Source organism: Dendropsophus ebraccatus, chromosome 3 (assembly GCF_027789765.1).
Source record: "Dendropsophus ebraccatus isolate aDenEbr1 chromosome 3, aDenEbr1.pat, whole genome shotgun sequence".
Lineage (NCBI taxonomy): Eukaryota > Metazoa > Chordata > Amphibia > Anura > Hylidae > Dendropsophus > Dendropsophus ebraccatus.
This window is the reverse complement of record NC_091456.1, coordinates 40,597,516-40,669,604: the sequence shown is the minus strand read 5'-3', so window position 1 is coordinate 40,669,604 and position 72,089 is coordinate 40,597,516. Positions and strand designations below refer to the sequence as shown.

Here is a 72,089-nt window from a genome sequence, read left to right as displayed (position 1 = left end):
GGTCACCAACCATTGGGGAGCAATATAGCAACAAGTGTGTGTGCTGAACTAGTACTGGCGTCACAACAGAACTAAAACCGGCTGAGCTATATTCCAACCACCATAGAAAGTGGCGTCACCTGGAACAACTCAACAGCTGACCGGTCGAGCACGCACCACAAGTTCCACATTTGTACCTGCCATTTCTCCATTCATTCTCTAGCTCTCACAGAGAATGAATGGAGGAGTGACTTACCTCTCCATTCATAACAAAAAAACCCACATAATATGACAATTAAGTTATAGGGGATACATTATTTTAACTCAAAATATCCCTTTAAGAGACATTTTGAAGTAAACATCATCTTAACCAACCATTAAGTACTCCTGGGGAAACATCAGCTATATAACCATTGGGGGTTGAGAAGATAAACAGAAACCTTTATAGGGAAAATCACTTTACATGCATTTATGCTTCATGGAACACATTGTATATGACATGGAGTAAGCTGGGTTATATTGTTATATTTGATTTAGTTTTCACTATGTAATGTGTTGTGTTTAGAATTTGTTCACACAGAAAAGGATTAAAGTTATGGAACATCATCACAATACAAACTACTACCACACTAAATATTACTATGTTTTCTATTTAATATTTAACAGCAAGGTTTCTCTTTCTTAGATCATAGTGTCAATTTAAGTTATGTTTATGTTCATGGGAAAAAAATCATGGATGTCAAAATGTGGTAACACATAATGACCACTTTCCATGAAACATGTTTTTTTTGTGTGTAAAAATATTGAAACATAAAAACATATTTGGTATCATTGGATCAAGGGCGAGCAACAATAGCCAACAAGGGTAAGATATAGGGACAAAAGTTAATGGACTTTTAGATTCCATTTAAATCGCTGTTATAGTTGCAAAAAATATTGATTTCTTTTGTCATATATTTTTGTCTAATATTATAGCAAAGTAAAGATTACATTTTAAAAGTGTTCTTTCATTACAGCATGCTATTTTACTACTACCTAAAGAATGAAATAAACATTTTTTTCCTACTGAGATAAAACACACACACACACACACACACACACACACACACACACACACACAATGGTAGGAACATTAATTGCAGTTTTTTTTTTTATTTGCATTTCCCCTTAGGATGATAATGAAAGCTTATCTATACATTACAGTCTAGAATTATCAATCTGCCCAATCTGGTGCTGCCCAGAGCAACCAATCACAGCTCAGCTTTTATTGTACTATTGCTCATTAAGATATGAAAGATGAGCTGTGATTGGCTGCTATAGGTAAGAAGCATCTCACTTAAGGGAACTTTACAAAGGGTAATGGTGGATGTGACTAACCTAAGTAAAGGTGGAGTAGGCCATTTGTTCAGAACTTAAACAGTGCAAATCAGTGTAGTGTGTGGAGGAGTTTAGTGTATCCTTTAGTGTTACTGTTTTGCTAGCTATGTTGGGCTAGTACACCTCAAGTTAGGCTACCATGGGGAACTAGGATCAATCCATGCTAAAGGGCTATTCTCCGAGCCCTAAATTATCCAGGAGCTTCATTCTCAACTCAATGGATAGGAAAAGAAGCAATTAAGTCAATGTACCCAGCTGAAACTCCCCAGGACCTAAAGGGAAACCCCAACAGCTCTCTCTCCTTTAACTGGCACTTGTACTACTGGACGTGCCACTCTGTGCCCACGTCCAGGAATAGACGGATCATCATAGCTGTGAGTACAGGTTTACTTCAAGTATATTGCCGTTGACTCCAAAGTGGTCAGAGCTCTCCAGCAGAGCTTGATTTAGATAGGTCCCCATTAAGGGAGTCTGCCTAGTTCTCAAGTTTTCAATTTAAACCAGTAACCTCCCATAAGAGCCTTAGCTGAAACCCTGAACTTGATTCTCAGTATGTATGCTGTCAGCTGGGACCTCTGAGTTACTAAAGATCCTGACAAGCCCACCACTCAAGCTACTAAACTACTACTTGCATATAAAGGGACTTTGTATTTGATGATTTGCACCTTTTTCATTAAATTTTCATTAAAAGTGGTATCCTGTTTAAGTACTCTGGACACCACTCCTGCACACCACACTACGGGGACCACTCCTTTAATGGGTGTGCGTTGGGACCCAGGGAGGGCTAATACCTTTCGGAGCCACTTGAAGAGTGCTGCAGTAGTAAAGCAACACCAGCCCTTGGAAACACCACCTAGCACCCGGTTACCACAATTTGCATATGGAATACAAAAAAATGCTTTCATTTTGGGAACGCATGACTCAAAGAAAGGAATTATATATAATGTAATGTCCCCTATTAGGCACTATTACCACTTTGCACTTAGTGATAAGGATTCTAATAGATTCCCTTCAAATAATATAATGTCTGTTTATTTACATTTAGCACAGAAAATTAAGCACAATCAGTTTTTTGGCCTTTATTTTAGGACGTATTTTTTCCTGGATAACGTCTTTAAGGTTACTTGTTTTCTTTATACAGTTTCTTTCTGTATATATTGAGTAACTATGACACTAATTTTGCAGCGCTGCACATCTACGTAGACAACAATGGTTGGCTGATAATGTAAGTGTCCCCACCGAGTTTACACTATTGGGCTTATTGGATAATCCATCCAGCCAAATGTATTTGTTTGTAATATTCTGCATCATCTACATCCTGACAATTATAGTTAATCTCACAATCATCACATTAATTTGGCAAGATCCCCATCTCCATAAACCCATGTACTTTTTCCTGGCGAATCTGGCGTCTATTGAAATCCTCTACACTACGACTGTAACTCCTAATAGTCTTAACATTTTTATTTCAGAAAACAGAACTATTTCTTTTACTGGTTGCTTCACTCAGATATATTTCTTTGTTGCGCTAGGAGGATCCGAGTGTATCCTCCTGTCTGTTATGGCTTATGACAGATACATTGCTATATGCCATCCTCTGCTATATTCAGTAAAGATGAACCCATCTCATTGTATCCATCTTGCAGTGCTCTCTTGGAGTATAGGATTCCTGAATTCTCTCCTTCAAACGGTTCATTTGGCGTCATTGCCGTACTGTAATCACAAGGTCGGTAATTTCTTCTGTGATATCCCACCACTCTTGAAATCGTCTTGCGAGCACAATGAGCACGTTGAAATATTTGTGAATCTGATTGCGGAATGCATATTGTTGGGTGATCTGATATTAACCTTAGGGTCATACATCGCTATAATCAGAACAGTGCTAAGAACTCCCAGAACAAGCCGAAGCTCTAAAATGTTCTCAACCTGTGGATCCCACCTTACTGTGGTAACTCTGTTCTTTGTTACAGTGCTGATTCCATTCCTTCATCCAAGTTCCCCTTCTTCTGACCAGGACAAAGTACTGGCTGTTATTTATGGAGTAATAACACCTCTCATGAACCCATTTATTTACAGCATTAGAAATACAGACTTCCAGAAAGCAATTGAAAAGTGGATAAAGTATAGGAATACATACCATTAAAGTGAATATATTGTAGAATCTTGAATACAGTTTCTTATCTAAATAATTTCTTAACCCTAGTATGTATGAAGTTACAAATCTACACATTCACATAATATGTGTTGAACTGGGGTAACTTGGACCTGTCAGGAAATTTGATTCTAGGATCCCATCCTACATACACCAGGTGTAACCAGCGCCAAACTTTTCGCATTACTATTGTGACTTTGCACAGAGCTGTGTATGTGACCAGTGATGCTAACCCACTGCTAGTAAATTGTCAGTCACTCTATGCAAACAGCATAGCGTACCACTTAAATTTCTTGAAAGAAGTGTCATAAACATAAGAAATCTCAGGCGGGGGGGGGGGGGCGGGGGGTTTGCGGCAACATAATAAAGAAAATATACTTACCAGTCCCTGTGCCCCCATAGCAATTCAATAATGATATCCAACAGCCGTCGGCCTCCTGCAGCTCCTTCAGCTGCAATGTCACGGAATGGCTCATGAGTCACCCGCTCACCCAATCGGTGAATCGGGCGGGGCTGCAATCACTGACTGGCTAAGCGGGCAATCCATTAGAAGCTCTGTGACATTGCAGCTGGAGAAGCTGGGGCCGTGAAGTACACAGAACCTGGTTAAAAATTACTTCCTTCAACTGTGGAAGAGACTCAAGAGCCATGGGGGCACAAGGACTGGTAAGTATACTTTGCTTGCCTGTCACTTGTTTGTTTCATAAGACTTCTCCTTTAAAGGGAATCTGTCAGCTGTAATTCATCTTCCAAACTGCTGACACTGTTAGATGCTGTGGGTTCAAGAAGACACATGGTACCTTAAATATATTTGTATGTGTACCAGAGAATAAAAACATTTTCTCTGCTATGGAACAAAGAGTTAAAGGTGTTTCTTCAAGCTCCTGAATAGCTGCAAGTTGGAATGTCTCCTCTCTCCCTCCTTCCTACTTGATTGATACCTGGAAGAGTCCCCAGCAGGTTTAGATATAGGACTGGTAGTTACAAATAGGTGCACATAACGTGTAAATACATATAACATACAAATATGCACAATACATGCACATTTCATTCACAGATATAAAAAAAAAATGCTCATTAATTATATGCATACTTACCAGCATTTAGAGATATGCTTTACAGCAAGCCCAATGGATCATAGTCAACAACAGACAGAACCTGTCCCATTCAGAAGAATGAGAAAGGCTTCTGGGCATACCCAGTAAACTTTTTAGGGCTCATTCTACAGGAAGGGAGGGGGGCTGAGTTATGAGAAACAGCTATTGTGTGCCCCTCTGTTATACTATACTATACTATATACTGGTGTCACCTGTCACTGCACTCCTGTATGTACAGATAAGTAGCAAGAATGAAAACTGCAAGAGTTCAGAATTACTTTAAGATATAGATAGTAGAAATTAGAAATTTAGAAAAAAAAAATACCAAAAAATCTTGTTAAAATATGTTTATGAACAACTTGATTTTAACAGTAGGTCATTTTGTGATAACACATTCACTTTAACCCCTTAACGACGCATGACGGGTATACCCGTCATGCGGCTGTTAAGGGGGATCAGAGAGGGCTCCCGGCTTGAGCCCTCTCTGCAGCACGCGGTCCCCGGTTGCTATGTGTAGCTAGGGACCGCAGGTATTAGCCGCCGCGGCCAGCTAATTAACTATTCAAATGCAGCTGTCAAAGCTGACAGCTTCATTTGAATAGTGACTGTGCCTGCTCTCCCTGGTGTCTAGTGGGGGATCTCTCCCCTGCGATGCGATCGTAGGGGAGATCCGTTCTAATGAGCCAGCCGGGGCTCAGCGTCGGAATGACGCTGATCCCGGCTCGGCAATCCATGTAGATGGTCTGCAGCAGACCATTATAATAGAGCACCGATCTGATGGATCATTGCTCTACTATATACACAGCATTGATCTCAATGGGAGATGAGTGCTGTGTATATAGAAGCCCCCCTGAGGGCTTCATATTACTGTATGTAAAACAAGAGTTAAGTGTTTTTAATAATAAATAACCCCCTCCCCTAATAAAAGTCCAAATCACCCCCTTTTTTACCAATTTATAAATACAAATAAATAAATAAACATGTTTGGTATCGCTGCGTGCGTAATCACCTGAAATATTAATTTATTTAATTCATGATCCCTTACGGTAAAGGGCGTAAGCGCAAAAAAAATCCAAAGTGCAAAATTGCGCATTTTTGGTCGCATCAAATCCAGAAAAAGTATAATAAAAGGCGATCAAAAAGTTGCATATGCGCAATCAAGGTACCGATAGAAAGTAAACATCATGGCACAAAAATTGACACCTCACACAGCCCCATAGACCAAAGGATAAAAGCGTTATAAGTCTGGGAATGGCGTTTTTTTTTTTTTCAATTTTACTGCACATATAATTTTTTTCTGGTTTTGCAGTATATTTTAGCCAATAATTCAGTCATTGCAAAGTACAATTAGTGATGCAAAAAATAAGGGCTCATGTGGCTCCGTAGGTGTAAAAATGCAACTGCTATCACCTTATATACACAAGTAGGAAAAAACGAAAACGCAAAAACGAAAATTAGCCCGGTCCTTAAGGGGTTAAAGGGGTTTTCTGAGTAAAAATAATTTATCACAACCACGGCATAGGGAATAAATGTCACATTGTGGGACTTTTCATTGCTAGGACCCCCTGTGATTTCCCATGTCTTTGTTATGAATGGAACCGTGATTCCTTGATATGTACCTGTCACTTCTCCTTTCATTCTCTATGGTTCTGCTGAGGCTTGGTTACTTGAATGCTCGGCTACCTTCAGCGGCTCTCGGAGAGAACGAATGGAGCAGTCACTCACCTCACCATTCACAACAAAGACCCCTTAAAATCTTACATATATGTTATAGGGGATAAAATATTTTACTCGAAATATCCTTTTAAGAGACATTTTGAAGTAAACATCATCTTACAAACCATTAATTTATTAGGAAGTACTCCTGGGGACACATCAGCTCTATAACCATTGGGGGTTGAGAAGATAAACAGAAACCTTTATAGGGAGAATCACCTTCCCTGCATTTATGCTTCGTGGAACACATTGTATATAACATGGAGTAAGCTGGGGTATATTGTTATATGTAACCGGTGTATTTTAGCTTTGTTTTGTAAATGTGCTTTGATATGACCAAGGCAGTACATACAGTAGAGGCTATCCATGCAGCTGCTGTGGGCTGTGGTTAGGTATCTTTCTAGATTTTTTTCTTCTTTTTTATGGACTATATAAGAATGAGGACAAGTTACAAAAGAATTATGCTGGTCTTCTCACCAGGAAAGGTATAACTCAGTAAATAAATCATCACAGTATTACATGGTTTTAAAAAACCATAACACTGTGGCATGTAAACTTAAAAGTTAATATTTTATTACATTTGCATTAAAAGTAAGTCCAGAAAAAAAAATAAAAAATCATGATTTGGGATATCATGTGTGCGACCATTTAATGATATGCATCACAACAGTAAGTCTGTGTGGTAACCCCAAATGTAAACCCAAAAATTGAGAACAATAAACATAGCTCAATCTCTAATAAGATATAAGTGACAGACAATCATCTGTCACCTAGGTCTACAGGTGATTGGCTGTCAATTATTATTTTTTAGCGATTTAGCTACAGTATGTTTATTGTTTTCTTGTTTATTGTTCTCTCACTTTGATTTCCCCACTTTTGATTTTGGTTTTGGGGATGGGGGGATGTAGATTGTAGAGTCAACTTAAGTTACGTTTCTGTTCATGGAAAAACAAAATGACCACTTTCCATAAAAGATGCTTTTTTGTGAAAAAATACTGAAACGTAAATACATTTGATTCTGTTCTATTTTGCTGAGGGTGAGCAACACTAGTCAAGAAGGGAAAGATATAGGGATACAAGTATAGGAACTTTTAGATCTCATGTGATTTTATGATATATATGTCTTTTATCATAGCGAAATAACGATTTAAGGGAACCAATCAACACTTTGGTTGCATGTCAATCACCTTAGTCTAGTCACAGCCCAGATGACTAGTTCACGGCTCTCTCCCTGTCTAGCACATGGGATTATAAAGTATTTCACTGGACAAGAACACTATGGAGCCTGTAACCCCCGACACCATTGGAGGCCCAGATGCAAGGTGTGTGCAGCTGTTTTTGGAGCCCAATCAGCACAAATGTACTGATTGGTTCCCTTTAAGTTTTTAAAGCGCTTCCTCATGATAGCATGCTATTTTGGTTCTACACAAACAGTTCTATTAACATTATTTTTTTTACATAGAAAATACAAAAACAAAAAAGCAATGGTAGAAATGCTAATTGGTATTTTTCTATTTGCATGCCCCCCAGAAAGATAATGGAAGCTAATCTATACATTATGGCTCAGACATAAATTTGCATGAGGACAAAACTGTCTGGTTTTGCCCAAAGCAACCAATCACAGCTCAGCTTTTTTAACTATTGGTCGTTAAATTCATCCATGCCAACTTTATATTACTGATCCCCCTGCGGCAACTCACAGCCCAGTTTGAGCCATTGGGAAAACTGCATATGTGCGAGGTTTAACTCTGAGCTGTAAGAGACAGGGAGGAGTGGGGATACAAAGCAAGTGTGGGTAAAGAGGCAGAGGGGATAGCAGCTGGAGGGATTACAGTGCACCTGGAATGTAGCCACACCCTGTGTGCCTCTGTATCTATATTGATCGGCAATGAATATATACGTATTATTGGGGATTCTGTGGATGGTAAAGGGCATACTACATTTTGGTCACTAGATGTCACCCTGTATTGTCTGTCATTGCAAAGCACATGCTGAAGGGAACTGTCCAGAGGGTTAATAGTGTATGTGACAAAGCTCATGTCTGCCACCAGCTTAGAGTTGGCTTGTCAATCAATCCCTGTAAAGTCACCCAAAAGTATAATTTCCTTTCTCCTCAGGTTCCTCTCCACCAATGGCTAACCTGTAGAAAGTCTGTAAGTAGAGGTGGAGTGGGCCATGTGCTCAGAACTAGAACAGTGCAGATCAGTGTAGTGTGTGGAGGAGTTTAGTGTATCCTGAATTCCAGTGTTCCTGTTTTGCTAGCCATGTTGGACTAGTGCACCTCGGGTGAGGCTACCACAGGGAAGTACAACCTAACCCTGCTGAGGGGCTATTCTGATCTCTCTAAGTCCTGAGTTCTCCAGGAGCTTAATTCTCAAGCCAGTGGATTGGAAAAACAACTAAGCCAATGTACCCTGTCACAACTCGCCAGGACCTTAAGGGAAACCCCCAATAGCTGGCTCACCTTTAACTGGGGCCTGTACTACTGGACATGTCACCCGGTGCCCTCGCCTAGCAATAGATGGATCGTCATAGCTGTGAGTACAGGTTTACTTCAAGTGTATTGCCACCTACTCCAAAGTGGTAAGAGCTCCTCCAGCAAAGCACATTATGATTTGGATAGGTCCCCATTAAGGTAGTCCGCCTATTTCTCAAGTCTATAAATTAAAGTGTCACTGTCATTAAAACTTTGAAAATCTAAATCAACAGTAGATGTGATATGAAGCAAGTTTGAAATTTACATTCTTTTTTTTTTTTTTTATCATGGAAAACATGGCACTTCCTGTGTCCTGACACAAGTCTAAAAATCTGCCTTCAGGAGATTGGACCTGGATTTCTGGTAAGTTCAGCTTAGTTTTACAGCATGATAGTAACAAAAAAAAAGAAAAGAATGTACAATGCAAACTTGCTTTATTTCACGTCTACTGCTGATTGAAAGTGTGAAAGTTATAATGGCAGTGACACTTTAACCCTTAGAGGACCGGGCCAATTTAAATTTTTGCACTTTCGTTTTTTCCTCCTTGTGCTTAAAAGGCCATAGCACTTGCATTTTTCACCTAGAAACCCACATGACCCCTTATTTTTTGCGCCACTAATTGTACTTTGCAATGACAGGCTGAATTTTTTCATAAAGTACACTGCAAAACCAGAAAAAAAATTGTGTGATAAAATTGAAAAAAAAAAAAAAACGCATTCCTTTTACTTGTTTTTTTTTTTTGTTTCTACGCCGCTCGCCCTGGGGTAAAACTGACTTGTTATATATGTTCGTCAAGTTGTTACAATTACAACGATATGTAGCATGTATAAATTTTATTGTATCTGATGGCCTGTAAAAAATTCAAACCATTGTTAACAAATATATGTCCCTTAAAATCGCTCTATTCTCATGCTTATAGTGAGGTGTCATTTTTGGCGCAATGATGTGTTCTTTCTATCGGTACCTTGATTGCGCATATGCGACTTTTTGATCACTTTTTATGACATTTTTCTGGATTTGATGCGAGATCAGGAATATGATAAATTAATCGGGCTATTACGCACGCGGCGATAACAAACATGTTTATTTATTTATTATTGTTTATAACATGGGAAAAGGGGGGTGATTCAAACTTTTTTGAAGGGGCTTTTTATTAATAACAACACTATTTTTTTTACTTTCACACTTATACTAGAAGCCCCCCTGGAGGATTTCTAGTATAAGCACTTTGTTCTCTCATTGAGATCTATCCTGTATTCCAACACAGGATAGATCGATGAGATAGGCACTTTGATTGCTTCCGGCTGCTGCAGCCGGAGCAATCGAGTGGCGAGCCGGGATCAGCGCCATTACGGCGCAGACCCCGGACGGGGTAAGATGTGTGGATCGCTCCTCCGGGACGTTGATCCACCCCACTACACACCAGGAATGGCTGCACTCAAGTAATTGGATGCAGCTGTCAACTTTGACAGCTGCATCCGATTATTTTATTAGTGGGCACAGCGATTGGACCCCGGCTACATGCGGCACCCGGGACCGCGGTGGTCCAGAGCGTGGCCGCCGCGCGGCCTGCTCTGAACACACGTAGGCGGCCCTGGATGTACAGGTACGTCCAGGGTCGCCTAAGGGTTAAACCAGTAACCTCCTGTAAGAGATTTCCTAAAAGCCTAAACTTGATTCTAAGTATACGGAAAAGGAGAGAAAGGAACGCTGCACCTCACACCTATGGCTGACACTAATGTCTCTCGGCTACATTTAAAAACCAACGCCAGGATGTTAGTATATAATTTGATCAAACCATATTGCCCCATGTACCACGTGCAGGTCCCCTGGTTCACATGAGTTCCTACACTAACTCACCACTGTGTCAGTAAGCGACCACTAACCCTGCAAAGCAAACACAAACAGGGAAGGGAGGCCATAGAATGGCCCTGCAACCCTACTGTCACATGACCAATCCCCAAGGCCCCCCCCCAAAACCCCAGCAGGAAACGCCGGTGGAGAAAGCTGCCAACAAGCAACACAAGTGTGAACATGGTCTTATCACTCACCATTGCTCCTGCAGGTAGAATTGGAAAAACAGGAGGTACTAGTCATGTGTGCACAGGTGCCTCCTGCTGATTGCGGTCACATGGGTCTTACCAGGAGGAGTGCTAACACTCAGAAAAGAGAGAAACTGCTGGGGTTTGGGGGAGGGGGCCCTTGGCGATTGGTCCTGTGACAGTGGGGTTGCAGGGCCATTCTATGGCGTCCCTTCCCTGTTTGTGCTCGCTTTGCGCTGACTGACAGTGGTGAGTTAGTGTAGGGACTCATGTGAACCATGTGACATGCACGTGGTACATGGGGCAATATGGTTTGATCAAATTATATATCCTGGCCTTGGTTTTTAAATGTAGCCGAGAGGCATTAGTGTCAGCCATAGGTGTGAGGTGCAGCGCTCCCTTCTCTCCTTGTCCGTATTTTGATTCTCAGTACATTTGCTCTCAGCAGGGACCTCTGAATTAAAAGAGATGAGTGAGCCGATTGCCGTGCCCATCTAATTAACCATAAAAAACATGTTTTTTTTTAATTAATAAAAAAAGTCCATAAGAGTTTAAATTACACCCTTTTCCCATTTTATAAAAAAAATAAGCTAAGTAATAATAATAATAATAATAATAATAAAAAAACATATTTGCTATCATCGTGTGCAGAAATGTCCAAACTATTAAATGATCACATTAATGATCTTGCATGGTAAACGGCCTACGAGTAAAAGAGCAAAATTGCAGAAAAACTGTAATAAAAATAATAAATATAATAAAAATAATATAATTATATATAATTAAATAATATAATAAAAATAGCTTGTAATAAAAAGGGATTGAAAAGTTGTATGTATGCAAGCAAGGTACCGATAGAAAGAACAGATCATGGTACAAAAATGACACCTCAAATAAGCTCATAGACCAAAATATAAAATTATAGATGAGTGAATTTACAGTAAGAATGAACTAATTTTTTCCTGGATAACGTCTTTAAGGTTACTTGTTTTCTTTATCCGGTTTCTTTCTGTATATATTGAATAACTATGACACTAATTTTGCAGCGCTGCACATCTACGTAGACAATGGTTGGCTGATAATGTAAGTGTCCCCACCGAGTTTGTACTATTGGGCTTATTGAATAATCCATCCAGCCAAATGTATTTGTTTGTAATATTTTGCATCATCTACATCCTGACAATTATAGTTAATCTCACAATCATCATATTAATTTGGCACGATCCCCATCTCCATAATCCCATGTACTTTTTCCTGGCAAATCTGGCGTCTATTGAAATCCTCTACACTACGACTGTAACTCCTAATAGTCTTAAAAGTTATTTTTCAGAAAATAGAACTATTTCTTTCATTGGTTGCTTCACTCAGATATATTTCTTTGTTGCGCTAGGAGGATCAGAGTGTATCCTCCTGTCTGTTATGGCTTATGACAGATACATTGCTATATGCCATCCTCTGCTATATTCAGTAAAGATGAACCCATCTCATTGTATCCATCTTGCATTGCTCTCTTGGGGTATAGGATTCCTGAATTCTCTCCTTCAAACGGTTTATTTGGCGTCATTGCCGTATTGTAATCACAAGGTCGGTAATTTCTTCTGTGACATCCCACCACTCTTGAAGTTGTCTTGCGAGCACAAAAAACACATTGAAATATTTGTAATTCTGATTGGAGAATTCATATTATTGGGTGATCTGATCTTAACCGTAGCGTCATACATCGCTATAATCAGAACAGTGCTAAGAACTCCCCGATCAAGCAGAAGCTCTAAAATGTTCTCAACCTGTGGATCCCACCTTACTGTGGTAACTCTGTTCTTTGTTACAGTGCTGATTCCATTCCTTCATCCAAGTTCCCATTCTTCTCAACAGGACAAAGTACTGGCTGTTATTTATGGAGTAATAACACCTCTCATGAACCCATTTATTTACAGCATTAGAAATGCAGACTTCCAGAAGGCAATTGAAAAGTGGATAAAGAATAGGAATACGTATCATTAAAGTGAATGCACTGTATAATCCTGTCTTATTGAAATAGTTGAACTTTAGAATTGTAAAAGTTCCAGAACTCGCGGATAGGTTCCGAATTTGTTGCATTACACCATAAAATAAAAGATGCCGCTCACCTATTTGTGAGTGCCGAAACTTTTACTATTCTATTGCACTTTGAAGACAGCACATCCGAGCACCTGGTGGGGTAATATCTGCAGTGCTGTGAGCTGAACTTTTGCAAACCAGTTTAAAGCGAATGTACCAATAGGTACATCTCTTTGTGGGTTTTCTTACATTAAAGGGGTTGTCCAGGGAAACATTTTTTTCTTTCAGATCAACTGGTGTCAGAAACTTATATAAATTTGTAATTTACTTCTATTTAAAAATCTCAAGTTTTCCCATACTTAAGAGCTACTATGTATCCTGCAGGAGATGTTGTTTATTTACAAGGTGCTCTGTGATCCAATGTTTTCTGTAAAAAAAACATATTTCTGGCAGATAGTGTCACACAGGTGTATCTGTAACATACACCGAAAAGCCTCAGTCCACCCTGTGCCCTATACGTCCGCAGCTGTATCTTTAGACTGGCCTCTGCTGTTAATCTTTGTGAAAGAAGCACATCGGAGGCCTGAAGATACAGCAGCGGCGTGAAAGGTGGGCAAGTTGGTGGGGCTGACAGTATCACAGACATACCTCTTTGACGTAGTCAGTATCGGAATCACAATGGGTCTCCCTAAAGACACCAATGTAGCAAGCCAAAAAGCCAAAATAACCCACCCAGATTATACCAGGGTATAGTTTGGCCTAGGCATACTAGTACATACTTACCTAGTGTGCTGCTGCTGTGATCCCGCATCCTGTTCCACTGGCTCTCCCGCCCAGCTGCTGTGTTTACAGGTCCTGCCTACTCTGGCTGTCAATCATTCTGGAGGATGCGGTAGTCTGAAGATACAGCGGCTGGATGAGAGAGCCGGAGAACAGGATGCCGGATCACAGCAGCAGCGCAATAGGTAAGTATACACTGCTGCATGATCTGGAAGCTGACAGCACGGACGTAGGCATATTCATGCTGCCAGTTTGCCTTTGTAATTATCAGTCCCACATGCTTTGTTTACACAGGGACCTGTGAGGCTGATAACAACGACAGATAATCGTTTTGTGTAATAGCTCATGTTGAAAGGCAACGATCATGCACAATGTCGGCTGATCGTGGTCTTTCAGTATGTTCTAAAATCATGATGATGATAGCGATGGTCTGCTGCCCGTTGCTCCGTGTAACAGGAGCGGCGGCAGCAGACCCCTGCTCTCTTCCGTGGGCCACTCGGACAAACTAATTCTGGACTGGTAGAGATGAGCAGTGCTGATTTTTTATGGACTCTGCTCATTAATACTAATGTAGGAATCCTCTTGTCTATTCTAAGTAATAGGTTTATGCACAGAGTAGAGTTTCATAAGATCATTACTATTATGAATTCCCTTAATGTAACCAATATTTTCATTGGAATAAAAAAATAATAATAAATAAAAAAAATAATAATAAACATTGTTTTATTTGTTTTTTTTTTATTTTATTTGCTCAGAATTGTCTCTAAATGGTCTAAATAGCCTCATTGGCCCTGGTCTGCCTCCTAGGTAATGAGCATTTTCTTCTCCCTTTCTTCTTCAGATACCGGCATGCAGAGGATTACATCAAATTCGTTTGGACTACTTCTATGGCCAGCAGACTTTACTGTTCAATAAAATGGTCAACGAGGGGTTGTGGGGGTGTTTTTATTTGAATTAAAAAAAATTTCTAGGTGTGTTGTGTTTTCTTTCATTACTTTACAAACTTAGTAGGGGAAGCTGTCTGATAGACGGAATCCATTACTAAGTCGGGACTTAGTGTTAGCCGGCATAAAATGGCCAACACTAACCCCCCCCCCATTATTACCCCAGTACCCAATGCCACCAGTGGTCCTGGGAAGAGCGGGGTGCCAGTAGTGGGACTCCTGGACTGGGCGGCAGCAGGCTGGTAATATTAGGATGGGGAGGGCCTAAAATAAATGGCCTTTCCGACCCTGGCACTGCTAGGCTGCTGCTGCTGCTTGGTTTTTAACCTGGCTGGTTATGGAAAGGGGGGCATTCTATGCAGGGGGGTTTTAAATAAATAAATAATATAAAAAAAAACACATATGATTCCCCCCCCCCCCCTTTCCATAACCAGCCGGGTTAAAAACCAAACAACAGCAGCCTAGTAGTACCAGGGTGGGAAGGGCCATTTATTTTGGCCCTCCCCGGCCTAATATTACCAGCCTGCTGCCGCCCAGTCCAGTTAGTGTTAGCCATTTTATACCGGCTAACACTAAGTCCCGACTTAGTAAAGGATTCCGTCTATCAGACAGCTTCCACTACTAAGTCTGTAAAGTAATGAAAGAAAACACAACACACCTAGAATTTTTTAATTTAAATAAAAACACCCCCACACCCCTGGTTAACCATTTTATTGGACAGCAAAGTCCCCTGGTCATCGACGTAGTCCAAGCAAATCCAACATAATCTTCTGCATGCCGGTTTCTGAAAAACAAAAAGAAAAACACAAGCAAAATTAAACAAGTAAGGGGTTAAGTCCCTGGGAGCCAGACTGTAACTCCCATGCCTATGCTGGAGGTCACCCAGCTTTCCCTGAATCCTGTAAGGTTAACCCTTACAGGATCCTGGGAAAGCAGGGTGACCTTCAGCATGGGCATGGGAGTTACAGTCTGGCTCCCAGGGACTTAACCCCTGGGACCCAGACTGTTCTGGCACTGCACCTGCACCAGCAAGGAAGGGGCTTAAGTGCCCCCTTCCTTGCTGGGGCAGATGCAGGCCGCTCTCCATGTGTGTGTGTGTGTGTATGTGGGGGGTGATGGTAGGGGCTGGGGGTTACCTGCTGCCAGAAGTCCCGGAATGTCCTGGTAAGCCCTAGGGACATACCAGGACTGCTGGCAACTACCGAGGAAGAGGCAGCAGGTAACCCCCAGCCCCTACCATCACCCCCACCCCCCCATGGAGAGCGGACTGCATCTGCCCCAGCAAGGATAGGGGTACTTAACCCCCTTCCTTGCTGGGGCAGATGCAATGCCAGAACAGTCTGGTTACCAGGGGCTTAAGGCCCTGGGAGCCAGACTTTAACTTCTGATTAAGTCAGGGAATCCCATCTTAATTAAGGGATTCCCTGCTCCTGTACTGTAAGGAGGGGTGCGCTGTGCACCCCTCCTTACTGTACAGCCCCAGAGGGTTAGTAGTGATACTGCTGCATCACTACTTAACCCCTTACACTCTGTTATCGCACATGATAAATCATGCCTACTTTCAGCATAAGCTGAAGTAGGCATGATTGATGTATATTGGGGAAAAGTCGCAAAATTTTGCGCAGCTATGCGGTTGTGCAAAATTTTGCGACTTTTCCACTCCAAAAAAATGGCGTAATTTTTTTTTTTATAAATCTCCCCTATGGTGCAAAGTAGAATTGTAAATATATATATATATATATATATATATATATATATATATATATATATATATATATATATAAAATGAATTACAATACGGTAACAAGGTAAGTCTGTGCCTATGTTATTTATCCTATAGGATTCTGTATATTCATCTGAAGTTTATAGAATGTAGATTACTATTAGAGAGGAACGAAGCGAATCAAAATTCGCTGTGAATCAGGCCACCAATTCACTTTGCTCTGCAAAGCGAATTCCCGCCCATTCATTAAGGAAACTCACAAAAAAAACCCAAAATGGGTGTCGCACATGCTGTCTGGATTATCACTGGGCGTGAGAAAAGGATTAACCATAATGCCTAGCGCCCGTCCAATCAGCTGCAAACCCCTCTGTGATAGAATCACACATGGAATCTTGGTCCACAGATGTCATCATCATCAGGGCATAAAGATGTATTTGTTCCACTGACCCAGTGTCTGGTTTTATACACAGCTCAGCGGTCCAGAGGCAAAAGGTAGGTTACAAAGTCAGCCAGTAGACAGAAAGTCCAGACACTCAACGAGTACCCCAAAGCAGCGGCGACACTTACCAACAGTCTAGCAATTTACCTGCTACATAGACCCACCCGGTGCGACCAGTGGTGTAGCAGCTTTTCCGTCTTGGTGGCAGTAAATACCATGATGCCCTATGCACCAACAGTGACCATAAAGTGCGTCTGGGTTGGGGTTCAAACCCAGTTACTACTTTTATGCATTAGCACATGGAATGACACCACACTACTGCTTGGAAGAACCTGGAACCCCAAGTCACTTCTTGCCCGGAACTAAAAATTGGCTGCAGCTAGCACTGCACAGCCCATGTCAGCACGTCATAAGTCAGCAGCCTCCATTAGAAGCAGTGGGTCCCTAACATCTGCCTCCCCCATCAAGAACAGTGGGAAAACACTTCCATTGTTGAGATAGCATGTCGCTGTCTGAGACCATGACAAGAAGACTGCCAACACCTACCTCATGGCACAGAGTGCTTGCGTTCTGACACATGCATAAGGGACATTGGTAGGAGAAACAAGTGTCATGGCTCGGGGTGCTTAGATGGTATACAGCAGGTGGGCATTTGTTTTTTTTTCTGGGGAACTTGTCACAATGGCAAGGAGTGGTATTACCCAACCCTGGAAACACAGGCATTGGCACTGTAAGGGCAGCAAAATGTGTAGGTGCGGGTGCGGCTGAGGAAGGAGGGAAGAGTCCAGTACGTAAACATGGCGGAATCTTTTACTTAGGAACTTCGGTGCAATACAAGGTGGAACAAAACAACTCACTAGGTGCATGGGGGTGGTGGAAGTGTTTAAGGTAGTGTCTTTGAAGAAACAGTTGAAAGGAGAAGTACAGTTAAGCTTAAAGAAAGTGTAGCTTGACTGAGACTAGGTGTCTCAGGGGACCTTGTCTAATGTAAAAGAGTACTCTGGCGGGATAGTGTTGAGAGAATATTTAGTGTATTGTAGAGAATACTCATACTCATGGTTAGAAGCACAATGTAGAGAAGAATGTCTTTTTCCAAACCAGTTCAGGGAGTGCGAGGTTTTGTAGTATGAACCCCAGGTCTTTACAACTGGGTGTACCAAGTTAGTCGAGGGTAGATCAGTACTATATCGAAGCTCGGACTTCTACTGGGTATGAGTTTCTGGAACTTTTGTAGACTGTCATGACAACCTCCTATTAGTGGGGTAGTGTAGAGGAAAGAGAGGGAAGAAGTGTAGTTGGTTGTGTGGTGTGTGAGGCACCTGAACCTGATTGGTTAAATAGTAAACACAGAGAAGCACATATTTAACCATTTGTCCTGCAGCTGTGCTCTTAGAAACAGGAAAGAGTGAGACTCCAAGTGGTGAAAGTGCTAAAGGCACCCATCATCCAAGAGTGTGAGACATGACAAAGTTACCTTTACCTGGGTGACATAAAACTTAGTGGACCACACGTACCGGGACACTACACAAGTACTGGCTGGCCACCCTGGTCAACTCTCCTTTCCATTTGAAAGTGCCTAAGTCTTTCCCACCATCTGACAGGGATGCCAAAGTAAAATTATACTATTGTACCAGCTATTGTGTAGTCGCTTGTTTGAGGCGTACTAACAAGAAAACCAGCCTGAAGACAGAAGGACCCTTGGCACTTAATCACCATGACTGCTACTGAAGGTGTGAGGTGCAGCACTAGCCATGGTAGCTGGTTCAGCCTCCAGGCACTGATGAGCGACTTTCTCAAGGCACCTGAGGATAAAAACAGTAGGTTCCACACTGAAGTCTTCATCCTGCACCAGCTGAAATTCCAGGTGAAGTCATACCTGGAGTAACCCTTGCCCCTAAATATTTTTGACCCAGTACAGTTCTGGACAGAGAAGCTCGACATCTTGTGGTAACTGGCAGAGTCCGTTCAAAAAATACAAAGTATTGTTTCCCCTTACACCTCAATTAATAGGATATTGCCAAAGGAAATACCTATAGTCAATTCAGATATATAAATTCAAATTTAGTACTCATGCTGTAAACCAATTAAACCCTTTTCAACACAGGCACACAGCATCTACACCAGCTTAATAACTATCCAAAGTGTACTGTGTAATCCATGCCCCAAAGACCAGGATTATCCAGACACAAGTCCCCATGACTATGGTTTGCAAAGAGTACATTTCCCATGGGGTTCCATCCATGGTAATTGTGCCAAGGAATGTTACCATTTGTGTCCCATGTTTCCAGACATGCATGATGACTGGCTGAAAACCAAAACTATGTATCTATACAATCCATCCACAGACAGGGCCACTTAATTTAGTGGTTTTGGTGGTGTCCTTCCAGGAGCGACACCATGGCTGGGTTCTGCCCTGGACTTTTAAATGAGGGTCTACAGACTCTTTTTGTTACATGTTAAATTAAATCTAATGGGGTACTTCTTCTCTGTTATTGAGTGTTCAAACATTTTCTCTTTGATCATGCTATTGCAGTTTCCACAACCCAAGTAGGGGAAGCACCCTTTATTGGAGCACCCCAATGTCAACTGTACCCCCATTTTACAAGAAAGGCATCATCTAATATTTTTCATTCTCTTCTGACGATTTCCCTAACATGTCTACTCACTTTTGCATATGTAGTCACATATGTAATCCTAGGGCCTTCTTTCTCCTTCTGTCTGCCACTTATGAGTCCATCCCTCGGGGCACCCCCTTCTGTGGAACTTGCCACACATCTCCTCTAGGCATTCCTCTACCTTACTGGGGTCCTGCCATATTTTCCTTACCATTAGCAATTAGCTGTATGCCAGGTATAACATCATATGCTAAGGGTGAAAATTTTTGAAGTGCAAGAAATTATTCCTGGCTATGGGTATAAAGCAAATGTCAATAAAAAGCTTGTCTCCTTCCTTGTACACCCAAATGTCCAGAAACTGTATAGCTATTTCCAAGGCCAGCAGGAAATGTAATGTCATCATCGACCATGTTGTGATGGCTGAGCAGGCTGTCACTCCTGTCGGGAGAGTGACAGCTTGCTCAGCCAATCACTGGCAGTGGAGCTGTCCCGTCTCAGCTGTCCCATGGTAATTGATTTTTACCTAGCAAATTAATTCATAAATTTGCTGGCAATTTCAAATTATAAATGAAATTTGTAGTATATTTTTCTTTCAGTTTTGCAATTGTAAGCAAAAATTTGCAAAAGTAGAACGAAAATATGCCGTTTTAAGTAAAAATATAGTAAAACAGCTGGAGGCTTTAATGCAAGGGGATAGTGTATAATGCAATATAGCCACCAACTTTTTATTCCTTTTTTTTCTTTATTATTTATTAACTTAAAACAGCATTTTTTTTTTCAGTTTTGCTTTTAAAAACTAAAAATAGCAATAGCATAGTAAAAAGCTAGGAGCGATACTGAATTAAATGCAATCCCCTTGCCTTAAAGCAACCAGGTATTTTACTAAATATATATTTACTTAATACAGCCATTTTTCTTTTACAAAAGCAAAGCTGAAATTAAAATATGCTGTTTTAAGTTAATATACGTTTCGTTAAGTTCAGTTAAGTTCGTTAAGCATGTGAATTTTATGTCAAAAACTTTGGCTTGTGATTCGTGGGCTTCTTTGCATCTGTCATTAGATGCTATCTTGGGGAGTTGAGACTGGCAATGATGTGCAATGCTTAATTTTTTTATAGACTCCGCTCATTATTATTAATGTAGGAATCCTCTTGTCTATTCACAGAAATAGGTTTATACACAAAGTAAAGCTGTAAGGAACTTACCTTGTCCGGCTCCAGCGGCGTCTCCTTCCAGCTCGGCTCCGGCTGTCGGCTCGGGAGCGCGCCGCTGCTCCGCCCGCCGGAGCCGAGTGACGTCACGGAGACCCGACGGCGTCCCTAGCAACCGGGGACGCCGTGGGGTCACGTGACCGTCAGCTGGCCGGCCGGCACGCAGCTGATGTGTTTTGCACTCAGGCTGAGTGACAGGTCGCCCGGCCGCTCAGCCTGCAGTGCACCAGCTGCAGTGAGGCTGGACTCAGGAGGCCGGACCAATCAGCCTTTGGTCCGGGCTCCTGGTCCAGTATAAAGTTTCAGTGTAGCCAGCAGGTTATCGCTGGCTATTAGTTGTTTCTGATCCCAGCTCCCCAGTCCCTTGTATTCTGTCCTATCCTTTCTCATTTCGACTTGCCCGGATTCTGACCTTTTTGCCTGTCCCCTGACTCTCCGTTTGGTTCCGATTTTGTACTGCGTTGCTCGTTTGGTTACTGACTCGGCTAGTTGACTTCCCGCTTTGTGTTTGTCTGTCTGTCTGCGTTTTATGTTCTGCACGTATACAGCATAGGGATTGTCTTCGTGGTTGTCCGCGACCGCCTAGGGTCAACCGAGGCAAGTAGGCAGGTGACAGTGGGTGGGGTCAGAGTTAGGGCCCACTGTCTAGTGTCTTATCTTCACCTGCCATTCGTGACAGAATAGCCAGCCCAAAAATATTGTGTGACGTGTGCCAAGGATTTTTTATCATGGATCCTATAAAGGCGCTAGTGGAACAGATGCAGAATCTGAACACATTGGTTCAGAATCTCGCTGAACGGGTTCAAGAGCAGGAGGCTGCTCCTCGACAGGTTACGATGACCACGCCCTCTCCCCCTGAACCGCCTGTACAACTCCCGGAAAAATTTAAGGGGGATAGAAAGAGTTTTCGAACCTTCAGAGAAGGGTGTCGGTTGTTTTTTCGACTGCGTCCCCGTTCGTCAGGGGATGAGGCCCAAAGAGTGGGAATAATCATGTCCCTCCTGCAGGGTCCCCCACAAGAGTGGGCATTCTCTCTCCCTCCTAACGCCATAGAACTAACTTCTGTGGACTTTTTCTTTTCGGCCTTGGGACTATTGTATGATGACCCTGACAGGACTGCAGTGGCCGAGCGACAATTGACGTCCCTAAAACAGGGGAAAAGACCAGTTGAAGATTATTGCGCAGAGTTCCGCCAGTGGTGTATCCCATCGGGTTGGAACGACTCTGCTCTGCGTTACCAGTTCCGGGTGGGTCTCTCTGACCAGTTGAAGGACCTGTTAATAGCTTATCCTCCCCCTGAAACGTTAGAAGAGACCATGACGTTAGCCATTAGGGTAGATCGCCGGATGCGAGACAGACGAAGGGAGAAGTGCACCTCTGAACCCTGTAGTACCTCCTCCTCTCTTGTGTCTTTTCCTAAAAACCCCTCTTCCCTGCTGCCACCACCGGAGGAACCTATGCAAATTGGCGCCACCGATGCAAGAACTAGACGAGCCCATCGGATGCAGCATAATCTTTGCTTATACTGCGGCAAAGCTGGACACCGGGTTCGGGAATGTACCTCCAGGCCTGGAACATCGTCGGGAAACTCCAGCGCCTGAGTGACTATCGAGGGGGTCACTCAGGCGCACAGGTACCACTCGATAAGAATAAATTGATGGTTCCCATCTCGCTATGCTTGGGCGAGAGATGTATCTCGGGGTTTGCCCATGTTGACTCAGGGGCATCCGCTAATTTTATTAATTCCGGGTTTTGGTCCGGTCTGGGGGTATGCCCGCTTAAGCTTAAATGCCCGCTGAGTATCACGGGGGCGGATTTTACCCCATTGGCCCAAGAAAGAGTAAAATATATTACTCCTCCTCTCGAAGTGAAAGTGGGGTCGATCCATTCTGAGTGTCTGGATTTTTTGGTTATGGACAATTTGTCCTCTGATGTTATTTTGGGTTTACCATGGTTGACCCAACATAACCCTGTGTTTGATTGGGTAAACAGAGAACTTGTCCAATGGGGACCAGGTTGTGCCGCCCATTGTATTGCTTTGAATTTAACTGAATGTTCTTCGTTAGAAGGAGAGCTCCCTGAGTTTCTATCTGATTTTTTTGATGTCTTTGATGAAAAATCGGTGGACGAGCTACCCCCTCATCGTCCATACGATTGTGCTATTGATTTAGTTCCTGAATCCAAGTACCCGAAAGGACGCATTTTTAACTTGTCTAAACCAGAGAGAGAGGCTATGCGTGATTATGTTAAAGAGAGTTTACATAAGGGTCACATCCGTCCTTCCTGTTCTCCCCTTGGTGCTGGGTTTTTCTTTGTGGGTAAAAAGGATGGTGGCTTACGCCCTTGCATTGACTATCGGGAATTAAATAAAATCACGATTAATAATCAACATCCTCTCCCTCTGATTCCTAATTTGTTTGATCAGATTGTGGGGGCCCGGTGGTTCTCCAAAATTGACCTCCGGGGGGCCTATAATTTGATTCGTATAAAGGAGGGCGATGAATGGAAAACTGCCTTCAATACCCCCGAAGGACACTTCGAATACCTTGTCATGCCCTTCGGGTTGTGTAATGCACCTGCAGTTTTTCAATGTTTTGTTAACAATGTTTTTCGCGACTACCTGGGACGTTTTTTAGTGGTATACCTGGATGATATCCTGATTTTCTCTCCAGAAGCTTTACAGAGATTTTTGGGATTTGCTAACTATTACAGAAAATTTATTAAGGGGTTCTCAGTGATTGCTAAACCCTTAACAGATCTTACCAGAAAGGGAGCTGATGTGGATAACTGGACTCCTGAAGCCATTCTGGCATTTGACAAACTTAAAAGATGTTTTTCTGTAGCTCCGGTGTTGATTCAACCTGACTTTGAGCAACCTTTTATTGTCGAGGTGGATGCCTCAGAGGTAGGGGTGGGAGCTGTTCTTTCACAGGGTCCTGAAACTCTCACCAATCTCCGACCCATTGCCTATTTCTCTAGAAAGTTCTCCAAAGCAGAATGCAACTATGATATAGGCAATAGGGAACTCCTTGCCATTAAGTGGGCGTTCGATGAATGGAGGCACTTTCTAGAGGGGGCTAAACACAAAGTTAAGGTTTTAACCGACCACAAAAACCTTGTTTATTTAGATAAAGCTAAGCGTCTTACTCCACGACAGGCCAGATGGGCACTCTTTTTCACACGGTTTAACTTTGAAATCACCTTCAGACCGGGTTCCAAAAATGTAAGGGCAGATGCTTTATCTCGTAGTTTCAACGTCAATGAAGTCCCCATAAAGGAGTCTGAAACCATCTTATCTCCGGGGGTGGTGGTGGCTATACTGCAGCCCGATCTGGCTGCCCAAGTTGTCCAGTCTCAATCTATGGCGCCTAGAAATACCCCGGAGAACAAACTATTTGTTCCCCCAAATCTTCGTTTGAGAGTTCTGGAAGAAACACATTGTTCAGTTTTGGCAGGTCATCCAGGTATTGCTGGTACTAAGTATTTGTTATCTCGTCATTATTGGTGGCCATCTTGGGTCAGAGATACTAAGCTGTTTGTGGAGGCTTGTGAGATTTGCGCCAGGTCCAAGGTTCCTCGCAGATTACCCGAGGGACTTCTCCAACCCCTACCGGTACCTGCTAGACCTTGGACCCACATCTCAATGGACTTCTTAACTGATTTACCACCTTCTAAGGGTAAAACTGTGATTTGGGTGGTGGTTGATAGGTTCTCTAAGATGTGCCATTTAATTCCTCTCAGCAAGCTTCCTAATGCTCGTACCTTGGCTTCTCTTTTTATTAATCATATCTTACGTTTACATGGTGTACCAGAGAATATTGTTTCTGACAGGGGAGTACAATTTGTGTCTAAATTCTGGAGGGAGTTTTGTGGTCGCCTGGGCATATCCTTGTCCTTTTCTTCAGCTTTCCATCCGCAGTCCAATGGTCAGACGGAAAGGGTTAACCAGTCACTGGAGCAATTCTTGAGATGTTTTGTTGCAGGGTCACAGGAGAAATGGAGAGAATACTTGTCTTTGGCAGAGTTTGCCCTAAATAATCGTGAAAGTCAGTCTCTCAAAATGTCACCATTTTTTTGTAATTTTGGGTTTAATCCTCGTTGTTCTTCTGTACATGCGGCCGAGTCCATTAATCCATCCGCTGAAAAAATCTACAGAAAACTGTGCACAGTTTGGGCCCAGGCTCTTCAGAACCTGGTTAAAGCCCAAGAAAATTGTAAGAAACAATCAGACAAAAGACGTATATCTGGCCCTGAGTACAGGGTAGGTGACAAGGTATGGCTCTCTACTAAAAACTTGAGATTGAAAACACCATCTGGTAAACTTTCTCCTAAATATATTGGTCCTTATGCCATAGTAAAAGTCGTCAACTCAGTTTCGTTTAAGTTACTGTTGCCTAAGAGTCTAAAAATTCACGATGTCTTCCATAAGTCTCTGTTAAAGAAATATATTAATCCCGTGTTACCGTCTGCTCCCCCTGCTCCTTTGATTATTCAGGGTGAACTTGAATATGAGGTGGAGAGGATTCTGGATTCTCGCCGAGTTCAGAGTTCTTTACAGTATCTAGTTCATTGGAGAGGATTTGGCCCAGAGGAGCGCACTTGGGTAGCAAGTAGGGATATGCATGCACCACGTCTCATTCGGCAATATCATTTGCACAACCCGTCTAGACCAGGTCCTGTTACTAAGGGTCCTGAGGCCCCTCATAAGGGAGGGGGTAATGTAAGGAACTTACCTTGTCCGGCTCCAGCGGCGTCTCCTTCCAGCTCTGCTCCGGCTGTCGGCTCGGGAGCGCGCCGCTGCTCCGCCCGCCGGAGCCGAGTGACGTCACGGAGACCCGACGGCGTCCCTAGCAACCGGGGACGCCGTGGGGTCACGTGACCGTCAGCTGGCCGGCCGGCACGCAGCTGATGTGTTTTGCACTCAGGCTGAGTGACAGGTCGCCCGGCCGCTCAGCCTGCAGTGCACCAGCTGCAGTGAGGCTGGACTCAGGAGGCTGGACCAATCAGCCTTTGGTCCGGGCTCCTGGTCCAGTATAAAGTTTCAGTGTAGCCAGCAGGTTATCGCTGGCTATTAGTTGTTTCTGATCCCAGCTCCCCAGTCCCTTGTATTCTGTCCTATCCTTTCTCATTTCGACTTGCCCGGATTCTGACCTTTTTGCCTGTCCCCTGACTCTCCGTTTGGTTCCGATTTTGTACTGCGTTGCTCGTTTGGTTACTGACTCGGCTAGTTGACTTCCCGCTTTGTGTTTGTCTGTCTGTCTGCGTTTTAAGTTCTGCACGTATACAGCATAGGGATTGTCTTCGTGGTTGTCCGCGACCGCCTAGGGTCGACCGAGGCAAGTAGACAGGTGACAGTGGGTGGGGTCAGAGTTAGGGCCCACTGTCTAGTGTCTTATCTTCACCTGCCATTCGTGACAAAAGCTTCACAAGATCATTAGTTTAGTTTATTCATTTAATGCAATCAATATTCCCATTGGAATTTTAAAAGGTAATAAATATATATAATTTCTGCAGCAGCTCTGTTCATTGAAACCTAAACACTGACTGTAAAATATATAGGTAATGATGAATTACAATATGGTGACAGGGTAAGCTTTACGTCTGTACATATGCTATTTATCCTATATGATTCTGTATATTCTTCTGAAGTTTATAGAAAATGTAGATTACTATACATAAATATTTTCTATTTTTCTATGTTTTCTCACTAACCTTTAGGACCTGGGCAGACAAAAATACAACTCATTTAGAAGAATTTATTTTACTAGGCCTGGCGACAACTCCATTACCACAGAAGGTTCTTTTTGTGATGTTTTCTGTCATTTATTCCTTGACAATCACTGGCAACCTCATGATAATTGTCATCATTCACCAAGAGTCTTCTCTACACAAGCCCATGTATTTTTTCTTGGCTAACTTGTCCTTTTTAGAGATATTCTACACTTCAACTATTACACCGAATAGTCTGAAGAACCTTCTTCAGGAAAGCAAATCCATTTCTTTTGTGGGCTGCTTTGCTCAAATGTTTTTCCTTGTTGGTCCTGGAAGTTCTGAATGTGTCCTCCTTGCTGTTATGGCTTATGATAGATACATTGCTATATGTCAACCTTTGTTATATTTTACATATATGAATCCTTCTTTATGTGTACGACTATTGTGTCTATCTTGGGGTATAGGATTTTTAAATTCCCTTGTACACACTGTATATACAGCTAGTTTACCATACTGCAAGGAACACTTAATCCAACACTTCTTTTGTGACATTCCAGCACTGTTGAAACTTTCTTGTAGAGATACGTTTCCGAATGAGTTGGTATCTACTTTTGTTGGGGGAAGTGTCATTGTAGGTAGCTTCACGTTAACACTTCTCTCCTATATTTATATTTTGAGGGTTGTGCTAAGAATTTCCAGTAAAAAAGGAAGGCAGAAGACATTTTCCACATGTGGATCCCATTTAATGGTGGTAACTTTTTTTTTCGGGACTGTTATTTTAACATATATACTTCCAGGTTCTGATTCTTATAGTGAACAGAAACGGGTGTTATCTGTAATTTACTGTGTTATTACTCCTTTGATCAGCCCAATAATTTATAGCTTCCGAAATGCGGACTTTCAGAATGCTATTAATAAAGTGATATCACGGAAAAGGTTTGGATAAACATTATGTCATAGAGGGGGAGACACTAGAATGCCAGAAGCTAGCAGTTCTCCATGACAGTGTTTCTCCATTTTTCTAGACCCAGCATGTCCATATGTTACATGAAAGGCAAATTATTTGAATGGCTATTATGCAATGCTTTATATTCCTTACAATTGCCCCTGCAAGTAAAATATAAGCTTAGATGTGACTTCTGGTTTACCACAGTGGATTCTGTACGTTGGACACAAGGCAGTCAATTGATCATCATGTTGGCATCATTTTGTCACAATGCGTTAATGGAGCAGGAAATTTAGAAATTTGAGAACATAAAAATCAATCCAGCCTTAGCTGACTTCCAGTCATCTGTGTCTAAGCAACAAGGTTCTATCCCCTGCAAAGGTATACTTATTTTTTTCCCACCCGTATTGACTCAACTTGTTATTCGACCATTCTTCCTGACCTGTGCCTGTGACCTGATATCTATGTCAGCAGCTGCCAATAGTGACCACACCACTGGAAGTTCTAAGCCACAAAAGTACACAACCCTTTGTTAGGGTTAAGGGTGAAACTCTAGCGGCTTCTTAGATTATGTCCTTTGGCATGGTTCCAGGTAGGGATGAGCGAACCGAACCGTAACGAACCAGATTCGTTACGAACTTTGCAAAAAGTTCGGTTCGTCACCGAACCGAACTTTGAGAAAGTTCGTAACGAATCTGGTTAAAATAACAATAACAAATAAAATCAAAGACATCCAAGACATCTTTAGAAAGTGATGCAAACACCTCTAGAATGCGTCTGGGAAAGCAGGGAAACAGTATTAGAGGAATCGGCATTACGGGGTTAGCGATCCTATGCAGTAATGCCGACTCCTCTAATGGTTAATATATTTAATTAATAAAACACATTTTCGTTGTAATAAAGTCACTTTCGTTGTTCAATAATTTAATTAAAATGAATCCATCATTGTGCAATTAAATATACTGTTAAAATAAATATATATATATATATATAAATAAATGTATATTTATATATTTTTTTTTTTACAGTATATTTAAGTGCACAAGTATGGATTCGTTTAAATTAAATTATTCAACAACAAAACTAATTTTATTACAACGAAAATGTGTTTTATTAATTAAATATTAATTATTACAGTAAACTCTATTGAAGCCGTTAATTCATATTCCCGGTAATAGAGCTTTCTGTCATAATTAATACTTTACTTTAATTAAAACATGAAATGTTTCTTCTAATTATGCTATCACAATAGCATTATTAGAAGAAACATTTTTAATTATATGTGCGCTCAGCTGATCAGCTGATCGGCTGAGCGCACATATAATTATCGGGTCCGCAGCACAGCGACTTCATTGTGCTGCGGACCAGCTAAGAGGACACATCGGGACATCAGAGGGTGAGTATACAGCTCACTTAACCCCTTCCTTGCTGGTATGGGTGCAGTCTGACATCAGTCTGGCCCCCAAGGGGTTAAGGGGGATGCAATACATCCTCCCTTAACCCCTTGGGGGCCAGACTGTAAGCAGCGATCTGTATGGGTGTTGTGCTCCTCTAGGTGTGTTTTTTGTGTGTTTCTCCCTTTTTGTTTTTCAGATATCGGTATCCTGTGGATTACGTAGGATTCGATGGATTACGTCGATGATTAGCGGTTGTTTGAATTTTTTTTTTTTTTTTAAATGGTCAATAAGGGGTGTGGGGGTGTTTTTATTTGAATAAAAAAAAATTTCACTTGTGTCTTGTCTTTATTTCTTTACTTTATAGACTTAGTAGTGGAAGCCATCTAATAGGCGGAATCCATTACTAACTCGGGGCCTAGTGTTAGCCGGTATAAAATGGCTAACACAAACCCCCCCATTATTACCCCAGTACCCAATGCCACCAGGGGTACTGGGAAGAGTCGGGTGCCAGTGGCCCCGGAGAATCAAAATTGGCGCTCCTGGACTGCGGCGGCAGCAGGCTGGTAATATTTAGGCTGGGGAGGGCCTAAACCAATGGCTCTTCCCACCCTGGTGTTACCAAGCTACTGTTGCTTGGTTTTTAACCAGGCTGGTTATGAAAATAGGGGGGACCCTATGCGTTTTTTTTTTAAAATAAATAAATAATAAAAAAAAACGCTTAGGGTCCCCCCTATTTTCATAACCAGCCGGGTTAAAAACCAAGCAACAGCAGCTTGGTAACACCAGGGTGGGAAGAGCCATTGGTTTAGGCCCTCCCCAGCCTAAATATTACCAGCCTGCTGCCGCCCCAGTCCAGGAGCGCCAATTTTGACGCTCTGGGACCACTGGCACCCGGCTCTTCCCAGTGACCCTAGTGGCATTGGGTACTGGGGTAATAATGGGGGGGGTGTTTCGTGTTAGCCATTTTATACCGGCTAACACTAGGCCCCGACTTAGTAATGGATTCCGTCTATTAGACGGCTTCCACTACTTAGTCTATAAAGTAAAGAAATAAAGACAAGACACAAGTGAATTTTTTTTATTCAAATAAAAACACCGATATCTGAAAAACAAAAAGGGAGAAACACACAAAAAACACACAAACAGGAGCACAACACCCATCATTGTGAGTGGTGTTGTGCACCTTACAGTATGCAGCATCTTTACAGATCACTGCTTACAGTCTGGCCCCCAAGGGGTTAAGGGAGGATGTATTGCATCCCCCTTAACCCCTTGGGGGCCAGACTGATGTCAGACTGCACCCATACCAGCATGGAAGGGGTTAAGTGACCCCCCTTCCTTGCTGGGATGGGTGCAGTGCTGGGGAGGGGGTGGGGAGAGCTGTATACTCACCGTCTGATGTCCCGATGTGTCCTCTTCGCTGGTCCGCAGCACAATGAAGTCACTGTGCTGCGGACCCGATAATTATATGTGCGCTCAGCCGATCAGCTGATCAGCTGAGCGCACATATGATTAAAAATGTTTCTTCTAATAATGCTATTGTGATAGCATAATTAGAAGAAACATTTCATTTTTTAATTAAAGTAAAGTATTAATTATGACAGAAAGCTCTATTACCGGGAATATGAATTAATGGCTTTAATAGAGTTTTCTATAATAATTAATATTTCATTAATAAAACACATTTTCGTTGTAATAAAATTAATTTCGTTGTTGAATAATTTAATTTAAACGAATTCATACTTGTGCAATTAAATTTACTGTAAAAAAATAAATATATATATATATAAATATACATTTATTTATATTTATATTTATTTTAACAGTATATTTAATTGCACAATGATGGATTCGTTTTAATTAAATTATTGAACAACGAAAGTGACTTTATTACAACCAAAATGTGTTTTATTAATTAAATATATTAACCATTAGAGGAGTCAGCATTATTGCCGGCTATTTTTTTTCCCCCACTATTTTTGCACTTTGATTTTTTCCACTTTTTTCATTGTAATAGCAACTGCAACTTCCCAAAACTATACCCTATCACACTCCCACTATTGTAGCTGCAATTATTCAGCCGTTATTGCAAGGTTCGTTTTCGGTTCGGTTCGTAAGAATCCGAACTTCAGGAAAGTTCGGGGGATCGATTTTCAAAAGTTCACTCATCCCTAGTTCCAGGTTATACATAAACCAGCAAGAAGGAGTCAAAGCATTTAAGAAGATGTACTGTTGTCCCATCAGTCATCCAGTAAATAACACCAATAACGTTGTCATCCAGGAACTGCCTGAATGTTCTGGCCACTTAAGCCGGACATTGTCCTGCATCGGGAGGAACCGAACGGCCCACTGAACCAGTGTAAGGTCTCAAAATTACTCAGAGGATTTCATGCTAGTTCTTAAAGGATAACTCCCACAAAATTTTTTTTTTTTTTTTGCTTATTTAACACACATTACAAAGTAATATAACTTTGTAATGTGGTTAAATACCCAATCTGGCCCCCTTCTCCCACTTTCAGAGATTTATGTTGGCTATCTGAACCTGTCAAGTTTGATGTTACAGGCAGAGTAAAGTCCTTTGTGAAGAGAACAAAATGCCAGTGGAGGACCTCTTAATTTTGGTTCTCTTTGGTGAATGCCATGCAAGCTTCACAGTGCTGGGCTGTGAGTACAGTTCTCACTAGAGAATGTAGGGTCCTCATGCCACCCTATTTTTTTGGCTTGGTCTAGCGGTTACCACACCAGGGGAAGTTGATTCAAGTTGATTTGCTTATATTTCCCAACTGGATAGGTTGAGGTCCCTAAAGTTTAGTTGACCTGATGTAATCCTGTAGTGCTTACCCTCCGGCTACTCTGGAGGGAAATTTTTTTAAACCAACTGTCATCAGAAAGGTATACAGATTTGTAAATTACTTCTCTTTAAAAATCTGAAGCCTTCCAGTACTTTTTAGCTGCTGTATGACCTACAGGAAGTATCACACATGAGTTATGTTGTATACATAAAGGGGGAGATTTATGAAAGGGTGTAAATATACACCTGGTGTAAACTTCCCACAGCAACCAATCACAGCTCCTCTTATATTCCACCAGAGCTGAAAGCTGAGCCGTGATTTGTTGCTGCGGGCAGTTTATACTAGGTGTATATTTACTTTCATAAATCTCCACCAAAATGCACGGGTAAACATTTTCTTGAAGTCTATACAAACTTACATCATATATTTCTTTATATTCGTGTGGAATTTATATATATGTGTGTGTGTGTAAAACATGTACATTACTATATTTAAGTATTTACCATTTCTCAGCACAACAGCACTGTTGCTGCTTTCACTGCTATCAAATATTGTCTATCCTAGGCCCTTAGGGGTCAAACAGAATGCTGCTGCTTCCACTTCCATCAAATATTGTCTATCCTAGGACCTTAGGGGTCAAACAGAATGATGCTGCTTTTACTTCCATCAAATATTGTCTATCCTAGGCCCTTAGGGGTCAAACAGAATGCTGCTGTTTCCACTTCCATCAAATATTGTCTATCCTAGGCCCTTAGGGGGTCAAACAGCTACTGCTTCAACTGCCATCAAAAACTTGCTAGACACTTTGGGGACAAACGGAGAGATGCTGCCACTGCCGTCAAAGATGTCTGCCCTAGGCCCTGTGGGGTCCCTGAGACTGCTCCTCCTGCTGTGCGCCCTCTTCTGGAGCCATTGATCTTTATATTGTCTAAACTTGAATTTGTAGCCACTTTTAACTTCAGAAGCCCTGTGGGGTCATGGAGACCGCTGTTCACAGCTGTACCCTGTGTCATATGCCCAATAATGCTGCTTAAATTCCCCTAGAATAGGAAAACAGAGACATTTTTCCACTGTTATCTGAAGCAATCGCTGCTACTCTTTCTTTCCCTTTTCTTTCTCCGGCCATGTTCACACAACGTAAGTTTTGAATTAATCACAGCTGTTGTTGCAGATTCACAACAATACCCGTGATTAATTCAAAACTTACGTGCAGTGCAGTTAGAGGGAATCCCGGCCGGAGTGTATACACATAGTTAACACTGTGGCCGGGATTCCTAGCGGCTGCACAAAAAACTGACATGTCAGTTTTGTGCAGCCACTATTCATTGATTAGAGGCCTCACAAGCCTGACAAGTTACACAATGAAGTGTGCAGCTATGGTGAATTGGGAAACGGGCCCTGCATCCCAATTCAGCACAAAGGAAGATCATCCGGCCGATACTGGGGATGATTTTCACGAACACCAGTCATTCTGTCACCTGGCTGGTTCACAGAACCGCCTCACAGTGTACTATCTAAGCTGGGTGTGCAAATGGCCACTCCATGCTGCTGCAGCTGAATTCCTACACAATCATATCCCACCATTCTCACTGTTGCTCTGTAATAGTACCACTTTTGTAGATGTTAAAATTTAGCTGATGTTTAACATTTCATTTAGGTTCGATTCAGATTGAAACTGAAATTTAGGGAAAAAAAATGGCTAATAAACTAAATCAAATTTCTTAAAAGTCCGCAATTTTTTTTTTAAATACTGTTTCTTATCTAAATAGTTTAAAAGCTCACTTTTTTTCAAATATTTTATTGAATTTCTAAAAACTGTGATTACTTTCTTCTTTGATTTTGCAATTCCCTCCTGTGCTGTACTGAGTCTCTAGTGCTCCACCCTCTTGACCCTGAATCTGTGCTGCCTGCCTTGACCCACTTTCTTGATATTGACTCCACCTGTGCCTGACCTTATGTAACATTCTGTTTCTCCAGTGCCCATTTAGTGTCCCAGTGGGATATGTTCTGAGGTGTTCTTTGTTTTCCCCACTAGATGGCACTACTGTGTTTTTGTATACTCTGTTCCTTCCACAGTGGAGTGAGACACTGGGTTAAACTGTTGTATGTCACATCTTATATTTATTATCACAGGTGGTTATTTTCCCTCCTTTTATCTCTCCTATCACCACTTTCCTTTCTTCTGCACACATCAATCCCCAGGCTGTTTTGCCCTATAAAAGTACGTTAGTACCTGGTGGGAGTGAGTTGAGAGTTAGTTAGTTAGTTCTTTAGTCAGTTCACTATAGGGAACCACACAAGAGACAGTTTCTGATGCAGTGAAGCTTAGGCCAGGACCCTTGTCAGGGACCAAGAGACAACTTATTTTTCTATTTAAGTAACCGCTAGCATGCAGTGCTAGACGCCTCAGGAGGAAAGGATCACCTTGTCCATGCCAGGGATATTATCGACACAGTATGGGCAGTGACCTTTATCCATGTAGGCACTCACCCCAGTGGAACAAAGCTGCAGCTTTCCTACGTATTCCACTGCATAAAATACGGCTGTCCTGAAAGGATTCGGGAAGTTTGCTTCACCCAGCACAGGGACCTGGGCCTCGCTATCCTTATAGGATGGGTAACCCAAAACTGTAGGGAATTAGGAAGTCAGAAATGTGAGTACGAGTTTTATCTTCTTCTTCTCTCAACTACACTATCCCGGCAGAGTACAAAGCTACATTGGACAGGGCCGTGGCTGTCAGCCCTCACAGTGACACGGACTGCTGACTATGCTACCTGTCGGAATCCTGTTGCCACCTGGTCATCTAGGCCATTCAGATGGTTCTTTCTGAGAAAAGTCACTAAATTGGAGATTGTGGTTTACTAGAGGGGATGAGCTTGCTTTGGAAAAGTAGCAGTATTTTGGAGGTCATGTGATATCTACTCTATAAGAATCTGGAGTATCTCCACACCACCCTCAGACTGAAAGAGGTTGATCACCCACGACCCCTTTTAAGGTAATGCTTCGGGAGGGGGTGGGTGAAAAAATTTCCAAACAGGCTTCAACTATGCTGCCCACATTCTGCTGCTTCGATCCCCTGTTGTGCTGCAGCTTCTGGGTGATGTCTCAGGCCTACTCAGCCATTCAGTGGCAGAGGTAGGACCATGCTGCAGCTGCTTAATGGCTAAGCGGCTTGCAATGTCATGTCTTAACAGCCAGAAGCTGCCGCACACATGGGGACCAGAGCGGCGGAATGTGGGCAGCAGCACTGGAGCCAGAGAAATAAGTGCATGTAATTATTTTCACTCACCCCCTCCTTGGGCATTGCCAAAAAAGGGGTCCCAGACAGACAATCCCTTTAAAGGGATATTCTATGATTTTTTTTTTTTATATAAGGCTGGGACTGCTGTAAAAGAAGAAACAAAAGTCATACCTACCCTACCCCTCTGCTGGTGACATGTTGGAGCAGGACCTGCCTGCTTAGCTTTTCACTAGCGAAGACAGGGCATCATAAATCTAGACCAGCACTCAGACTATAAAGATCACTAAAAAATAAAACTTAAAGGAAAAGTCCCATGAAATAAAACAAACAAACAAAAAGGCAGGAGGTGCAGGGAAAAAAAATAAACAAAGTATACTTACCTATCCTCATTCCCTGTAGCGCCACTCCCAGGTCCAGTTTTAATTTTCATAAGACTTTCCTTTTATGTATTTAATAAAGTACAGATTTTAAATAAAATTTGATTAAAATTAGGACTAGATTTTATTTTACAAAATCTAGTCCTAATCCTAACTTTAAATCTTATCTAAATGTGCACTTTATGTATTAAATAAATAAAAGTTAGGTTTTAAAGTTAGTTTGGTCTTCATAGGCTATTGGTATAAATAGCTTTCGCGATGACCATGGGACCTCTATTTGTTGTGGCTATGTAGTATTTGGGCTCAATTTGGGCTCTCAGATATTACTAAGACCCTCTCTATGCCTTAAAAAAATAGAAAGGCCCCCCCCATCTGTACCCTCATATAGTAGATAAGCACTAGGTGGCTTCATATAGATGATAGGCCCCCACTGTGCCTGCATATAGTAGTCAGCCCCTCTGTGCCCCAATATAGTAATTAGGCCTTCTCTGTCCATTTGTATATTAGTTAAGAACTGTCAGAGCATCCATATAGTAGTTAGGCTCCTCTGTGTGCCCATATAGTAGTTAGGCTCCTCTGGCTCTATATAGAAATTAGACCAATCTGTGCTTTCATGTAGTAATTATTCTCCTCTGTCTCCCCATATTGTAATTTTTGCATCCATATAGTTATTAAGCCCCCTGTTTATCCATTTATTAGTTAGGCCCCACTTTATCTTTATATAGTACAGATTTCCCTGTTCCCCCAATGTAGTATTTAGACCCTATTGTATCTTCCATATAATAATCAGGCCTTTTTGTGCTCACTTATAGTATTTCGGCCCCTTTGTGCCTCCATATATTTTAAGCACTCTCTGTTTCCTCACATAGTAATCTGGTTCCCTTTTTGCCCAACAAAACACAACAATCACTGAACTCAAGGAGAACAGTGAGAAATTCCTGCTTCACACTGACGAGGGGCAAATACCCCGAAACTGCAGTCTGTGGATGGATGCCTATCCTTGGTAACCCTTGTCTTATGTCGTTATACTCGCCACAGAGTTAGACTTTGACTTACAGGGGCCACCCTGTTGTTTCCCTATTTAGGTCCCAAAGCTCGCAACAGAGTGAGGACCTGAGGGACTACGTATCAGGGTGGTTTGGTGCTCTCCCCACTAGGAGGCACCCCTTGGCAATGGGCTTCCTTCTCTGGAGAGAGGGATATCTGGCTATTCCCGTGTTTTGAGACTCGTAACTGAGGCTCCACGGACCCCTGTTTTGCATATCCCTTTTTGCCCACATATAGCAGTTAGGTCCCCCTGTATCCATATAGTAGATAGACCATTCTGTGTCCACGATATAGTAGTTAGGCCCCCTCTGTGCATTTATATAGCATTTAGGTGTCTCTGTGCAAGTACCCTCCCCGCCAAAAGGTAGTATCCCTGGTAGGTAGGCATCCCTCTTGTAGGTAATCCCATCCCAATAGGTATTATCCCCCATGTAGGCCTTCCCCTGTAGGTAATCCCACCAGTATGCAATTTTCCCTATGTAGGCATCGCCCTGGTAGCCCCCCTTTAAGCATTCCCCTGGTAATCCTTTGCTAGTTAACCCCCCCCCCCCCAGAAGACTGTGTCCCCAAATTAAGCACTGTAAGTTAGCCAGTGCTTCCACCCCTAACCCAGCAGAGAGCATCCTCCATTTGGCATCTCCTCCCCTGCACTCTTTGTGCCCTCATATAGTAGTTAGGTTTCTACTGTGCCCTTATATAGTAGTTTGGCTCCCTCTATGCCCCCATATAGTACTTAGGCCCCTTTGTATCTATATAGTAGTTAGGCCACTCTGTGACATATATAGTAGTTACCCCCACACACACTTTGTGCATTTAGACCTCTCTGTGCAGGTACCCTCTAGTAGGTAGTATCCCTTGTAGATAGTCATCCCTCTTGTAGGTAATCCCCCTGATATGCAGTATTCCCCATGTAGGCATCCCCCAGGTAGCTTCCCTGGTACTTATCACCCTCTCCAGTAGACTGTGCCCAAAAATTAGGCATTGTTAGTTAACCTGTGCTCCAACCCCCACCCCAATAGATAACATCCCCCATTAGGCATCTCCTTCCCGGGTAGTTTACATACCCCCTTCTCTCCTCATCACTCGTGTGCAGGAGCACTAAGGGAGAGAGTAGCATCTTGTGCTCAGAGGCCAAAGGCTGCCATGACATTTCTTTTCTTTGATGTATACAATGTTGTCTGCTGTATGTAATCGCCCAGTCCCCTAACAAATGTTGCTACTGGTCAGCTTGGTTTTAAAATATGTGTGATATTTGTCTATGATAAAATGACTACAACTGGCACATATGCTTGAAATGCGATGGAGACTTTTTAAATATTCTTGCATTCTTTCTTATTAACAAGATGGGAGCCTTGAGCGATGGTTTGCGGACCTCTTAGTGCACCTTTAATCAGATGCTAAATTGGAGAGCTGAGACTTACAAAGATAAGCAGTGCTGTTTTTTTTTATTGTAATCCTCTTGTGTATTCTTAGAAATAGGTTTATACACAGAGTCGAGCTTCACAAGCTTATTATTATAATGAATTCCCTTAATTCAACCAATATTCCCTTTGGACTCAAAAAAGGTAATATAATAGATACATATAATTTCTATATCAGTTAAGTTCATTCAAACCTAAACACATGGACTGTAAATATATATGTAATAATGAATTACAATATGGTAACAAGGTAAACTTTACGTCTGTCAGTATGCTATTTATCCTACAGTATATTATTTTGTATATTCATCTGTAGTTTGAAGAAAATCTAGATTACTATACATAAATATTTTCTTTCTTTTTTTTCTTTTCCCATTAACTTTCAGGACCCGGACAGAAAAAAATACAACTCATTTACAAGAATTTATTCTACTAGGCCTGGTGACAACCCCATTATTACAGAAGGTTCTTTTTGTGATGTTTTCTGTCATTTATTGCTTGACAATCACTGGCAACCTCATGATAATTGTCATCATTCACCAAGAGTCTTCTCTGAATAAGCCCATGTACTTTTTCTTGGCTAACTTATCCTTTATGGAGGTTTTCTACACTTCAACTATTACACCGAATAGTCTGATGAACCTTTTTCAGGAGAGCAAATCCATTTCTTTTATGGGCTGCTTTATACAAATTTTTTTCTCTGTTGGTCTTGGAAGTTCTGAATGTGTCCTCCTCGCTGTTATGGCTTATGATAGATACATTGCTATATGTCAACCTTTGTTATATTTTACATATATGAATCCTTCTTTATGTGTACGACTATTGTGTCTATCTTGGAGTTTGGGATTTTTAAATTCCCTTGTACACACTGTATATACAGCTAGTTTACCATACTGCAAGGACCACTTAATCCGACACTTCTTTTGTGACATACCAGCCCTGTTGAAACTTTCTTGTAGAGATACGTTTCCGAATGAGTTGTTATCTACTTTTGTTGGGGGAAGTGTCATTGTAGGCAGCTTCACGTTAACCCTTCTCTCCTATATTTACATTTTGAGGGTTGTGCTAAGAATTCCCAGTAAAAAAGGAAGGCAGAAGACATTTTCCACATGTGGATCCCATCTAGTGGTGGTAACTATATTTTTCGGGACTATTATTTTAACATACTTACTTCCAGGTTCTGACTCTTATAGTGAACAGAAAAGGGTGTTATCTGTAATGTACGGTGTTATTACTCCTTTGATCAACCCAATAATTTATAGCTTCCGAAATGCGGACTTTCAGAATGCTATTAATAAAATATCACAAAGAAGGTTTAGATGAATATTATGTTATAGACAATCCAAAACAAAGAAAGTCCATGTGACGCACTCCATCCCATTAAAATCTTATACCTTTATTGAATACACACAAGTATAAAAATCCACATAATGAGAGAGAACAGAGCAGGAAGATGGAACTGCACTCACTGATTTAAAAACTCTTTATCTTTATTCGTGCATCGTGGTAAAATTCGGACAAGGTGCAGACTGTGCGGCGACAGACACCACGGAGGTGAGGTGACAGGCTGTTTCACTCTCGTTAATATCATAAATATGCTCCGCTATCCTGGTCTTAGATCTTCTAGCTGTACATCCCACATACAGTTTGTTGCAACGGGAGCAGGCAATACCATATACGACGTGATCGCTATTGCAATTCATGAAACAAGAAATGTCGAAGATTCTTCTACTGTCTGAAGTGATTACCTTGGAGGCTTTTTTAGCATACTTACAGACATTACAACGGGCCCCCCACACTGAAAAAAATCCCTTTTGGGATAACCACGTCTTATTTGTAATAGATTTCTGACTCGGGACCCTGGAAGAAATGACATTACCGATTGTCTTGCCCCTTCTAGCTACTACACCACAGCCTTCTTCTAGCAATTTACTCAGTTTATCATGTAAAATGGGAAGATGTTTGTTAAAGATTTGTTTAATTTCCTATATTATTACCTCTGTTAGTCTCCGCTCTATTTGTGTTAGGAGAAAAGAGCAGCAAATTACGATCTCTTGATTGTGTGAGGGTTTTAGCCCTTTGTAACATCCAGGGGGCATAATGTCTCTCTACCAGTCTAGTGTCTATCTCCTCTACCTCTTTTTTTGTAGTCTTCAGGCTCTCTTAGAAGTCCTAAGATTTTCTCCCTTGGGAATTGCTGAAATGGTGTGTTTGGGGTGACAACTTTGTGCATCCAGGATGTTATTACATGTGATTGGCTTCCTGTAAAGGGAGGTGATAATAGTGTTATTTAATGCATCACCTTTAAGGGTTAAATCCAAAAATCTATGGTATCAACCAAATCCGTACTAGTGAACCTAATATTGCAATTATTACTGTTAATGTATTCAACAAAAGACCCTAGGGGCGGTACATCGTGACCCCAGATGAACAAGAGGTCATCAATGTACCGCCCATACCAAATAATACAAGACTTGAATGGATTAACGTCAGAAAACAAAAATCTCTCTTCCCACCATGCCATGTATAGGTTGGCAAGGGTGGGCGAGAAACAAGAGCCCTTCGGGGCTCCAACCACCTGAAAAAAAAATTAATTCCCAAACAAAAAATAATTATTCTTTAGCAGAAAATAAACAGCCAAAAGAATAAACGTATTGATTTCATTAGAATATAAGCCTGTCTTACTTCTAAAGCAACTAGGGCCAAATCATGTGGGATACAGGAATACAGTCCCACCACATCACAAGAAAACCATTTGTAGGATTCTCTCCATTCCAAACCATGCATGGATTTGAGTACCTCTTTGCTGTCCTTAAGATGGCCTACACAGTTCTTGACTAAAGGCTGTAGTAGGCTGTCAATCCAAATACTTAATTTCTCAGACAGTGAAACCATGCTGGAGATGACTGGTCCTAATGGTGGTGGAAAAACAGATTTGTGGACTTTCGGCAGTCCGTGAAACACCGGGGTTATGGGATTCTCAACTTAAGACCAGGATAGCGGAGCATATTTATGATATTAACAGGAAAGGGGAAAACGTGTCAGGAGCAGCTAAGCATTTTATCATGACACATGATGGTGATTTGCGGTATTTCTTTTTCTTTGCCATAGAAAAAGTATACAGAAATTACAGAGGAGGCAGTTCGTCCCAAAAATTGTTTAATCGTGAAGCATACTGGATATTAAATCTGGATACCCGGTTTTCAAAAGGATTGAACTACAGGACTGACCTATTGTATATTTATTAAATATCATTATGGTTTTTATTGTTGGCCCATGTTCACATTGTATCCAGAAGGAGCATGGCGGCTACTCCCACTCTCTTGGAGCGGTGTCATGATATCAGGTGCTTAAAGCCTTGTCTAATTCTGACGCATGCGCATAGTATTCACCTGGATGTCGACGGAGGTGGGGGTAAGTGCTAGCTCCTATTGTTCATTTCTTTTCTCTCTATATATATGAGTGTTTTTAATTCAGTAAGTGTTATGCTGTGACAAAGATGGTTGCGTCGAAACGCGTTGCCTTATACACATTTATGTGGATTTTTATACTTGTGTGCATTCAATAAAAGTTTAAGATTTTAATGGGACGGAGTGCCTCACATGGACTTTCTTTGTTTTGGATTGCTGATGCTGACCTAGCAAGATACCAGTGGAACATGACAAGAACAGGTTTGCATGTGAATTATCTCATAGCATATATATTTTTTTGATGCGGTGAATACAGATTTTTTGATTATGTTATAGACCCTGGTTTGAAATTACAGAGAGGAGCTCTGTAAGAGTTTCCTCCACTCTTGTAAGCCCAGCATGTCCATATTTTACATGGATAGCTGCTCATTCAATTGGCTAGCATGCAATGGTACCTTTTCTTTTCAATTGTCTTTGTAGGAGAAATAGAGGTTAGATAAAGCTACACATGTTTATAACAACTAATAAGTAGTAAACAAGGCAGTCAACTAATCCTCATGTCGGCATAACTTTTAAAAAAGAGACAGACTCTTTAGATACAGAACTACAGTAGAAACATGCTAAAGGTATAGTTCTATCAACACAAATCACTCAAATCAGAACCATACAAAACAAAAGCCAATCATCAAGTAATACTTCGTAGTGTAATCTTATTTTGAACTATGTATGTTCCATACTTTAAAAATGCCACTAATAAAACATCTTTGAAAAAAAAATCTTATTTTGAATAGCAGTAGAGATGGTAGAAAGACAAATAGATTGCACATATATTAAAACAATCAGAATTCCTTTCATTTTATGCCCCTTTAAGTATACTTATCTGATATTATTTAAATTATATAACCTTATAATGATATTGTGGTTACCATGACATGAGAGCTGTATGGTGACTTTGCTAAATTTGTTATCTGTAGCCCTCCTTGCGATTATAGCGATATTCCAATCTCAAATAACATAGTTAAAGGAAAAGTCTGGTGATTTTTTTAAATTTGTCAGCCGGCAGGGGCAGGGGGGTAGATAATAAACAATTACCACTTACCTCTCCCAATGCCTCTGCAGCACTGGTATGTTGCTTCCGGTTAATGGACTGGCCACACCGCTGTAGTTACTGATTGGCTGATGAGGCAATACATCAACTGGGTCAGGAATTTTCCACGTGACGACATCAGAACTTGGGGGGAAAATGCCTTCTGGCAGGGGTCCTACTGCCTGTGACGTAGTGCTTTGGGGTGCACAGGGAGAGGTAATTAGTGATTATTTATTATGTTCTTCCCTGTCCCTTCCAGATGACAATTTTTTAAAATTGTCGGTCTTCTCACAACTTAGACTCTCAATTTCTGGCTCTTTTTCTCCTATTGTTGACAGCTTGTTGTCTAGTTTACTGACCACTACTCTGCTCTTAAAACTGTGTGGCTGGTGTATATTTAGCTGTTTTCAGATAAAGGCCCAGATTTACACATATTTGGTTGTTTGCCCTTGGTCCTTTGTTATTTGCTATTGTGGCACACATACTGTAGCTGAGAATCGTGAATTTGAATGTGGACTTTTTTTCTTTTTTTAACACCTCCGTTTGTTTTTTTTTTTGTGCCAAAAATGTGTTGTATTGTAAATCAACTCTTACATAATTGTACTCGTCTTGCCCCCTTTAACCTCTTAAGGACATAGGACGTACCGGTACGTCCTATGTCCTCATTAGCACTTCAAAGCGGGGCCGCGCGGCGGCCCCGCTTTGAAGTGCCGCGATCCCGGGTGCCGCGTGTAGCCCGGGACCGCCGCTATTAGCGGGCACGGTCCGATCGCCGTGCCCGCTAATTAGCTAATCGGAGGCAGCTGTCAAAGTTGACAGCTGCCTCCGATTACCGGAGGCAACGTTTCCCTGGTGTCTAGTGGGGGAGATCGCTCCTCCGGGACCTTGTCCCGGAGGAGCGATCTCCGTTACTGATGCCGGCCGGGGACGCGTCCAAGATGGCGCCGTCCTCGGCTCGGCACTCGTTTGTTTCCGGCTGCAGCAGCCGAAAGCAAACGAGTGCCGATCTCATGGATCTCTGCAGCATATCTATGCTGCAGAGATCTCTATGAGAGATCAAAGTGTATATACTAGAAGTCCCCCAGGGGGGCTTCTAGTATATGTGTAAAAAAAAAAAAAACGTGTTGTTAATAGTAAAAATCCCCCTCCCCTAATAAAAGTCTGAATCACCCCCCTTTCCCCAGGTTTTAAATAAAAGTAAACAAATAAATAAATAAATAAACATGTTTGGTATCGCCGCGTGCATAATCGCCCGAACTATTAATTAATCACATTCCTGATCTCGTACGGTAAACGGCGTCAGCGCAAAAAAATCCCAAAGTGCAAAATTGCGCATTTTTGGTCGCATCAAATCCAGAAAAAATGTAATAAAAAGCGATCAAAAAGTCGTATATGCGCAATCAAGGTACCGATAGAAAGATCACATCATGGCGCAAAAAATGACACCTCGCACAGCCCCATAGACCAAAGGATAAAAGCGCTATAAGCCTGGGAATGGAGCGATTTTAAGGAATGTATATTGGTTAACAACGGTTTGAATTTTTTACAGGCCATCAGATACAATATAAGTTATACATGTTACATATCGTTTTAATCGTAACGACTTGAGGAACATGCATAACAAGTCAGTTTTACCCCAGGGCGAATGGCGTAAAAACACATTTCCCCCAAATAAAAGAAATGCGTTTTTTTTTTCAATTTCACCACACTTTGAATTTTTTTCTGGTTTCGCAGTGTACTTTATGCAAAAATTCAGCCTGTAATTGCAAAGTACAATTAGTGACGCAAGAAATAAGGGGTCATGTGGGTTTCTAGGTGGAAAAATGCAAGTGCTATGACCTTTTAAACACAAGGAGGAAAAACCGAAAACGTAAAAACGAAAATGGGCCATGTCCTTAAAGGGTTAAGAAAAAAACATTACATTACATTAGAGATTAAGTGTCACAAAAGAGGTGCACACTCTATAAATACTGGGGGGGGGGGGGGGGGGGCAAAAAACACACAAGTAAGGGGATTGATCCATAAGGGTACATTCACTCTGAGAAAAAGAGAGAGAAATTCTGAGTGGAATCCCCGCCATGGACTCTGCTTGGAATTCCACCTGCCTCACTGTCTCAATGTTATGTATACGGCATCTCCGCTCTATGCGGCTCTCCGCATAACATTAAGACTATGTGTTTGATCTCTTATTTTGTACTGCGTTGCCGTTTGGTTCTGACTTAGCTTGTTTACTCCCCTTTATTGTATTTGTATGTCTGTCTTGTTCTGTGTTTCACTTATTCAGTATATCTGTATCTGTATCCATATAATAGAAAAGCATAAATATAGTAGGCCCCTCTGTGCCCCATATAGTAGTTATGTCCATCTGTCTCCATATACAAGCTAGACCAAACTGTGTTCCCATGTAATAGGCATATCTGTCTCCTAATATAGTAATTAGGCCCTTCTGTCTCCATATAGTAGTAAAGACCCTCTGTGTCCCCATATAGTATTTAGGCCCTCTCTTTGCAACCATGTTGTAGTTAGGCCCTCTGTATATCCATATAGTAGTTAGGCCCCACTTTGCCTCCATGTAGTACACTTCCCCCTGTGCCCCCATATAGTAGTTGGGCCCCTTTATGTCCTACAACTAATAATTAGGCCTCTTTGTGATCACATATAATATTCAGCCCTTCTGTGTCTTCATATATTATAGGGGTTTTCTGTATCCCATATATATCCCATATAAAGACTTGCAACCAGTTGTGGGGGTAACGTCCGGGCATCCATTTAAATCTAAAGCTAAGAATCAGTGATGCCTGTGATTGTCATTCTGTGGCTTAGTAGCATTCCTACTGTTTATCACACCTCTGGTTTTCTCTGATCTTTGCTTGCACTTCTGATTCTTTTGTCTTATGATTTTCTACCCCACTGCCCTCTTGCTTCGAACCGCGTAGTTTCCCCGATTGTTGTTTGTCTTGTGTGTGTTTTTTATCTTGTGTGTCTTTTCTGTGCACTTATCCAGTGTAAGGTTTGTCGCCCAGTTGTTGCTTGCGACCTAGCACAAGACAGGAAAGTAAGTAGGTACAGAGGCTGTGGGTGACTTAAATGCTCACTTCTTCCCCCTTTAGTCCCCAATTTAACCTAATCAGGAATATTGTAACTATGCATTTTTATATGCTTATGACTGATGCAAAGCTTGGGGAAATACTTAAAGGAAATGTCCAGTCAGGCAGAGCGAGATTACAGAAACTTCCCAATGGGACATTAAAAAAAAACATTTACTTACCTCCCTAGCTCCCATACTCTGCTGCTCCGGTCTCTGGGTTCTGAGACAAGATGTGGCAGGCCAGTTCATCTGTTTTGCGAATTTGTGAATATTGGGACTATTGCAGACCAACAAATTTTGTCCTAAGACAGCAGTAAACGTTGCTAAATTAGCGGCAACAAATGACGCTTTCTCCCAGAAGAGTAGTGGACATTGGTGGATCAGGGGTGTCAAATCAAATGTTCTCCATTGGCATCATTGGATGCCAGTGGATCAACATAAAATGAGTCTTTCTCCCATAATAGCAGTAGACATTGTAAAACGGCAGCCCCATTAGGGGCAATGTCTTAGTTTTCGAAGGCTGTAGAACAGACACCTGTTTTTTTCATCCAAGCTTCAAGTAGAGAAGATTTTCCCACTGTACTGTATTTTCTTTAAAAAAAAAAAAATAAAATGGCGGAAAATATGTGTTGAAAACCCTTGCTGAATCTAAGCCTCTGGCTTTTTCCAAGACATGCATACATATAAACTTAGGCTTTATGCTTCAACAAAATGCAAGACACGACCCATGCATTCATCTCTTGGGGGTGTTTAAAGGGGAACTCCACATAAGGAGAACTGTTTTTTTTTAAATAAAAAGTACATTAAAAGTTATATAGATGTGTGTATATAATGTATTACCATATCTGTACGGTTCTGCCACACTGGTAGCTGATTGACATCCAGGAAGTGAAGAAAAATGGCCTCTGTGCCAATCCATATTGTCTCCTGCTCCTTCTGCTATCCCCCCTTAGGAGACAAAGATTACATGCCTCTGTCTCACATTGTGTGTGTTTGCTGAGTGCAGGCTGATGATGCAGACAGGGGGCAGGGCGTGATGTCAAAGGAGGCTTGGCTGGATCCCCCAATCCCCTGAGTGATCCCCCGCCTCTAGTCCAAATCTGAGCAGGCAAGGAGTGACAGAAGCAGTTGCTACAAGTTCACTGACTATGCAAAAGTCTGCTGTGAAATTAGGGCTGTGTTCACACATGTTTTGCGGCGTCTTCACAAAAATGATGCAGTAACACAATTAAATTATGCTAAATGTCACAGAGGATCAGAGCCGGCACTGCCAATCCCACCTGGACAAAAAACGAGGCATAAACAGTATATCCCATGTAAGATAATATTGGCTAAACAACATTCCTCCCAACTTTTAGAACGGCCACAGTGGGACACTTGCTGTTCAGTGTAGAAAAATTTTACAGACATTTCTATACTTTTTAATTCAAGGATGCATTCACACATACAGAATCTACAGGATCTGTAACACCTACAGATGTGTGTATGGGGCCATATAAATCAATGTGTCTGCATGTGTGAAATGATGTGTGACAGCAGCCATAATGTCACATGATTCATCTGAATATATAACAATGTTTATCATCCAACTTGCAGCACATGATGGAATAATATGCAAGTTTGGGTCTATTATACAGTAAAAAAATAGACATTTCTAGAGCAACATACAAAGTTTATTAATGCAAATCTCATTTCTAGGTCAAAAAGAGGGACATGTAAGGGGCAAAGAGGGACAGAGGGACATAGGCCAAAAGTAGGGACTGTCCCTTCAAAAGAGGGACACTTGGGAGGTATGTAAACTCCTTATTGTGGGGCTCAACTTCAAAGATAAAAGATGCTTGATCATAATACGTGCATGGAGATGAAAAGATTTTTTTTTTTTCATTAAATTTAAAAAGTTCTTAACTTTATTCCAATATCGGCATTACAGGTAGAGAATACAGTGTTCTGTGTGGGTGGGAACACAATGAAATGATAAAGTACTGTAAATAATTCAGTAACACAATGAGATAATAAAGTACTGCAATTAATTCAGTAACACAATGAAACTGCAATGTGTGAACACAGCCTAGATGTTCAGCTACAGATTTGGACGGGGAATGAGCAGGGTGGTGGATTGTGATGAACAGCCGAGGGAAAGCATTGCACTCTGGAACCTGTAGTACCGTGTATAACTGCTCAACCAGGAAGTACAGCCACACAATACAGAACAAAGACCCCCAAAACCAGGGGCGGATTAAGAATACCATGGGCCCTGGGCGGTTCAGAAATTGTGGGCCCCTTGCTAACCACGCTCCCTCTAGCCCTGCCCCCACCTCACTAAGCTCCACCATACAGAAGGCTGCTGCTGTCTATGTGACACTACAGCTGATAATGACAAGGACTTACAGGAGGCGTCTTCTCTACATGAGTGACGTTTTGCTAAATCAAAGTTGTTCGTTTTTCCTTTTCCTCTCCATCTGGCTCAGCCCATCATGAAGACTTCCCCGGCCGTGACTCACAGGATCTGCCAGACAAACATTTTAGACTCCTCACTCCAGCATCATCCTCATCTCCATACAAAGTCCACGTATGCTTCACACAGTAACCATGCTTCCTCTGTGCAACATCCCCTCCATATATAGCCCCTTCAGTAGCATTCCATCATTATATATACCCCCTCAGTAGCATCCCATCATTATATATAGCCCCCTCAGAAGCATCCCCTCCATATATATACAGTATATGTATACCCCCCTCAGTAGCATCCCATATATATAATATATATATATATTTCCCCCTCAGTAGCATCCCCTCCATGTATAGCCCCCTTAGTAGCATCCCCTCCATGTATAGCCCCCTCAGTAGCATTCCCTCCATATATAGCCCCCTCAGTGGCATCCCCTCCATATATATATATAGCCCCCTCATTAGTATCCCCCCATATATATACAGATGTAGCCACTTTCAACTTGATCCCTGATGCGTTAAACTCTTCTTTTAACGCGTCAGGGTATTGTCTTAAAAGTGATCTAACTGTAATTCAACAGTTGTTCAGTACGTGGCAGTATAACAGCTAAAATGAATTACAGTAGAAGTTCAGCCTGACAGATCGCTAATGCGGCTAAAATACAGCTCCCTGTAACAGTTTATATTTAATTAAAACAGCAAAATTTCGTTCTTACCCTGCTATTTTTTCGTTTACAATAGCAAAACTGAAATGAAAATATGTTGTTTTAAGTAAATATATTGTTAAAAAAATTCCCACTATAATATATAAATTTCTAATTTAGGGGTGTGAGAACTTGGTTCTCAGTCACTCTACAGTAAGTGAGATATTGTGGGTTCACACAAGTTACTCCTAAAACCACAAATCAATCACAATAAATGTTTAAGTGGTGAGAATAAAATAGGAAGTTATTTATTAGAATCAAATAATTGGAAAAAAAAAAGATTAAATAATTTATTTCTAATTTGCAATTGAATGTTCTAATAAATAACTTCTTATTTAATAACATTTATTCTGATTGATTTGTGGTTTTTGGTGTAATTTTCTTTAATGGCTACATCCCCTGCCTCTGCAGAACACATATACATATGAAGCAGGAAAGCCTGCGATTATCGGCATTCCCACATTCCCACTTCATATTTATATGTGTTTAGCATAAAACTGTTACCCTTGCTGGGTGATGGAGATGTGGGGGAGTTAAGCAGCACAGTAGGATGGGTGCCGCTTGGGAAGGGCGCAGGGGGCTACAGGCTAGCAGGAGTAGAGGGGAACAGAGGGAGCAGCTGATAGGGGAGCTGTGCTGGAGGCTGGGAGCAGTGGGAGCGATGAAGAGTAGGTGAGTGGATCAGCACAGCAGCCAGCGAATGATAATGCTAATGAGGACCGGTAGCCCCGGTAAAGTTTAATAATGAAAGTTACTCCTAACACCACAAATCAATCACAATAAGTGGTGAGAATAAAAGAGGAAGGGGGAAAACACAGGAGGCATCTATAAGGGGGGAAATATATGGGGGCCATCTATGAGGGGGACAACACGGGGGGACCATCTATAAGGGGGGGGGGCAACATAAAGGGGCAATCTATAAGGGGGACAACACTGGGGGGCATCTATAAGGGGGACAACTTAGTGGGGACAACACAGAGGACCATCTATAAGGGGTACCACATAAAGGGGCCATCTATAAGGGGGACAACACAGGGGGGCCATCCATAAGGTGGACAACAAAGGGGGGCCATCTATAAGGGGACAACACATGGGGGCCATCTATAAGGGGGACTACATGGGGGGCATATACACTAGGGCACGGACAGAGGGGGCATCTACTATAGTGGACTACACAGAGGGGCCATCTATAAGGGGAGCTTCAGAAAGGAGGGCCATATACTATAGGGGATGCACAGAGGGGGGCATCTACACAGAGGGGGGATCTCTAGGAGATGCCCATGGGGCCATCTATATGGAAGGCTATGGAACAAGGGGCCATCTATAAGGTGGCTACACAGAGGGGGCATATACTTTAAGGGGATCATATAGAGTAAGCCTACCCACTAAATGAGGGCGTAACAGGGCCAATACAGATGTGCAGTTTGTAAAGTGATAAGGATGGTGCCAGAGTGAGAAGCCTAATATGTTTGTCTGACAGATTCTGTGGATTTGTGGCTCGGATTTCTCATGATGGCCCAGGGCAGATGAAGAAGAAAATGGAACTCTGATCAGAGAAGATGTCCCCTGTGAGTCACTTGATATAACTGCACTGTAATTTATATGGTGTACAGAACCTTTGTAGAGCTTGGTCTACCTCTGTATGACTGGATGAGGAGATACAGGTTTTTATCAGTAATGTCGGTCTTGGCCACGTGTCTCCTGTCACGTTCTGCGAAGGAATGTTCTGCCTCTGTCTGCGATGGAGGTCCCCGAAGCGCTCCCAGCAGCCGAACCTCTCATCAGAGAAGCTGGGAGACGCTCAGCTACCGGGACAGCTTTGGGGAAATGGCGCCTGGCAGTCAAGCATTTCATCCGAGAAGCTCCCCCACCTGGCATATGGTCGCCCCATGACCCTCGACTTCTATAAAGATTTTTCGGGGTTAAAAAGTCTTCTTATACGCCAGAAAATACGATTCTTGCGTATGATAAAATGACTAACATTTGGCAAATATGGTTGAAATGCTGTGGAGACGTTTTAAATATTGTTGCAACTTTTTTTTTGTTTATTAACAAGATAGCAGCTTGATTATTCAATTTGATATGAACATAAATCCTTGACCGATGGTTTGTGGGCCTCTTTGCACCTGTTTTCAGATGCTAACTTGGAGAGCTGAGACTGGCAAAGATAAGCAGTGCTGGATTTTTATGGGCCCCCCCTCTTGTGTATTCTTAGAATTAATAGGTTTATACACAGAGTAGAGCTTCAAAACATCATTATTATAATAAATTCCCTAATGTGACCAGTATTCCTATGGGATCACACAGGGTAATAAACATATATGTAATCTCTGCAGCAGTTAGGTTTGTTGAAACCTGAACACATGGACTGTAAAATATACAGTACATGTAATAATGAATTACAGCATGGTGACAAGGTAAACTTTATATATATGCCTTTGCTATCTAACCTATACCATTCTGTATATTCATCTGAATTTAATAAAAAAAAAATATAGATTACTAGACATAAATATTTTCTATTTTTCTTTCTTTTCTCATTAACCTTTAGGTTCTGGCCAGAAAAAAATGCAACTCATTTAGAAGAGTTTATTCTACTAGGCCTGGAGCCAACCACAATACCACAGAAGGTTCTTTTTGTAATGTTTTCTGTCATTTATTGCTTGACAATCACTGGCAACCTCATGATAATTGTCATCATTCACCAAGAGTCTTCTCTGCACAAGCCCATGTGTTTTTTCCTGGCTAATTTGTCCTTTATAGAGATATTCTACACTTCAACTATTACACCGAATAGTCTGAGGAACCTTCTTCAGGAGAGCAAATCCATTTCTTTTGTGGGCTGCTTTACTCAGATGTTTTTCTTTATTGGTCTTGGAAGTTCTGAATGTGTCCTCCTCGCTGTTATGGCTTACGATAGATACATTGCTATATGTCAACCTTTGTTATATTTTACATATATGAATCCTTCTTTATGTGTACGACTATTGTGTCTATCTTGGGTTATAGGATTTTTAAATTCCCTTGTACACACTGTATATACAGCTAGTTTACCATACTGCAAGGACCACTTAATCCGACACTTCTTTTGTGACATACCTTCACTAATGAAACTTTCTTGTAGAGATACGTTTCCGAATGAGTTGGTATCTACTTTCGTTGGGGGAAGTGTCATTGTAGGCAGCTTCATGTTAACCCTTCTCTCCTATATTTACATTTTGAGGGTTGTCCTAAGAATTTCCAGTAAAAGAGGAAGGCAGAAGACATTTTCCACATGTGGATCCCATCTAATGGTGGTAACTATATTTTTCGGGACTGTTATTTTAACATACTTACTTCCGGGTTCTGATTCTTATAGTGAACAAAAAAGGGTGTTATCTGTAATGTATGGTGTTGTTACTCCTTTAATCAACCCAATGATTTATAGCTTTAGAAATTCAGACTTTCAGAATGCTATTAATAAAATTATATCACAGAGAAGGTTTGGATAAATATTTAGTCATAGAGGGGGAGACCCTGGTACGCCATAAGAGAGCGCAGATTTGTAGGAGTTTCCTCCACTTTTATATACCCATGCTAGTCCATATTTTCCTATATCATTTTATATTCATTACAATTGTCGCTGTAGGGCAAATGCATGCCTACAGTCATGGCCAAAAGTTTTGAGAATGACACAAATATTATATTTTCACATGATCTGCTGCCCTCTGGTTTTTATGTGTGTTTGTCAGATGTTTTTATCACATACAGAAATATAATTGCAACCATATGAGTACCAAAAGCTTATCTTGACAGTTAGAATGAGTTAATGCAGCAAGTCAATATTTGCAGTGTTGACCCTTCTTCTTCAGGACCTCTGCAATTCTCCATGCTCTTAATCAACTTCTGGACCAAATCCTGACTGATAGCAGTCCATTCTTGCACAATCAATGCTTGCATTTTGTCAAAATTTGCTGTTTTTTGTTTGTCCACCCGTCTCTTGATTGACCACAAGTTCTCAATTGGATTAAGATCTGGGGAGTTTCCAGGCCATGGATCCAAAATCTCTATGTTTTGTTCCCTGAGCCACTTAGTTATTCCCTTTGCTTTATGGCAAGGTGCTCCATAAAGCTCTAAAAGGCATTGTTGATCGCCAAACTGCTCTTGGACTGTTGGGAGAAGTTGCTCTTGGATGACATTCTGGTACCATTCTTTATTCATGGCTGTGTTTTTAGGCAAGGCTGTGAGAGAGCTGATTCCCTTGGCTGAGAAGCAACCCCACACATGAATGGTTTCAGGATGCTTTACAGTTGGCATGAGCAAAGACTGGTGGTAGCGCTCACCTTGTCTTCTCTGAATAAGCTGTTTTCCAGATGTCCCAAACAATCGGAAAGGGGATTCATCAGAGAAAATGACTTTACCCCAGTCCTCAGCAGTCCACTCCCTGTACCTTTTGCAGAATATCAGTCTGTTCCTGATGTTTTTTTCTGGAGATAACTGGCTTCTTTGCTGCCCTCCTTGAGACCAGGCCTTGCTCCAAGAGTCTCCGCCTCACAGTGCGTGCAGATGCACTCACACCTGCCTGCTGCCATTCCTGAGCAAGCTCTGCACTGCTGGTAGCCCAATCCCGCAGCTGAAGCACTTTTAAGAGACGGTCCTGGCGCTTGCTGGTCTTTCTTTAGTGCCCTGGAGCCTTTTTGGCAACAATGGAACCTCTCTCCTTGAAGTTCTTGATGATGCGATAGATTGTTGACTGAGGTGCAATGTTTCTGGCTGCGATACTCTTCCCTGTTAGGCCATTTTTGTGCAGTGCAATGATGACTGCACATGTTTCTTTAGAGGTAACCATGGTTAACAGAAGAGAAACAATGATGCCCACCACCAGCCTCCTTTTAAAGTGTTCAGTGGTGTCATTTTTACTTAATCATGACAGATTGATCTCCAGCCTCATCAACACTGTCGGCTCTGAAATTTCTGACAAAAGATGCAGCAGCAACATTCAGAAGCCGACAATAAGGATGTTAAACTGTAAACTGTTCCCTATCCCTCTCTCCCAACCCCCTACACGTTGTAACCTACTACCCACCACTTCAGAAACTCCCTTTTCATGTCAGTGTTGTAACTCTTAATTAATTGATTGATTGATTCATTCATTCATTCATTCATACTTTTACTAACTATATTCTAGGTATCAATCAGTCTCAGTCATCAGTAGCAGTGAGTGTATTGAGTGTATGTTTTTTTCCTAGACCGTACAGTACAAATAGAGTGGAGGTTAAGTACACTGCCTCCCATGCTGAAAGTCCTGGGATCGATTCTCTGAAGAAGCAAGTTTTTCATTATCATGTATTTGTAGCCAAGCTGTCAATTATCATTAACATAAAGGATTTAGGGTGCGTTTACACAGACAGATTTATCTTACAGATCTTTGAAGCCCAAACCAGGAACAGGATAAACAGGGATCAGGTCATAAAGGAAAGACTGGGATCTATCCTCTTTTCAAATCCATTCCTGGCTTTGGCTTCCAAAATCTGTCAGATAAATCTGTCTGTGTAAACGCAGCATTATAATGGTCAATTAGAACTCTCAGCAATTGATACTTAGAATGCAGTTAGTAAAAGAATGAATGAATGAATCAATTAAGTGTTACAGCACTGACCTGAATGGATTGCAAGGAGAGAGAAGAGCATAGGAGGGAAGAGGATTGCATAAGAGGGAAAAAGAGCAAGTATGAAATGTTTGCATATTTTTTTCTTCAGTATCTGAATGTAATAGCAAGGCTTAGTGAATACTTTTGGATAAAAATAAAGGGTTTTTATTGTGAATAGATGTATCTGTATTCATGTGATCATTTTAGAAGAAGCAAATTGCAATAATCACCTGAATATGAGTACAGCTGAGTACAGCTGTACACACACACAAAACAAACAAAAAAAAAACTATTTTTCTCCAAAAGTATCCACTGACCTTTGTCATTACATTATTTTAGGCACTGAACAAAAATATCCAGCTAATGTATATATATATCAAAATGTACTGTATATACTGTAGATCAGGGGTGGGGAACCTCCGGCCCGCGGGCCGCATCCGGCCCCTGAGACCTCCCGATGCGGCCCGCGGCCCGCAGCTCCCCTGTGATGCTCGCCGCTCTGCTGGGGAAGAAGCCGGCATACACCGCATCCTCCGGTGTCTGTGACAGCTGGCGGACACCGGAGGATGCTGTCTGTGCCGGCTTCTTCCCCAGCAGAGCGGCGCGTGTCTTTAGTCTCTTGCGGGCCGCGCGCGATGACGTCATTTCATCGCGCGCCGCCTGCAGGAGAAAGACCGGCACAGAGGACCTGGGAGAGAAGAGGACCTGGACTGCGTGGGAGCGGAGGTAAGGTGAGTGGGATGTTTATTTTTTTATTTGGGGGGTTAACTAGGATCCCAGGGACATGACTGATGGGGGGGGACAACTAGGCTACCAGGGACATGACTGATGGGGGGGGGGACAACTAGGCTACCAGGGACATGACTGATGGGGGGGACAACTAGGCTACCAGGGACATGACTGATGGGGGGGGGGACAACTAGGCTACCAGGGACATGACTGATGGGGGGGGACAACTAGGCTACCAGGGACATGACTGATGGGGGGGACAACTAGGCTACCAGGGACATGCCTGATGGGGGGGGGGATAACTAGGCTACCAGAGACATGACTGATGGGGGGGGGGGGAATAACTAGGCTACCAGGGACATGCCTGATGGGGGGGGGGAATAACTAGGCTACCAGAGACATGACTGATGGGGGGGGGAATAACTAGGCTACCAGGGACATAACTGATGGGGGGGGGGGACAACTAGGCTACCAGGGACATGCCTGATGGGGGTTAACTAGGCTACCAGGGACATGCCTGATGGGGGGGGGAATAACTAGGCTACCAGGGACATGCCTGATGGGGGGGGACAACTAGGCCACCAGGGACATGACTGATGGGGGGGACAACTAGGCTACCAGGGACATGACTGATGGGGGGACAACTAGGCTACCAGAGACATGACTGATGGGGGGGGGGACAACTAGGCTACCAGGGACATGACTGATGGGGGGGACAACTCGGCTACCAGGGACATGCCTGATGGGGGTTAACTAGGCTACCAGGGACATGCCTGATGGGGGGGGGGGGAATAACTAGGCTACCAGGGACATGCCTGATGGGGGGGGGGGACAACTAGGCCACCAGGGACATGACTGATGGGGGGGACAACTAGGCTACCAGGGACATGACTGATGGGGGGGACAACTAGGCTACCAGAGACATGACTTATGGGGGGAGGGGCAACTAGGCTACCAGGGACATGACTGATGGGGGGGGACAACTAGGCTACCAGGGACATGACTGATGGGGGGATAACTAGGCCACCAGGGACATGACTGATGGGGGGGGGGGACAACTAGGCTACCAGGGACATGACTGATGGGGGGAATAACTAGGCTACCAGGGACATGACTGATGGGGGGGGAATAACTAGGCTACCAGGGACATGCCTGATGGGGGTTAACTAGGCTACCAGGGACATGACTTGGGGGTTAACTAGACTACAAGGGGCATCACTGGGGGTTAACTACAATAGCAGGGGCACTAGGGGAACAATACTATGCCTTGTCCTGGGTGCTGCAAACCCCCGCTACTAACTGCCGTGCACGGTATGCGGCCCTCGAATGATTTTATTAATGCCCGACCGGCCCTCGACATGGAAAAGGTTCCCCACACCTGCTGTAGATTGTTAGTTTCCCTGCCTTATACTTATGGAGTTCTGGGTAGTTCCTTTATACAGTACTCAGGGAGGGGAGAGGATCAGGTGTGGACATGGGAAGGGGTTTCAGAAGTGGTTTGTAGTGGGTTACAAAGTGTAGGGGACGGGGGATAGGGAACAGTTTACAGTATAATGCTAATTGACATCCCTATTGTCGGCTTCTGAGTAATGCTGCAGCTTCCTTTGTCAGAAGCTTCAGAGCCGACAGTAACAAGTTATTACTATTGCAGATGATGGTAATGTGACTATTCCTCTGGGGCTTCGCTAGGAGAAAATCAGATTTTCAGCAGCGGGGGTGGGGGTGGAACTGGAATTTGGCCTCTACATTTTGAATTTTTTGTGTTTTGTGTAGTTCCTTTATATTTCATTATTTCACTGCTGAAGTCCACTGGTAACAGGTGATGTCATTATGTCATTATGATGTCTCTTTATGAATAGCAATGGAGATGGTAGGGAGACAAAGAGGGAGCCCATCTAATAAAATAATAATAAAATATTCATAATCATATTTTGTGCACCTTTAAGTATACTTATCTAATACTAGTTTAATTATATAACTGTATAATGATATTGTTACCATTGCTGAGCAATCTACGCAATCACTCATCTCCCCCCCAATTAATGCCTCCATCTTTACTACCAACCTTCTTAAACCCTCTGGTATTGTATCAGGATACTGTTTGGGACCAAGTCCATACAGTTATGTGTTTGGACTTCTGTATAGCGTACAGCCATCCTCTTCTGTAGTCCAGTCTCTCTTGCCTTCCCGACAATTGAATTATTTGCACTAAAATTCTATACACTCCACTTGTGAAACATTTTTGATTAAATTCAAATCATCGAGGCAGTGGATGTGGCTAGAATGTCTGATCTCTTACACATACAGAATGAAAATTTGCGTTGAAAGATTCTCACAGATTTTCAAAATGCATTAAAACCATGGAAAAACATCAGAAATTGCTAACGTACAGGTATAAAACTCCCAACCAACTCTCATGCATGGGCCTTTCTAACACGGATAAATGCTGGAGATTTGAACAAGTGGCTACATATGGTGGGATTGTCCAGTTCTTAGTTCCTTTGGAAGTGTGTTGAGTCCAAAAATGTAATTCCCAAAATAAAGTATTGCCTGAAACTACAGCGCTAGCCAAACCAACAAAAGACTACCGACCGTCTAAATACTCCCTTTTCACACATTTACTTACTTACCGCCCCAAAGCTTCTGACATCTAAACTATGGCTACAAAAGTTTCCGCCTACACATTGCCAATGGATGGATAAGGTAAATGAAATCTGCCGAATGGAAGAACTTACAAGTTGGACTGACTATGACCTCTTTTCTTTTTATTCCCTATGGAAACCCTGGTTACATAAACATGATGCTTTTCTTACTTAATAAATCTTTTTCTCCTATCTTCTCCCCCATCTTCTCTTTTCTTGCATTAAAAAAACTAATGAGCAGTACCAAGACACTGTTGCTGATCTACCACTACTGTACCATTATCGTCCATTCCCAACTCCCCTCTCTACTTTCCTCCAACCCCTCCTACCTTATCTTGTTTTTTTATTCTCTTTTTTTCACAACTAATTGAGTTAAGTTGTCATATCTTGACTATGAAAAAAAGTAACATTAGCACAAAGAAAAAGTGATAAAAGCGGTGGCTTCCTTGGCGCAATCCGTCTGGACCAGGAGTCTGATGTCTGGATCACTGGGTCTCCTCAATGTTACCGGACAATGACTCCACGTTCTGGTGAATGAAGTTCTTTATTTACATGTATGTAAATGTAAATAAAGAACTTCTTTCACCAGAACGTGTAGTCATTGTCCGGTAACATTGAGGAGACCCAGTGATCCAGACATCAGACTCCTGGTCCAGACGGATTGAGCCAAGGAAGCCACCGCTTTTATCACTTTTTCTTTGTGCTAATCTTGCTGACGGAACTCCTGGCTGAGTTACCGGAAGGTGGCGGGCTGCAATCCCACTGCAATTTCAAGCTCTGAATAGTGTTGTGCCTAATTCAGTACGACCACACCAGGTGAGCGTGCATACTATGTTCTTGTGTTTGTGGCTCCCTCAGAGTTAATTTTCCTGCACATGCAGCGCTTATTGCTTTTTTCTTTCATATATTCAAAAAAAGTACTATGTTATACAGATTTTAAAGGGAACCTGTCATCCCCCGTGCCAGGGTGAAGGCCGCCCGACCCCCCACTAGAGCCCCGGATACTCACGCCATCTCGCCAAGTCCCGCTGCTGGAGCCGGTCCCAGGACAGAGATATCACTGTCGGAAGCCCGACACACGTGCTGCAGAGATGAGTCTGATGCCCATAGAGAATGACGGACTCACTTATGCAGCGCACGCACCGGACTTCCGACTGTGATATTTCCGTACTGGGACCGGCTCCAGGAGCTGGACTTGGCGAGATGGGGTGAGTATCCGGGGATCTAGCGGGGGGTCGGGCGGCCTTCACCCCGGCACGGGGGGTGAAAGGTTCCCTTTAATACCATGCCTATATTTCTGTTTCATAAACATGTCAGGTTGTATGGCTAAATCTTTGTATTTTTTGCTATGTCTATAGATATTGCTGGTGTGTCCTGAAAGTTCCTTAATAATAATAATTTGAAAAAAAAAGGACCAAAATGCACTAATTAACCCCTTAGCTTCCCATGACGTAACTGGTCATGGTGACGCGGGGGGAGTTCAGAGAAGCCACCCGCCATTAACCCCTTAAACGCTGCGGCATTTAAGTATGAGTGACTGGAGCTTCTCCGGTCACTTAGCGATCGGGCCTTCCCCAGCGTGTCTGTAGGGGTCCTGATCGCATTTCCTGGCTGCCAGAGGTCTTCTCCTTACCTCCGTGCAGTCCTCTGTTTGGTCTTCTGATTCAGCCTGCCACAGACAGGCTCTATCAGAAGATTGCCGATAACACTGATCCCTGCAATGCTATGGCATAGCAGAGATCAGTGTATGTAATCTAATGTATGTAAATGATAGTTCCCTAAGGGAACTATAAAAGTGAAAATAAAAAAAAATAAAACATTTTTTTTTACAAAATGCTCCAAAGCCCCTCCCCCAATAAAAGTGAAAATCACCCCCCTTTCCATTTTATACATAAAACACATAAAAACTAATAAAGTTAATTAACATATAATACACTGTAGCGTGCATAATCGCCCAATCTATTAAAATAAAACAATTTTTTTCCAGCACGGTGAACGGCGTAAAAAAAAAAAATAAGCAGTTTGTTTTTTTTAAAATTACATTTTATGTATAAAATTTTTTTTTAAAAGCGATCAATACATTTGATCTAGAAAAAAATGTTACTAATAAAAACTAGAGATCATGACGCAAAAAATGACATTCCATATGACCCCGTAGGTGAAAAAATAAATGCACTATAGGAGTTACAATAGGACCATTTTAAATATGCCTATTTGCAAAAAAAAAATATGGGTCTTAGAAGGCGAGGAGAAAAAAAAGAAAATGCAAGAGTGACAATTGGCCCGGTCCTTAAAGTGACACTGTCAACCCCTTTGTGCATTCTGACATCTCTACACAGGTGTAAGGGGTAAATTTAGCAGTTTTCATACCTTACCTTATATTCCTTATTTTATATCATACGTCATGGTGCTTGTTCAAGTAAAAAGTGATCTTTTATCAACTGCACATTGTGTTAAGTGGGCGGGGCCTCGCATCATTGGCGCCACTCAGCCCCACCCACAACACCACCATTGGCCCCACCCCCTTGACGCCCATTGGTGGGCCGACCTAGACAGGATGGGTCCAATGAACACAAAAATACGCTGCACATGAGTCTCTCACACTGGAGTGTAATCTAGAGGGCCTGTGAACCTCTAATAGCAATCCAAGAAAACAGAAGATACACACCATGAAATTCTTTTCAGTTTCTTTGTCCAAAATAATTTCAGGATAACAATGCACATAAGGTATTTCACCCAACACTCGTGCTCATAATCTTCAGATGCTGTGTGAGAGACGGTAAAGTCCTTTAAGGCTCAATCAGAGCTCTGCCGTCCTCATGGAGGTGATCAACGTCGCGGGAGCAGACGCCGGATTCTGCGACGTTTCGTGGAGGAACTCCACTTTGTCAAGCATCACGTGATCAGCCCACCACCAGTATAAAAAGCTAGAAAGTATCGCGAGACTTCCTAGGCTACGGGTACAGAAAGATACAATTAGATACGTCATAGTAAAATGAGCATAAAATAGTGCACATAAGCTATTCTGAGTGTGGCAATCAAATAACCATCTTGAGTAGTAATGTGTAGTAATGTAACAATAAGTACCCGCTAAGCAAGCAAAGCTACAAGAACGCGCTAAAACCACATATTTCATTCAGACCTCCCGGGTTCAGCGTACCAAGACGCTGGATCCAGAATGTCTCCTTCTGCAATAGTCTTTTCTTAATTTGCATATCATTTTCACCCTCAATCTCTTCTAGCACCATCCAACGTAAATCGCTGACCTGGTGTCGACATGTAGCAAAATGGCGAGCTACGCCAGTTTCTCCAAAGTCATTTTCTGGTACAATACCTTTATTTTGTATGCATCGTTTAATTGCCGATTTGTGTTCCCCCAATCTCGTCTTAACCATTCTGGATGTTTGGCCAATGTAAGCAAGCCCACATGGGCAATTGAGAAAATATACAGCCTGTTTCGGATTACAGGAGAACCATCCTTTGACATCGATCGGATGTCCATTTATGACAGGGAAAGGTGCCCTTTTTAGCAGCCCTTATGAACGTTTGTCTACTCAATTTTTTCTTACCTATATCAGCCCTCACTAGCTGATTGGCCAGGGTTTTACCCTTCTTGTACACAAACCTGGGGACCTGCTCAAATAACCGGCCAAATTTAGGCTCCAGTCGCAGCATGTCCCAATGTTTGATAATAGTTTTTTGTACCAATTTGGCATGATTGTCATAGGTAGATATAAACAGTAGTCGTTCGTCTTTAGTCTTATTTTGTCTTTTCATGACGTCCTCTCTTGACAACTTCTCAACCTCTTCTTCTGCTTTAACTAGTTCTCTCTTTGAGAGACTCATGTGCAGCGTATTTTTGTGTTCATTGGACTTGTGCTGCTTGTGCACGCTGCTGTGACTATAAGTCAGTGTAAAGACATCCATATCAAGTGCGAATTCTGCCATAAGTGATGTCGTTTTCTGAAATTTCTAAAGTGACTGAAAATGTTGCCGTTACTCTGTCACTCACGGAAGGTGAAAGGAACAGTATTCTAAGCAATGCTGAAGCTGCAGGATTTTCGCTACAGAACATCCGGTCCTCTACCAAGTTGGACATTGTGAAAAAATTACAAAAATTAAAAAAAAGAGAAACCAGCTTGATTCTACACGCCTCAACGCTAACAGAATACATTAAATCACAAAGAATACCAAGAGGACTTCGTAGTCCTATTAATCCTATTTTGCTTCCTGATGATCTTGAATATAAAAAGAACTGGTTTGCCTTGTGTAACCGCCACTCGCTGGACCTTATGCTGCTGACAGTGAAGCATTTACAGGTTGCAATTAAAAACATACAAGACCAAATTATATCTATACAAGACGAGTTAAAAAAACTAAAAACAGTAGAAGAAGTTACTAAAATCAACGAGGAATTAACTGCTAATATTGACAAGTTACGTACAACAATCTTGCAAAACAAATTACATAAGTTTGAAAGAGACACACGTGACTACCAATTAGACAGAGTATACACCTTGGCGGAAGAGAGGAGAGACAATAGAAAGAAATATCGTCCACCATGCAGATTCTTCGACTATACTTCTACAGAAAGTGAAACTGAGAAACGCTCCGGGAACTCTAAAAATCCGCAAAAAGGTTTTTTAGGAACCAATACAAGAGAAACTTCAGACAGTGGAGAAGCCGCATGTCCTCCGGTAACCGGGAGCATAAGGAAGGACAAAAAGAAAACCGTGATGGTGAGCTGTTAATTAAAATTTCTTCTAAAACGCTCACAGCTGAACAGTCCACCTTGCTGAATAAAGGCTTAGGCTTTGTTCCCACTACTAATATCGACAGTTTCGATTTCATGGTTGACTTTTACAAATTTTGTAGGAATATCTGGTTGAAAATGCATTTTTATGATGTTAATCGTGCTAAGAAAAATGTTAAATGTGATTTACCTGTTTCTTTAAGGAGCAAAAGTAAATATGACCCTGTCGTTGCCAGTCCGCTTTTCGAGAGCTTTCAGCAGGTAGTTACTGCTGAAATCTTGGAAAAATGGGACACTTGTACTAGAAATAAAAGTTGGAATCTGTCTAAAAAAGAAAATGATGCCATTAGACAGCTTAGAGAAGACAGCCAAATTATAGTGAAGAAGGCTGATAAAGGGGGGGGGGGGGGGAATAGTGATACAAGATCACGAACAGTATGTAAAGGAAGCTATGTCGCAACTTGAAGACGCTACTGTATATAAAAAATTGACAGGAGACCCCACGAGTGTTTATAAAAGAGAATTGGACACGTTGGTCGAGGATGCCTATGATGTGGGCATCATCGACCAAGATGTTAAGAACGCCATCATTCACGATTATCCACGTACCCCCCTTCTATACTTACTCCCCAAGGTGCACAAGTGCCTTGAAGCACCTCCCGGACGTCCTATCGTATCGGGTGTTGATTCCATTTTCCACCCGGCCGCGGTATATGTTGACAGCTTCCTGCAGAAAAAAGTAAAAAATCTCCCCAACTGTCTAAAAGACACTACTGAATTTTTGGAGATCATAAAGGATGTTGACGTGGAAGATGTTCAATGGTTTTGGAACTGCTGTCCCTCGACGCTGATCTCAGTAATGAAAAAATCAGGTTTATCATGTCTTTATTAGATGTGATACTTACCCGGAATTATTTCAGATTTGGAGATGACTACTACTTGCAGCTACAGGGGACTTCGATGGGGTCCCCTGTGGCTCCAAGTGTAGCAAACATCTTTATGTCCCATTTCGAGACAGCACACATACATCGTCATCCACATAGCCAATTTGTCCATCTTTGGCTCAGATATGTGGATGACGTCTGCTTGTTATGGCGTGGTAACAAAGAAACACTAGAGGAGTTTGTAACCTATCTCAATTTGTGTCACCCCCTCATTGAATTCTCCCTTGAATGCAATGAAAACAGTGTTCATTATTTAGATGTTGAATTACATCGTAATGAACAAAATAAAAGTACCACCACACTGTTCTCTAAACCCACTGATAAAAATAATATGTTGCTCAGAAGTAGCTGTCACGCCCCTCAGACCTTCAAAGGTATCCCTAAGGGACAATTGATACGGGCTAAAAGAATCTGTAGCACAGAAGATGAGTATAACAAAAATAAAGAAAAGATAGTGGCTAAGTTTGAACAAAGGGGTTATAAAAGAGAAGAACTAGTTAAAGCAGAAGAAGAGTTTGAGAAGTTGTCAAGAGAGGATGTCATGAAAAGACAAAATAAGACTAAAGACGAACGACTACTGTTTATATCTACCTATGACAATCATGCCAAATTGGTACAAAAAACTATTATCAAACATTGGGACATGCTGCGACTGGAGCCTAAATTTGGCCGGTTATTTAAGCAGGTCCCCAGGTTTGTGTACAAGAAGGGTAAAACCCTGGCCAATCAGCTAGTGAGGGCTGATATAGGTAAGAAAAAATTGAGTAGACAAACGTTCATCAGGGCTGCTAAAAAGGGCACCTTTCCCTGTCATAAATGGACATCCGATCGATGTCAAAGGATGGTTCTGTAATTCGAAACAGGCTGTATATTTTCTCAAGTGCCCATGTGGGCTTGCTTACGTTGGCCAAACATCCAGAATAGTTAAGACGAGATTGGGGGAACACAAATCGGCAATTAGACGATGCATACAAAATAAAGGTATTGTACCAGAAAATGACTTTGGAGAAACTGGCGTAGCTCGCCATTTTGCTACATGTCGACACCAGGTCAGCGATTTACGTTGGATGGTGCTAGAAGAGATTGAGGGTGAAAATGATATGCAAATTAAGAAAAGACTATTGCAGAAGGAGACATTCTGGATCCAGCGTCTTGGTACGCTGAACCCGGGAGGCCTGAATGAAATATGTGGTTTTAGCGCGTTCTTGTAGCTTTGCTTGCTTAGCGGGTACTTATTGTTACTATCACATTACTACTCAAGATGGTTATTTGATTGCCACTCACGAAACGTCGCAGAATCCGGCGTCTGCTCCCGCGACGTCGATCACCTCCATGAGGACGACAGAGCTCTGATTGAGCTTTAAAGGACTTTACCGTCTCTCACACAGCATCTGAAGATTATGAGCACGAGTGTTGGGTGATATACCTTATGTGCATTGTTATCCTGAAATTATTTTGGATAAAGAAACTGAAAAGAATTTCATGGTGTGTATCTTCTGTTTTCTTAGACAGGATAGGGCCTAGACTTTTAGGCCAGCCTGTTCCAATGGCCGGCGAGGGGGCCAACGGTGGCGTTCTGGGGGGAGCTAAGTGGCGCTAATGCCTCAAGGCCCCGCCCACTTAACACAATCTGCAGTTGATAAAAGATCACTTTTTACTTGAACAAGCACCATAACGTATGATATAAAATAAGGTATGAAAACTGCTAAATTTACCCTTTACAGCTGTGTAGAGATGTCAGAATGCAAAAAGGAGGTGACAGTGTCACTTTAAGGCCATTTCAGGCTCTGTTCTTAAGGGGTTAAACCTAACCCATAGAGAACACAAGATCAGTTGACTGTGGCAGGAGGATGAGATGAGAATGGGAAAGATTTCTGATGACTGAAGGATCATTTGGGTGTTAGTTATTAAAGGTATATGGCCACCTTTAGTAGTGACAGACTTGCTGCTACTCTGTTGCTGGGTCCTAGGGAGCACACAGCCTTTTTTTTTTATTAAAATGCCGTGTGTGCTCCAAACTATGCACCTCTCCAATTCCGGCTCTGCTGCATACTTTTCAACAGCGTTTACATCTACATCAATTAAGCTCCATTCACTTCAATGGAACTGAGCAGCAAAACCCCACCCAAGCTGGAGACAAAAGCGGTGCTGTCTCTGGAAGAAAGTGCCCATGTTTTTGTAGCGCTGGATAACCCCTTTAAAGAAGACTTATAGCTAAGCTGCATAAAATGAGATGTTACTACCATTAAAGGAGAAATCTGACGAAAAGTTTTATAATAGTATTGTATGGCGCCCAAAAGTTATACAAATCACCAATATACACTTATTATGGGAAATGCACATAAAATGGTAATGTCACGACCCGACTTCCAGAGCTGTGCGGGCTGTGGCTGCTGGAAAGGATGATGGCAGGGGGGCACTGAGGGACACAGGGCACTGGAGGGACACTGAGCATCCCTCTGCCATCATCCTCTCAGCCACAGCCCGCACAGCTCTGGGAGTCGGGTCATGACATCACCATCTTATCCAGGAAGTGACATCACCATTTTAAGTGTATATTGGTCATTTGTATAACTTTTGGGAGGCAATACAATACTTTAATAAAAAATTTTGCCAGACTTTTTTTTGCCAGACTCTTTTAAGCATATGATGCCATAATTAAACTTTTTGGAATTTCTTCATATGCCTTTCTGTTCCTCAGATATGTGAGTTTCTAATTGGCCTGACAATACTCAAATGGGTGTGAATTTACAGTAAGTTCATTAATGGGAGTGAATATTAGTTGATGGGTGAGATTACACAAGAAGGGGTGTTACTATTTTACATTGAGGGGTTCCGTATGCCTAATACATACACCTCAGGGGAAATTTATTAAAAGGCTAAAATGCCTTTTTTAGGCACAGATGGGCCCGATCAGCATAAAAATATTAGCAAATTGACTATTTGCGAATATTTTATTCGCATTAGGCCGATCTGCGGCTCCTCCGCAGTGGGGCAGAGAGGGGGCATTACAGGGGGTGCGGCAGCACGCAGAGGGGGCTCTGAGCTGGCGTAGGTTTTCATTTATTCGCAAAGACGGGCTCCGTGGGCACGGGATTTATGTAGAGGCAGTGCGCCTCTACATAAATCCTCTGAGCTCCAGAGCTGCGGGGACATTTGTAAGCCCGGTGTGAAAAACGCTGGACTTAATAAATGTCCCCCCTTGAGTGTATAATCACGCCCAAAATCTGATATACACTTAGCTAGAGGGAGACTGCACAACCCACCAGGGTGCTGCCTAGGGCATACTTAATGTACAACCACAACTGCAAAACTCAGAAAAATCTGATCTATCTTAATAATTGTACTTTACTCCGAATGGTCAGACAAACTATAAACCCACGTATCTCTGGAATCAGAGTTACCATACCTGACTACATATGGTACTGTTGTATTGTCACTTTATGCTGGAGTCTGTTGAATCTTTCCACAAAAAAGTTGCTCACAGTAGGGCAGGAGATCGGTGCTTCTATACTCTCTCTCACCAGCCTTCTGTCTGAGAACCTAACATTAATGAATCCGTACTCTGAGAACATCACTTACTAAAGGTATTTATCCTCAGGTTTCAACTTTGAACTGACTTTTGGCACCAACCATTACCTATGGATTACCCTCCATAGCTTATATCATGGAGCACCAAACCCTGAAAGGGGTGAGCTTGAACAACAATTTACATTACTATGAAGTAAAATGGAAGCTATTGTATAAGGCCTCCAAAGACTTCTATTAGCTTTCATCTATTGAATGAACAGAACACACAAAATGCAGTTGTAAGAATAAAATGTAATTAAAGTGTCTACAAAAAAGTACATTAAGGCCCTGTTAACACTACGAAATCAGGGGTGAGATTCTGTGCGGAAACCCGCCATGCAGACTGGGCGCGGAATCCTGCCTTCAATCTGTTTGGGAGGGCTTGCACACTTCTGCTCTCCGTGCATCTCCGCCCAAAGAATTGACATGTCAATTCTTTAAGCAAAGAGGTGCAGAGAGTGGAGGTGCACAAGCTCTCCCATGAGGACAGATTGAAGGTAGGATTTGTTTCTGAGTCCGAGCAGGGGGGAGGGGGGTTCGCACTGAAATTCTGTGCGGAAACCTGCCATGCGGACTGGGCGCTGAATCCTGTCTTTAATCTGTTTGAATGGGAGGGCTTGCGCGCCTCTGCTCTCCACCCAAAGAATTGACATGTCAATTCTTTAAGCAGAGAGGTGCGGAGAGCGGAGGCGAGCGCAAGCCCTCCTATTCAAACAGATTGAAGGCAGGATTCGCTTCTGAGTCCGAGCGGGGGGGTTTCCGCACTAAGATTCTGTGCGGAAACCCGCCATGCGGACTGGGCGCTGAATCCTGCCTTCAATCTGTTTGAATGGGAGGGCTTGCGTGCCTCTGCTCTCGTCGCCTCTCCGCCCCCAAAGAATTGACATGTCAATTTTTTAACCCCTTAAGGACAGAGCCAATTTTGATTTTTGCATTTTCGTTTTTTCCTCCTTGTGCTTAAAAGGCCATAGCACCTTTCCACCTAGAAACCCACATGAGCCCTTATTTTTTGCGTCACTAATTGTACTTTGCAATGGCAGGCTGAATTTTTTTTAAAAGTACACTGCGAAACCAGAAAAAAAATAAATGTGTGGTGAAATTGAAAAAAAACAAACATTTTGTTTATTTTGGGGGTATTTGTTTTTACTGACTTATTATGCATGTTCCTCAAGTTGTTAAGATTAAAATGATATGTAACATGTATAACTTTTCTTTTATCTGATGGCCTGTAAAAAATTAAAACCATTGTTAACAAATATATGTTCCTTAAAATCGCTCCATTCCCAGGCTTATAGCACTTTTGGTCTTGGGTCTTGATTGCGCATATGCGACTTTTTGATCGCTTTTTATTACATTTTTTTCTGGGTGTGATGCGACCAAAAATGGGCAATTTTGCACTTTGGGACTTTGGGACTTTGGGGCTTACGCCGTTTACCGTGCGAGATCAGGAATATGATTATTTAATAGTTCGGGCGATCATGCACGCGGCAATAGCAAACATGTTTATTTATTTATTTATTTTATTTATAACCTGGAAAAAGGGGGGTGATTCAGACTTTTATTAGGGGAGGGGGCTTTTTATTGATAACACTTTATTTATTCTTTTTACACTTATACTAGAAGCCCCCCTGGGGGACATCTAGTATATACACTTTGATCTATACTTATACAGCAAGATCAATTAATCGGCACTCGTTTGCTTTCGACTGCTGCAGCCGAAAACAAACAAGTGACGAGCCGGGGTCGGCGCCATCTTGGAGAGGACCCCGGCCGGCACAACACACGGACACCAAGGAGCGGATGCCTCCGGTAATCGGAGGCAGCTGTCAACTTTGACAGCTGACTCCGATTACCTTATTAGCAGGCACAGCGATCGGACCGTGCCCGCTAATAGCCGCAGTCCCGGGCTACATGCGGCACCCGGGACCGCGGCGGTTCAGAGTGGGGTCGCCGTATGACCCCGTTCTGAACGCCCTTAACGACAAAAGGGCGTAAATATACGCCCTTTGTCTTTAAGGGGTTAAGCAGAGAGGTGCAGAGAGCGAAGGCGCGCAAGCTCTCCTATTAGGAAAGATTGAAGGTAGAATTAGTTTCTGAGTCCGAGCGGGGGGTTTCCACACTGAGATTTTGTGCAGAAACCCGTCATGTGGACTGGGTGCTGAATCCTGCCTTCAATCTGTTTGAATGGGAGGGCATGCACACCTCTGCTCTCCGCACCTCTCCGCCCAAAGAATTGACATGTCAATCCTTTAAGCAGTAGATGTTGATGATAAAGCAAGTTCGCAATTTACATTTATTTTTTATTTTTTTTAGTTATGAAAAACACAGCTCTTCCTGTTTTCTGACAGTTTTTTCTTTTCAGAGAGTCAGAAAACAGGAAGTCCTGTGTTTCTCAGGTCATCTGAGCACTCACAGAGAGAAGGCAGTCATGTGACTGATGGACACATTGAGCCGTGACTCTCTGTACTGATGTGATTCCTTTGTTTAGTCTGTTTTTTACAGCCAGCACAAGTCTAAAAATCTCCCTTCCAGAGACTGGACCCGGATATCTGGTAAGTACAACTTTATTTTACAGCATGATAACAACAACAAAAAATGCATGTATATTGAAAACTTGCTACTGTTTATTTACATTTTGAGGCTGCGTTCACACTACGTATATTTCAGTCAGTATATTTCAGTCAGTATTACAACCAAAACCAGGAGTGGATTAAAACCACAGAAAGGATCTGTTCACACAATGGTGAAATTGAGTGGATGGCTGCCATTTAATGGCAAATATTTGCTGTTATTTTAGAACAACGGCTGTTATATTGAAATAATGGCAGTTATTTACTGTTATACGGCGGCCATCCACTCAATTTCATCATTGTGTGAACAGAGCCTTTCTGTGTTTTTAATCCACTCCTGGTTTTGGTTGCAATACTGACTGAAATATACGTAGTGTGAATGCAGCCCCCAAGTTATAATGACAGGTACACTTTAATCTTAGATGAGGGCCACAAAACATAGTCCCATGGCAAGGGTTGGCTTGCACCTGACCAAAAAGACCCACTGGTAGACAATATGAACCAGTAAAATATTTAGTAAATTTCACAGAAAGTCTTCTGATCAATAGAACAATAGAATCAATTGAACAACAAAACAAACATAATCTTTCAACCTAACCTTAACCCCTCAGTGACTGGCCTTATTTAGGCCTTAGTGACCAAGCAATTGTCCTGTTTTTTTTTTTATTGTCGCCTTCCAAGAGCCATGGTCGTTGGTTCGTAAGGTATGACAGAGACTGTGCTTTTGGCCATGCAAGATAGTGCTTTTGGCCATGCAAGATAAGCCTCTTGACTATCCCTTGTATGTAAGTTTGTCTTGTCCATGTTCGGTGTTTCAAGTTACCACAAGTTAAGAACTGTCGCCCAGTTGCCTGCAGTCACCTAATGTTGTCCCAGGCAAGTATGCAGGGACAGTGGGCTCAAACAAGTTTGGGGTTCACTCTCTGTGTCCTCCCTGTCCCTTCCCAGGCCATACTCTACCTGTGGTTTGTGACAGAAAGTCTGTCTATCTGCAGACAGCTGTTTCGGGGTTGTTGCCCCTCTTCAGTGCAGAACAGGGTGTTCGCTGGCTGGTGAGGAGCCTATTGGCGTTAGTCCATGGGATACTTATTCTCCTTAAGGAGACTCCAAGATAGAGTGAAACACTGACTTGAAGGGACACCTCCTTGCCTAAGAGGTGTGAGAGCTATTTTGCATATCTTTTCTGCCCAGAAATCCCAGTGGAGCAGGAATGACCTGTAAGTCTCCACATGTCTCAATGGACTCTCTTTAAGGACAATTAGTATTAACCCCTTAAGGACAGAGTCAATTTTGATTTTTGCATTTTCGTTTTTTCCTCCTTGTGCTTAAAAGGCCATAGCACTTGCATTTTTTCACGTAGAGACCCACATGAGCCGTTATTTTTTGTGCTACTAATTGTACTTTGCAATGATAGGCTGAATTTTTTCATAAAGTACACTGGAAAACCAGAAAAAAATAAATGTGTGGTGAAATTGGAAAAAAAAAGCATTTTGTTTATTTGGGGGGTATTTGTTTTTACGCTGTTCGCCCTGGGGTAAAACTGACTTGTTATGTATGTTCCTCAAGTCGTTATAACATATATATAACATGTATAACTTTTCTTTTATCTGATGGCCTTTAAAAAATTTAAACCATTGTTAACGAATATATGTTCCTTAAAAATCGCTCTATTCCCACACTTATAACGCTTTTATCCTTTGGTCTATGGGGCTGTGTCAGGTGTCATTTTTTGCGCCATGATGTTTACTTTCTATCGGTACCTTGATTGTGCATATGCAACCTTTTGATCGCTTTTTATTACAATTTTTCTGGATTTGATGCGACCAAAAATTCGCAATTTTGCACTTTGGGATTTTATTGCGCTTACGCCGTTTACCGTACGAGATCAGGAATGTGATTAATTAGTAGTTTGGGCAATTACGCACAGGGTGATAGCAAACATGTTTATTTATTTATTTATTTACTTTTATTTATAACCTGGGAAAAGGGGGGTGATTCAGACTTTTATTAGGGGAGGGGGCTTTTTATTGACAACAACACTTTATTTATTTTTTTACCCTTATACTAGAAGCCCCCCTGGGGTTAGGGTTATTCCCCCTGGGGGACTTCTAGTGTATACACTCTGATCTCTCATTGAGATCTTTGCTGTATACTTATACAGCAAAGATCAATGAGATCGGCACTCGTTTGCTTTCGGCTGCTGCAGCCGAAAACAAACGAGTGCCGAGCCCGGGTCAGCGCCATCTTGGCGGAGACCCCGGCAGGTAATAGACACGGAGATCGCTCCTCCGGGACAACGCATCTGATTACCTAATTATCGGACACGGCGATCGGACCGTGCCCGCTAATAGCCGCGGTCCCGGACTACACGCGGCACCTGGGATCATGGCAGTTCAGAGCGGGGTCGTTGCGCAGTCTGGTTCTCAATAAATATAAATAAATCTAAATATACGCCCTTTGTTGTTAAGGGGTTAAGTGGCATGGCAAGTCTACCATGGACTTGTTTAAATTGAAGTTTCTGAGCTTGGAAAATAGACATCTTTGAGGACATCTTCTTTATAGGTATAAATATAAATCTATGTGTGGGCAATACACTGAAATTTATGTAGGATCAGGGCAGATTCATTAAGTGCAGATAAAAGGCAATTTACACACCAATATTGGAAAAGGTGACAAAACCTTTACACAAAGCAAATCTCTTGTGGATGTTATGAAATGTTATAAAGAAACTTGTGGTTAAATTGCTCCCATCGGCCCAATCGGTTTTCCCTTGGGTTCTGTCCTATACATAGCGAATGTTTAAAATAAGGTTAAGTGCTAAGGTAAATGACAGTCACTGTCATTACAGCAAGTTTCTACTATCTCTGTAAAAAAAAGCAGCACATATAGCAAGAACGTGAAGGATGGAGAGAAGGTAAAACTGTTCACGTTTTTTAAAGTTATCTGAGAACAGACAATTACTTAACATTTTTAAATAGATGTCACAATTTATAC

At 42.1% G+C, this 72,089-nt stretch overlaps 1 protein-coding gene across 1 annotated transcript; it reads left to right on the top strand.

The window, feature by feature from the left end:
* The first annotated feature begins 13,554 nt into the window (after nt 1-13,554).
* Nucleotides 13,555-51,749, top strand: LOC138786455 (olfactory receptor 5F1-like). The gene is made up of 4 exons (XM_069963443.1): nt 13,555-13,623; nt 13,729-13,841; nt 26,307-26,486; nt 50,810-51,749. Exons 1-4 carry the CDS (start codon nt 13,555-13,557, stop codon nt 51,747-51,749), a joined length of 1,302 nt encoding a protein of 433 aa, XP_069819544.1.
* Nucleotides 51,750-72,089: the final 20,340 nt, after the last annotated feature.

Bases quoted from the DNA above. Each gene is read 5' to 3' on its own strand.
- LOC138786455 (XM_069963443.1), top strand. From the start codon at position 13,555: ATGGGTCTCCCTAAAGACACCAATGTAGCAAGCCAAAAAGCCAAAATA. The intron at 13,624-13,728 runs GTATAGTTTGGC...CTGTGTTTACAG, and splicing joins CCCACCCAGATTATACCAGG to GTCCTGCCTACTCTGGCTGT. The intron at 26,487-50,809 runs GTATTTTTTCTT...ATTAACCTTTAG, and splicing joins TCTTCTCTACACAAGCCCAT to GTTCTGGCCAGAAAAAAATG.